Source organism: Microtus oregoni, unplaced genomic scaffold (assembly GCF_018167655.1).
Source record: "Microtus oregoni isolate MIOR12 unplaced genomic scaffold, Mior012 000010F_ref0000083, whole genome shotgun sequence".
Lineage (NCBI taxonomy): Eukaryota > Metazoa > Chordata > Mammalia > Rodentia > Cricetidae > Microtus > Microtus oregoni.
The window spans coordinates 5,674,902-5,735,849 of NW_024543069.1; the positions used below are offsets into that span (position 1 = coordinate 5,674,902).

The 60,948-nt window shown below is 43.3% G+C and overlaps 1 protein-coding gene and 1 non-coding gene across 3 annotated transcripts; one reads left to right on the forward strand and one right to left on the reverse strand.

Annotated features, from left to right (window-relative positions):
• Window positions 1–8,086: 8,086 nt before the first annotated feature.
• On the forward strand, window positions 8,087–38,260 carry Tmem144 (transmembrane protein 144). 2 transcript variants are annotated; one of them, XM_041659242.1, is made up of 12 exons: window positions 8,087–8,160; window positions 10,816–10,984; window positions 13,452–13,574; window positions 15,447–15,546; window positions 17,297–17,377; window positions 20,916–20,997; window positions 25,366–25,442; window positions 27,379–27,497; window positions 29,995–30,114; window positions 31,225–31,322; window positions 34,932–34,985; window positions 36,713–38,260. In XM_041659242.1, exons 2-12 carry the CDS (start codon window positions 10,876–10,878, stop codon window positions 36,794–36,796), a joined length of 1,047 nt encoding a protein of 348 aa, XP_041515176.1. In that variant the 5' UTR covers window positions 8,087–8,160; window positions 10,816–10,875; the 3' UTR covers window positions 36,797–38,260. The 2 variants fall into 2 exon arrangements, with proteins under 2 accessions (XP_041515176.1, XP_041515177.1); XM_041659243.1 differs by lacking the exon at window positions 8,087–8,160 and adding an exon at window positions 9,235–9,272.
• On the reverse strand, window positions 14,337–14,439 carry LOC121453081. Its single transcript, XR_005974956.1, has one exon. It is a non-coding gene; the product is annotated as a U6 spliceosomal RNA (small nuclear RNA).
• Window positions 38,261–60,948: the final 22,688 nt, after the last annotated feature.

Below are 60,948 nucleotides of genomic sequence, written 5' to 3' on the forward strand. Positions count from 1 at the left end.
TTAAAAAGAAAAGAAAAGAAAAAGAACCCCCCCCACACACTCCCACACTGCAAGAGGTCCTGATGGCGTACAAACCTTTGGAGATTCAACATGGAAAACTGAGCAGATAACACAAAGTTCCCGTTCAGCCCTCTCCTCTCCTCTTAGCTGCCTTAGCATTGCGCCTTCGTGGGTTAAATATGCTGAAGTTATGCAGCATTGATACATTATTCTGAAAAAAAATAAATAAAAGCATAAACCTTAGAGTTAATCTTCAGCATGTGTTGTTCAAGATGGCGTCTATTTAACTTGCTGGTCCAAGTTAGTTTGGGAAGAAAATAGATTCTCTGGTTCTTGAATGAAATATCACGTAACTATTCCAGTGGGTCCAGTGTAGCTATGTCCTTCCTGGATTGTTCCCTATATCTGCTGTTAAAGGAGAGCAGTGAAGACCTAGTTAATTTCCCTCGTTACAATTTACTTGTTGGCCCCCATGTACTTGGACACTACTCTAAGGCATACAGGCAGGCTCCTCGTGTTGTATTAGGAAAGTGACTTCTTCATCGTTGTCCAGTGCTCCTCTTTATCTCTGGCAATCTACTGGTCTGCTCTACTAGGAGGATAAAATCGGTACTCCAGCTTCCTCTGCATCGTTGTCCATCTTTCTAAATCTATATGCTTATTAATCACATTGAAGTGAGTTTCTCACCAAGAACATATGCTTAGGGCCTGAATTTTAGTCTTTGTTGCTCTTTCTCTCTTCATTGATCCCTCTTTCTTCTGTCTCCCTTAGTTTTAATTCCATATTTGTAAGATTCTATTTTCTGCCTTTTCTTCCTATATCAATATACATCTTTCAGAAAACTTCTTAGGGGTTACTCTAATTGTTTTTCTTTTTTCTTTTTTTTTTTTTTTGATCTCACAGTAGACATTTTCAACCAAGCCTAGTTTACTATCAAATAACACTGTGACTACATAATCTAGTAGAACCAGCAGGGTGTTTTCTGCTGTAGTGCAGTGCCCTAGGTGGTGACCCACACCCGCAATGACACACCAGCCTGAACTGTATGGGGGAGAATGTAAGGCTGGGATACAGCTCAGTGGTAGAGCATTTGCCTAATACACACTAAGGCCATGGGTTCAATCCAGAATTATAAAAAAAAAAAAATTAAAAAAAATTAAAAGTAACCTATTTTGCTTCCCAGGCAGGTCAGGTGCTGGCTTGTAGACAGCTTCCAATGCTTCCTCCTTAGACTCTGTCGTTCATAAAATCATTTTTGAAAGCAAAAGATTTGGTTTAACCTTTACACCCTTTCTGAAGTTTTCCCTTCATGTAAGTCCGAGTTTCTGATCTATGTTTCTTCTCTCTGATGAATTTTAATATTTCTTCCAATACTAATCTACTGAAAGTTTAAGGGCTTTGTTTGTCTTAGGAAAGTCTCCAATCTTCACCTTGAAAACCCAGAGGGGTTTATAAAAGGAAGACTCACTGACCTATGGGTACTGACTGGTACCCCTCCACTCCCCAGAGTCCACAGCTATAGCCGCTGCACCCTCTTCCAGACTTGACGATGCAGCTGCAGTGTCACTAGCTCTGGGGACTCTTGTTACTCTGGAGAGATGTGATTCTGGGTCCTCAACTGAGCTCCTCCGTTGTCAGGCAAGCAGTTCAGCTGTGACCTCAACTCTCTTCTCTAAAGACGAGTGTTGGTTTTCGGTTTGCTCCATAGTTTTCTTGTTGTAATCAAAGAGAAGACTTCCAGGCCCATTGAGTGGCACAGGAAACACAAAAACTGCAAGTCCCAGTGTTTTATACAGTCTGTAACTTGGACCACAGTAAACGATGAAGAAAAATGGAGGCTTCAAATTAAATGACTTTCCTAATTTTATTTGAAAGGAAATGGATGAACCAGAGGTCATAATGTAAAATGGTACAATCCAGACTCAGAGAGACAAATACTCTATTTTCTCAGATATGCAGAATCTAGATTCAAACATGAATGTCCCGTGGTAGGAGGGAGAGGATTAAGAGGATGGGAGAAGAGAGAATGAGAGAAGGTGATGAGGGAAAACAAAGACTGTATTGTGTCTTCTCTATATGCAGAGTCTACATTTACATGCGTGTACCTGTAAGAGGGAGGCAGACATAAAGGAGAAAGCAAGAGATGGGGTGAAAATAAGAGGAGAGAGAGAGAGAGAGAGAGAGAGAGAGAGAGAGAGAGGAAAAGGAGGGAGAGGAGGAGGGGGAGGAGGAGGACTATTTGAGGGAAGAAGACCAGTGAGGAGATTTGGAGCTGTGAATGGAAACCCTAAGGGGTCTCACCAGTGTGCCACACTTTAACAATGAGTTTGTGGGTCACCCTTTTGGGTTCTCTGGCTTATTAATAAAATAATTCACTAATTGCCTCAGAAGAACACTCTTGAAGAAAGGGTTAGAAAGAAAAAGCCTCGGACAAGCAAGCCGCAAAGTGGGCAGCTCCCCAGGGGAGGAAGATGGAGAAGAGGGAACCGAGCCGTGTGAAGACAGCCACATTGTGGATGATGGAGGGTGGCTTCTGAGAAACAGAGTGAAAAACTCGAAGTACCAGGGACAGCATATGTATTTCCTGTCCAAAACCTTAAAGAGAAAAGAATACAAAGGAAAAGTTATAGCTTTCTGAGATCAGATTCAAAAAACATAGTTGAGCCTCAGGGAGGCCCATGCTATAAAAACCACACCGGAGGTGAGAGAAAAACATTTTATCTCAATAAAGCAATGATTGCTCTTCCTATCTCTTTAATATCCCTCAAGGTAATTCAGCCTTTCTCAGGTGTTTTCTCTGAGCCTGGTGATTGACCAGCCCAACTAGATTAGCTCTCATGGTTTGGGCATCTTGGACTTCTCAGTCTCTACCCAAGCCATTGAAATCTGTTCCCCTTGAGACTCACCAGAGCACCTATCCACACTTCTCTTCTGCAGCCTCCCCTGTAGTCAGACTTTCCCTGGACTGCCAGCTCCCTAATAATGACATGGAGACTTCTTATTGAGTATGAAAGCTTGGCCTTGGCTAAGTTCTCAACTAGCTCTTAAAACTTAAATTAACTGGTTTGTGTTAATCTGCAGTCTGCCACATGACTGGTTACCTCTCCTCTTTATTGTACATCTGACTCTTCCAAATCTTGCTGTCGAATTCTCCCATGAAAGACTCTTCCCCCAAGTTCTTCTCACTCCTGACTATCCTCTCCTGTCTCACTATTGGCCGTAAAGCTCTTTATTAAACCACCCAGAAGGTGCCTTAGGTAGGCAAGGAAGGACAGAGACATATCTTCCCACAGTGTGATCAAATATCCCTGTGAGGAGATAATCATAAAATATTTAGGAGATGGGCTGGAGTTGAGAAATGAATATATAAACTATTTTTACCATTAAAATCGAGACATACAATTCTAAAGCTTCACCAGAAGGTGATCAATGCCTGGACTGGAGTTTCAGCCCAGCTCTCGGGTATAGCTTCCAGGCTGGGTGCTAGTTCACAAGAAAATAATTCTGTTTCAGAGGTTATCGACCTGTGGGTTGCAGTCCTTCTGTAGGTCAAATGACCCTTTCACAGGTCTGCCGAAGACCATCAGAAAACACAGATCTTTACATTGTGATTCATACCAGTAGCAACCTCACAGTTAAGAATAGCAACAAAAATAGTTTAGTGGGGGGGGGGGGGTCACCACAACATGAGGAACTGTATTAAAGGGTCACAGCCTTACAAAGGTTGCGAACCACTGGCTTAGACATTCCTAGACAGAAAATCAAAGACTTTCCTGAAACTACTCATAAACTGCCTAGCCAGTCCCTATCTCCTGCTCTCATCAGATGGACACTAAAGAGGAGCGGGAGGGTGAATATAACTAGGAAATAATGATATAAATGAATGAAAATGTCGTAACTAAAATCCATTATTTTGTATGCTAACTATAAAGTAAAAGGGAACTGGAGGTGACTGTCCTAGAGAAATACTGCTAATACACGAAGTTAAAGTCAGAACCCAGATCTTTTTAAACTCTTGCCTTTACAGACCTTTTTGTTTGGTCATTAGTGTGAAATGTATAATTTGTAAGAAAATTCATAGCGGAGTCCCGCAGGTTTGGGTTCTCCCTTGGGTGGGATGCACAAAGCACTGGCTGGTGACATCCATAGAAAGAACTCTCAGGTCCAAAACAGACCTGAGCACACTTTAGGGAATTATCAACAAGGGAGCCCCACATCCATATAAAAGTGAAGGACATGGCTGCAGAGTATCTTTGTCATAAAATCAAAAAGACAGATAGCTGAACCTCATGGAGGTCCACTCTAAAAAACAACCACACCAGAAGTATGAGAAAGGAATAATATTGCAATAAAGGGATGGTTATTCTTCCCATATCTTCAACATCCTAGATTCTGTCTATGCTTTGTATCTTTGGAAGAGAGTTTGGGTCTGTGTACTGTAGGCTTAATTTGGAAACACTGTCAGAATAACCACTGCAAAAAAAAAAAAAGGCAACGGTAATGGCCAAATGAATCATGGGAATGGCTTGCTTTCCCAGTGCACATAAAGTTCTTCCTATGGGGTAGTCTACTAAGTGTTCAATAGATTACATCTAAAAGTGTACATGCCCATCTTAAGGTGCTCAATTGTTTAATAAAAATGTGTGGATCAGTCAGGTATGGTGGTGCAATGGTGGTGCATGCCTTTAAATCCAGCACTCTGAGGCAGAAGCAGAAAGATCTCTGTGAGTTCCAGGCCAGCCTGGTCTACACAGAGGGTTCTAGGACAGCCAGTGTTACAGTGAAACCCCATTCTCAAACAAGTATGGATCATACTTAAGCTTTAAGGGAGTGGTGGTCTTGTGTGTGCTACTAACTCAGCAGGGTGGTGACTACACCAGCTGACTGTTCCTACGATAAAGATTTTTCTGTTTAACATGCAATGTTTGATAGCATGATGGCCACAGAAGAGCCTCGTTCAAAATTGGAATGAGTCCTCCCAAGACTACCACTACATACTACTGTGTCAACTATGGTTTTTGCTGTCATCTCAAGAATGTTACAGCATCTTCACCCAGTGCTGAATCCATCTCAAAACACCATTATCATCACAAGTAAATCTTTAACCATTCAAGTTTTGTCATGAGATCTATATAATATTCTGGTGGCATCTTCAGGCCGTATCTCTATTGTAATTCTCTTACCTCTTTGGTCCTATGTATTTCCCTCTTCCACTAAAGTCTCAAGACCATAACTGTTCTCCCTCAAAGGCTAGAATCAATTTCTTTCAAATTTCTTGTTGATATTTTGACATTTTCATACACATTGCAATTGGCCTTACTATCAACTGGACTGTTAAAGCCTTTCTAAATAGTTTTCAACTTACACTGCATAAGAAAAAATACACCTATGGCAACTATAGAACTGTGAGATCTTTTCCTTAAATAATGAGACCTGAAACTCAAATTATTCCTTGACCTGTGGGCTACAGTATGGATGTTGTGTTACAGGCATCTTGTTCATTTCCAAGAGAGTGAGTGCCTGGGGGGTTAAGTGTAAAGTTTTTTTCCCTATTACTACTAAGAGTTTAAAATATTTGGTAAATTACATGCAGGCCTGTATTTGCCATGCTCATTTCACTTTCTCCAGATCTGCACCCAGAAGAAGTGGGGTTGCTGGGTCCGATTCGGTTTATTACAGTTATTTCCTTGTTCCTTGGTGCTCATGATGTTTCCTGGGCACTTGAGCATGCTAGGAAAGTACTCAACCTATGAGTAAGGCCAGAGTCCTGTTTTTTTTTTGTTTTTGTTTTGGTTTTTTGCTGAACCCCCTTACTGTTGTATACAGAGAACTAGTTTCCATCCCCAACAGCTGAGAAGAGTTTCTTTTGCCACATCAACTTGCCAATAACTGTTTATAAGTCATATGTATATGTGCACACATAGATGATTGCTAGATAAAGAGATATGAAAACTAAAAACAGACCAAAGACCGAAATGTAAAACCCCATACTCCGAAATCACTAGAAAGACATTATGGGGACAGCATTTCCAAACACTGGCTGCAGGCAATGATTTTCTGAATAGAAACCCCCAAACTTGGGAAAGAATAGCAAGAACTGACAGATAAGATTTTATCAAATTGATAAATTCTGCACAGCAAAGAACAGCGGGGTGCAGACATCCTACAGAATGGGGCATGGCATTTACCAGCTTTTTATCTGAAAGCTCATATCCAGAATATATAAAGATGTCAAAGGACTGGAGACACAGCTCAGGAATAAGCAATTGCTTAGTGTGTATAAAGGTCCTGGATTCCATCTCTAACACTAAGAGGAGAAAGCTTTGTCTTCCTTGGTGCGAGGTCATGGTACCCAAAATCAATTTTGAAAGTGACATAAAAGATTGTTGGTCAACATTGCGGGTATGATAATTATAACGAAGACCACCGAACTAGTATGTGAGCTACTAGTTACCAAAATGTGACATACATATAGTGAGCATATACTCTTGGCAATCAATGACACCTATAGGCTTGCTCAATGTAAGGTTGCTTAAACCCCTTAATTTAATGTGAAAACTTAAAGAAATTAATTAATAGTAAAGTGCATAAAACAGAGCACAGATTTCTGCCTGAAGTGCTCATGCACATAAACAGGGAGTCATTTCTCACTTGCTAAATTAATCATTTCACTTAAGATGATGCTTAGCTTCTTTTATTCCTTAAGTGATGTCCTGCCTACCGGCGTGGTTATCTGTTAAATGCCGCATTGGAAACAAGGCTTCCTTTCCGGAAAACTTCTTTAATGTCTCAACATTTCTTCTCTTTCCTGTGAACCTCACATGACCAGTTAACAGATGATATCAGCTCAATGCTACTCTCAGAGGCCAGGCTTAAACTCAGACTAGGGCGGAACCTAGCACTTCCTCATCTTCAAGTTCAAGTCTGTGTCCTCTGCTTCCTCCTGGTCTGGAGGGACAGCATTGCAGTCTAAAAGCGCTCTCTCTCTCTCTCTCTCTCTCTCTCTCTCTCTCTCTCTCTCTCACACACACACACACACACACAAACACACACACACCTCAACTGCTAGAGAGGGTCCAATGCAAGCAAATTTACACTGCCCACTAGTGGCTGCTTTTTTCTCATACTTTCTTTTTTAAGATTTATTTATTTATTATGTATGCAACATTCTGCCTCAATGTATGCCCGCACACCAGAGGAGGGCACCATATCTCAGTACAGATGGTTGTGAGCCACCTTGTGGTCTCTGGGAATTGAAATCAGGACCGCTGGAAGAGCAGCCAGTGCTCCTAACCTCTGAGCCATCTCTCCAGCCCTTTCTCATGCTTTCTATGTGGTGTCAGGAACCAGCACTCTTAACTCTGGTGATTTCTATAGCTGATGTGGAAGAACCAGTATGGACCTAGAATTTGACTCACAGCCTGCTCTGGCACCCAAGTTTCCTGGAGGACATTTTCAAAGAAACCAACTCCTGGACCAAGCTCTATTTCCGCACTTAGCTCTACTTCCGCAGTGTGCCAGCGAGCCATGAAGATGACAATCATACAGGACACTTAGTACGAGAGAGAGAGAGAGAGAGAGAGAGAGAGAGAGAGAGAAGAGAAGAGAAGAGAAGAGGAGAGAGAGGAGAGGAGAGATGGGAGTGTGGGGGTAGGGTGGGGTAGATGCCTTTGTCCAGACCCAGGATCCAGCTAAGAGAGAGGTTGAATCAGGAGGATCCCAAGTTCAAAGCCCTCTTGGGCTATGGAGTTGAGTGTAAGCCAATCTAGGCAACCTCGCGAGAAGCAGTCTCAAACTTTAAAAAGGAAATATGAAGGAGGAGAGTATAAGTTAGTAGAGCGTTTGCCTAGCAAGGAAGAACAAATTGGGGTGACCTGCTCATTCTATAACAAAATGCCTCTGTTTCTGTCTTATGCACAAACAGCACAAATAAAGGCTACTCCCAGAGGAATCTTTTGTTTAAGGCCAAAGAACCTGTCTGGTTAACTTGCTGACTGACAGAGGGCCTGGCAACTCCTTAGTCACCTGACTGAGCTCCAGCCCTCCCCTGGGAGGGTGTGAGGAGCCTCTGCCTGGGAGGGGACTCTGATCCTCCCTCCCAGACACCGGCAGGAAGTCGGCACTCATCCTAGGACGAGCCTGGGCTCCGCAGCAGCGCAGTGAGTACCAGGTCACCCGGGTCTGAGGACTGCCCTGTAGCTCGCTATTTAGGAAAACTCTCTGAGCAAGTGCGTGCCAGCCCTGGTGACGTCAGTCCCGGACAGCCGAAACTGCCCTCAGATTGGAGGAAATGAAAGGAAACCAGAAATGAAATCTTTGAACTTGAGCAGGCAGTATTGATCTGAGCACGCCAGTTTATCTTAAAGGGAGCGGAAGGGCTGCTCACAACTTTAAATCAGTAAGAAAAACAGACGTACCAGTAATGAATGAAAGACTTAATGTGGCTTAATAAAATATCGGTGGTCACTTAACAAGTAAACCGTAAGATACTTGGACTTGAGACTTTTTTATCGAAGCGTAGTGAAAGCTTTTACCCCACCCCCACCTCCCCCCACCCCGGAGAAACGGGAAAACTACTGCCTGGTTGCCACCCTGCCTAAGGTAAACAGGTAAAGGCAGTTCACAGCCCCGTGTGATGTTGACAGTTCTATTGTCCAGCTAAACACTGGAACATTTTTAAATGAATGTGGGGGATCAAAGTCCTCCGGGAAAAGCCTGTGTAATTAATTGTCTCAAATCAAGAAAGTAAAGATAAGGACAGGGGGAGGGGGTACAGCTGAGCAGAGAGCTTGCCTAGCACGCAGCATCTTTAACTCAAGACATAAATAGTGACAACGAGTGGCATGCGCCTTTAATCCCAGCACTCGGGAGGCAGAGGCAGGTGGATCTCTGTGAGTTTGAGACCAGCCTCGTCTACAGAGCTTGTTCCAGGACAGGCTCCAAAGCCACAGAAAAACCCTGTCTAAAAAAAAAAAAAAAAAAAATAGTGACAATGAAGATCAGGGTCTCACTAGCGTCGTCCTGGAACTAGCTACGTAAACCAGGCCAGCTCTGATCCCAGAGATCGGCCTGCTTCTGCCTGCTGAGGGCTTTGCTCCTCATCTGAGCCGAAAAGGTTTTTAAAGGAGCGGTTTGAGATACGCTTATGCCAAAAGGGAATCGGGGATAAAGCTTGGTAAAGTACTGACGCTTCTCTTTCCCACAGAAACGAGGTGGATGGGATTGTCAGCGCACACAGAATGCTTTTTGAAATGAGCGGTAGCTGTGTGCGGTAACCGAACATCGTTTATATAAACTAATATCTGAAATTAATTCAGCAGTCAAATGGGGTCATGCGCTCTGATACGCGACCAATTATTCTTTCAGTCCAGGCTTGCTACCTGGGGCTACCCATCAACTCTCCTTAGCGGAGCTTCTTTCTGTAAAATAATCTGCCCTTGTAAGCCACTTCCCGGCATGAGCTTTCTCTGCACCTACAGGCAGTGTAGTCTTCATAGTGAAGAGCAGGGCGTCACTGTGCTGCTTTTTAAATAGGTCTCAGTGTCTTCTCGTCCCTAGCTGCATCTCAGTACAGAAAACATTTTTTTTTTGCCCAGCACATTTTTACGCGTATATTTCAAATAGGCATTTTCCCTGTTAAAGCTTATTGGGTATTGAAGTCGTTTCTGTTCTCTGTTAAATCTCCCATAACAATGTCAAGACATTTTATACTTTCTACAAGACTGTATAAAGAGCAGTGTATGAACTTGAATATTTTTTTCCTTAAAGTTGCAAAGGAGGGTGGCTTCACGCGTGCCTTCCTCAACATATACCCACGGGGTATCATCACTTTATTGAATTTGGAGAGGAAAAAAATACTTGTATTATACTGAACTACATTTCAGAGAGGTCAATATATAAAATATAAATCTGAGTAGCATGGTGCGCACAGCGGTGAAGGGCCTGGTGCGGTTTCTCAAGCAGGCTGTGCGTGTGCGCGTGCGCGCTATGCTAAGGGCTGAGCCCGGGGTCCAGTGTGTTAGCGCAAGCTCTATCCCTGACTGTACCTCAGACAAGACTCCTCCAGCTACGACCTTAGCACCCACTATAAGTATACTAACGAAAAGATCCTGAACCTGTACGGCCGTACACCCTGAACATCCGTACACTCCTCCTTCAGCTCATATCTGAAGCACAGCAAACTTATAAATGCTTATAAAGAGCGTGATTGTTCTGAAAGTCTTCTCAGGTGCTTTTGAGTTTGGTTGTCACAATGGCTAGTTAAAATAAGAGTCCGAGCCCACAAATTTGTTCATCACATCAGTCTGCTTTACAGGGAAATCATCTTTGTAATGTAGAGAAAACTGGATCCAGGTCTTTCTTGTAAAAAGTTAGGTTTTCAAACTCTGAAGGAAAATAACTTGGTTTATCTCAGCATACATTAGTGATAGAACATTATTGGTTGGACAAATGAAAAACATGAATTGCAAGCGTTGTGTATAAATGATAATTTTTTTAAAATTTATTTATTTATTATGTATACAATATTCTGTCTGTATGTCCGCAGGCCAGAAGAGGGCGCCACACCTCATTATAGATGGTTGTGAGCCACCAGGTGGTTGCCGGGAATTGAACTCAGGACCTTTGGAAGAGCGGCAGGCAATGCTCTTAACCACTGAGCCATCTCTCCAGCCCCTAGTGGATTTTTGCATAATGACCTGAATATCTGCAAAAAGGAGCCTTAGCCTGCTTCTGACCAATAGACTTCATGTCCTGATTACAGCTGCTCCACAGTCTCATAGCTTCTCACCTTCATTCTTCTTCTTTTGTTCCAGGAACTCTTGAAAAACACAGGCCGTGAGTGAGACAGTTCGCTGTCTGCCACCCCTACCAGCATGAGCGGCAACGGGACAGACTTTACGGCTGGCTACCTCTCCTCTGCTGTAGCAATTCTCTTGTATGGCTCCAACTTCGTACCACTTAAAAAATACAACACGGGTGATGGTAATTGTTTTTTCATCTCAGCTTGCTTTTATGGGTCTTGGCCACTTGTTTTGCTTTCGTTTTGCCTTTTAAAAATAACAGCTAAAATATTTAAGTTTTATTGATCATAGCATCTAGGAAATAGAACTCTGATAAGTCACCTCACAGGCCCCATTGTGGTACTCTGAGAGTGAGTCGGGACAGGGAGACCAGACTGTGCTTCACGAAGAAGCAGGGTGGGTACCTCTGGAATGGCTCCTTGGCCGCGTCTGCTGCGTTTATAAAAGGGGTAGGTGGCCGGGCGGTGGTGGCGCACGCCTTTAATCCCAGCACTCGGGGAGGCAGAGGCAGGCGGATCTCTGGGAGTTCGAGACCAGCCTGGTCTACAAGAGCTAGTTCCAGGACAGGCTCCAAAACCACAGAGAAACCCGGTCTCGAAAAACCAAAAAAAAAAGGGGGGGGGGGGGGTAAGTTATGGACGGTTTCACTCACGGCATTCATTCGAAAATCAACTTTCAACACAGCTGATGCGTGAGAGACCAGGCTGAACACAACACACACCTGTTCACTAGCGAGCAAGTCTCCTCTTGCATCCCACGTCCCATGTCTGATGTCAGACCCCCCCCCCCTTCAGTAGCCCTGCTGGGATCCAGGGGCTTCCTTCGTTCTTCACTCCCTCCCCAGAAACCTCCTATCGATTTCAGTTTAAAGAGCTGTGATCAGTGTACTGTTACCGTACTTAACCGTTTGATTTATTAAAACTGATAGCTGTGTTTATTAGTTACTGTTTTTTGAGGGTTTTGGTTTTTTGTTTGGTTTGGTTTTTTTGGTTTTTGAAGACTAGGTTTCACTGTAGCTGTGGAGCCTCTCCTGGAACTCGCTTTGTAAACCAGCCTCAAACTCACAGAGACCCGCCTGCCTCTGCCTCCTGAGCACTGGGATTAAAGGCATGTGCCACCACTACCCGGCTATTAGTTACTGGTTTTGTTGTTGTTGTTGTTTTAATACATTGCTGGTGCAGATTTTTGGTATCATTCCCCAAACAGGATTTGGTTCTGTTTTGAGATTTTTGATGCCTGGTTTTGCACAGAGCTGTAATTTTTAGAAATACCCGTGTATAGCAACACAGTACAAGCTGATGTTCAGTGAAGGAAACCAGGAGGTGCTTTTGCCTGCCTGACCTCCCTTTGGAAGCCAGGAGAAGGGGCTGGAGGTTCTCAGTGAACACCTGCTGGGAGGTAACTTTTCGGTTATTCTTATTTGTTGTTTGTTTGCTTATTTTGGGTTTTGGAGACGGGTTTCTTGGAACTCTCTTTGTAGACAAGGCTGTCCTTGAACTCAAAAATCTGCCTGCCTCTGCCTCCCAAGTGCTGGGAATAAAGGTGTGTACCACCACGCCCAGTACAGTTATTTTTAAATCTCCCTAATTCCTTAGTCTTCACACTACTTAGATAACAGGATTACAAATCTTTCCTTTTTGCCTGGAGTTTGATAGGCCTAGAAACTAGTAGAAAAATTACCAGAAGGGTCAACTGGGCTAGCTTTGGTGTTTGTGATCCTGGACAAGTGCCCCATGTATGTTTGTTTCTGAACACTAAACCGAAGGCCTAGAATGTTCTGGTCTAAGCCACCCCAATCTAGCTAGTCTAACCAGAGTTTGTTTCCAGTTTCTCACTTGTAACATAAAGTTCCTTTTCCTCTCCGTTACTGTTTTGTTGCCTTGGATGTTAGTAGACCTGTTTTTTCCTCTGCTCTGTTGTGAGAAGGCAGAAAGAGACAAAAATCTTCCAAGTTAGAACCGAAAGTGGCAGCGCAGGGTTGCAGCTTCCCATACCGCTTCATTCGGGGTAGGAAATCTATCTTTTCCATCCCCAAGCCTTGATGGTACAGGAGCCTTTAATGGTCACCATTGTGTTCATCTTCAGGTCAATGGCCAGAAGCACCTTATATCATCATAGGAAGCAGAGGAGCCCTGGCCCAGAAAGTTAAATCTCAGGCTTGTAAAAATCAGCCTCATCACGGGAGTTAAACTCCATCTGCGTGCACCACAAATGGTCACTTGCATCCCAAGGTTTAAGTTACTGCTGCACGGTTTGGAAGGTCTCAGTGCACGTTTTGCCAATGGTATTGAGACAGTTATCAGAGTGGAAATACAGCTTCCATCTTCTCCAAACTCTTTGGTAAAAATGTCTTGATCTGTCTACAGGTGAAAGAATAGGATGTTAAACAGGAGCCTTCTGTGGACTTTGGTGTCAAGCATCTAGGGTTTATGGTCCAGTCAGAAATGAACCTGCCAGCTTTTGGACCAAGTTATTGAAGTTCAATAAAGAAATTTGCTTTCTTGGTGTCTGAGATTGGGTCATTTATGACAATGAGTAGTTAGTTGTAAGAAGCAATGGGTCACATGCCCGTTGTGAGGACATGATTTGTGGCTGATGCATATCGTCAAATCTTCCTACCCAATAATGCCAGGTTGTCTTGTTCCCAGGGATGTTTCTTCAGTGGGTGCTCTGTGCTGCCATTTGGTTGGTCGCCTTGGTGGTCAACTTGATACTCCGCTGCCCCAAATTCTGGCCTCTTGCGATGCTCGGCGGCTGCATTTGGGCAACAGGTAAAGCATATATTCCCTAACCCAGTGGTCACACGGTCACATTCACAACAAGGAGAAAAAGCGTAGTGGTCTTCTAGTCCTTAGATGCAGATCGCGGATGGGCTGTGCATTGTCTTCCTTTCAGATACTCCTGGAAGTTTCCAGATTTTTTTCCCCTTTAAATATAGTAAGTTCCTGGTAGAAAACTCTCCTAGTAAAGATATTTGATCCTTTTAAAGTATAACTCGGATGCCATTTCACACATTTGACCTTTCTCCAACTTGTTTATCAGAACATGTGCTATTAAAGAGTAATCCTTTGTTAATCCATTTGCTTTGAGTAATCAATTTTCAGAGCTTAGCCTTAAAAGCTGTCAAATGGAGGCATGTAATCATTTTGAGTAACATTTAACAAAGAAAACAGACAATCAAAAATCTCCTTGTTGCTTTATCAATTCCTTCAAGTCTAGAGTGGAATTTATATTTCCAGTTAACCAATCAGAAACAGTGTATGATTCATATATGATTCTTCAATACATGAACTCACCCTGGAATGTTCACCAAGAAAATTACTAAAACTCTTGTTAGGAACAAATAGACTTTAAAATGTTAGGCAGAGTGACGCTATACAGCCCAGGCTGGCCTAGAACTCTGAGTCCTCCTTCCTCCGTTCCCGATGGAATCGCAGATGAGACACGTCTCTTTGACAGCCTTCAGGGTTTGTTGTTGTTATTGTTGTTTAGTTTTGTTTCATTTTGTTTTTGTTTTTGGTCAAGGCTGGTTGCAAAATATGGAACACTTTATGAATTTTTATGTCCTCCACATACAGGGTCCATGCTAATCTTATCTGTATCACTCCAATTTTAATATGTCCACTATCAATGTGAGCATTTTTCTTAACTTTTGAAATTCTATTTTAATTAAATAATTTTCTAAAAATGTATTTATGTATATTTTTGAGATGGGGTATCTATGTCACCTTGGCTGTCCTGGAGCTGTTTGTCTACATCGGGCTGGCCTCTAACTCACAGAGGTCCCGGGATTAAAGGCATGTGCCACCGCACCAGGCCCGTTGTGCAGATCGTTATAGACTCCAGAACATTTGTCTCTCAAGCAGGTTTCACTGTGCTCAAGGCAGAGAAGTAGGCAGCCAAACTTGAGAAACGTCACCATATTACAGGTTATACAGCCAGCCGGTCTGGGGCACAGAGGAAAGGGAAGGCGGAGGTATAAGGACTTTATTGTAAGTGAGTGGAAAGGAGACACCAACACCTTGAGGCCAGGAGAACTTCCCAGAAGGGAAATAAGGGGAGCAGGATACCATCTGCGTCTAAAACCTCTCGCATCCCCACAGTGGAGGACAGCTCCATGCGGAATTTCTTTAGCGGTTCATAGTATAACTCTGAAACTCAAGTTGCTCTAAACCGGAGCTGTGTTATACAGCACACGGGCCCCTGATCAACAGCTGAAATCAGGAGACAAAGTCGACTCACAAATCTAAAGAAGAAAGCTGCAGGAGGAACTGAGTGAGGTTGCAGAGAAGGCAGCCTGTTTCATAAAGAGCAGCAATGAGCTGGGTGTGGAGGAGCACCCACAGTCCCAGTCTGTGGACTTAGGAAGGGCAGCCTAAGAGGATCTCTAGAGCCAAGAGCAGCATGACAAGACCTTGTCTCGTTAACAACCATCCTAATGACAACTTTCAACACCATAACGGATTTGGCCCTGGGTGACCCTCAAGAGCAGAAAGCAGCGGCTGTGGGGCTCGGGAAAAATAGCGAGTGGGTGCAGAGCACACTCGGGCAGAAGTTAAAGTTAGAAAAAAACACTAATTTAACGTAGAAATGCATCTGTTGTGCTGGAAGTAAGCCATTTTTCCTGTGTTTTGTATCCACAGGGAACATTGCTGTCGTCCCAATTATCAAAACCATCGGTTTAGGTCTTGGGATCCTCATCTGGGGATCATTTAATACCTTAACTGGCTGGGCAAGTTCAAGGTAACCCAATTCAAATGATCTCAACTAAGATTCCTGCACCCTGCATTCAATGTAAACTGGTATTTCACCATACTAGGAGGAATAACATGGTTCCTAGTCTCTAATTATGGCTGGTACACACAAGCCATGTCTAACGATTATGTCTAAAGCTCTTTGTAAGTGACCTAGATATCCGATGAAGATCTAGCAAAGGAAATCAAAACAAAAAGTAAAGAGCTGTATCTGGGACACAAGCCGAGAGAGACAGTGAGCTGATGTCTCCCTTCCCATTGTCCTGCACGATGGTTTGATGGACATGTGAGCATGTATCGTTCTCACCTCATTTTCACAGTTCTGTGGGGTCAGCACTGTCAGAGAGCTGACACCCAAAGAGGCTGAAATGCTCAAGGTCAGGTTCTAGCCAGGTACCAGTTCTAAAGCGGATGTTCTTAGAATAGAGCAGCAATCCGTGGCTCCATCTCCCCAGCATTTTGTAAAGATTTGAGATGTAGCCATATCCAAACATTTAAGTATCATCATCTGTGACTGCTTTTACAGTGCAATGGTTGAGAGAAGAGAGAGACAGTCACACCTAAACCACTCTGGATCCATAAGGAGAAGTTTTTCGACCCTAGCTAGAAGGTTTTGCTCTCTAGAAGGCTAGTCACAAGCCTCAGGTGGCCTTGGTATGGAAACTTAAGCTAATTAAAATGACAGATTTGAACCTTCTGTGCCCAGTCCCTTTTCACACAGGGCATGAATGGGAACACAATACTATCATGGAGGTTCTATGACACTGTGTGCTACCTATGGTTAGCATCGCATGTGCTTCTCACATGCGGGGAAATGAGAACAAAGAACATTATTCTTGCCTCACTTTAAGGCTCTCCCTGTACTCAAAACCATTCTAACTGCCCCAAAACAACAAGGTAAATCAAGCTACTCACTTACAATATCTTCCTCCTTTCCCATCCTTTTGCTCCCACAACCCCAGAGTTGCATTTATTTTAATGCAATGCTTTTTCTGCTTGCCTCACTCTCTTACCCTTGGATGGCTATTCATGATGAATACTAATGATTGCAATAAAGTCAAGCCATGATGAAAAGAGAAGAACGTAAATTGATGCCAAAGAATAGGAATTTTTAAACCAAGAAGTCATTTTAAATACCTCAAATATTATAGAGGGGCTTGAGATGTAGCTTAGTGTGAGAGCATTGTCTGTCTAGCATGAGCAGGGACTTGGGTTTGACCCCGAGTGTTAAGATATGTGAGTGTACACATATACACATTCATTCGTGCACATATGCACACATGCAATCACATACACACATGCACACATGCAATCACATGCATTTTTCCATGGTAGTTTTTGGTTTGGTTTGATTTGATTTGGTTTGATCTTGTTTGGTTTGGTTTGGTTTGGTTTTTTGAATAGGGTCTCACTATGTAGCCCTGGCTGGTCTGGAAATCAATATATAGACCAGGCTGGCCTCAAATTCACAGAGATCCACCCCTGCTTCTGCCTCCTGAGTGCTGCAGTGCAAATTTACCTCTGGGGATTGCAGGAATGTACCAGCATGCCTCAACCACTACTTTTTCCGCTTTAATTGGAAATTGGAGGCACGGTGTAAAAAAGTAACTTACCCAAAGCTAACCAGTACATAACAGAGCCAAAACCTCAAGTCAAGAGTTCAGCCTCTCACCGATTCTTTTAAGGGTTACTCTAAACATTTTAGCAAAATCTAACTTGATATTCTTCTGGCTTTCCAGGTTCGGCTGGTTTGGGATGGATGTGGAAGAAGTGTCGAACCCCATGTTGAATTACTTTGGAGCTGGGCTGTCCATAGTAAGGTCTGCAGCCATTACTAGTCACTAGTTCCTTTGGGCATTCAGAGTACTTTCTAAAGACTTGTTTTGTAATTTTTTTATTTAGGTGTATGGATGTTCTATCTGCATGTATGTATATTGTATGTGTGTCTGGTGCCTAAAGACATCAGGAAAAAAAGTCAGAGCCCCTGAAACTACAGTCACAGATGGTTGTGAGCTGGTATGTGGATGTTGAGAGTAGAACCCACATCCTCTGGAAGAGCAGCCAGTGCTCTTAACTCCTTAGCCATCCATTTGAAGAGCCCTGCTGCCTAAAACTTTTGATGTCCTTGCATTTCGTAAACCTACATTTCATAAAAATTCATGTAGGTTTCCTGATTCTTAATTCTCAACAACAGGCCTTGTTTCCAGAACAAGGAATATCAAATGAGGGGGTTCAGAAACTCCAGTTTTAGATCTCAAAAGCTCCAAGAAGCTGGGAAATGTCAACTAACTGCCGTGAAGTTCAATTTCAATGTCTATGTTAGATGGAAAATCATAATGCCTTGTTCATGAGGGAGAACCAGGACGTAGGAAGTAATTTTGCTTACCAAAACATGCTATCCTAGTCAGTGCTCTACTGGTTCCCTCCATGCCCCTGGAGGTCACTGATGCTACTTAGCACAATACTCTTCATCCTAGGGGGGATGCTGGCCCTCAGAGGATGCCTGAAACACAGTGAGCACCAAACATTAAGACTTGATGCTTGTTCTGTTTTAACTAAGCACCGAGGCTACACTTTCATAGTTTCAGCATAGCAAGAAAGCTAGCAGAAATACCTTTTCCTTGCAACTTTGTGAGTCAGCTTTGTTATTATCAATCTTAGCACCTTGAGCGCAGTTATTTTTCTTTTCTTTTTCCTTTTAACACTGAAAGGCCACACCTGATGGATCCTCTTTGGAGTATGGAATCTGCTAGGTTGCTTCATCACTCTTATGACTCGTGTTCGGGTTAGCTGAATCCAGTGCTGCAATCACTAGTGGATCTGACCAAGTGCTGGGCAGTGCTTTGGGTGACTAACTCAGCAAAGGGATGCTAGTCATGACCCTGACCTCACACAAAGAGACAGCATCATGCTTCGCAGGGCAGTGCACACGTTAAAATGTAGGAATGTGTATACACTGAGTTTAACATGTCAGATCAGAGCTTGGCAGGGCACCAATTCCAGCTTCCGTTGCCCTCCTCGCCTGATCATTCTCTTTAACCCAGTTTCTATTCTCTCGCCTCTCACATCTCTTCTGAATTCTAGTTTTCCACGTCTGTCCCTCTCCTTGTATGTACTGTATCAATGGGGACGAAAATGACTTTGAGTCGCTACACGGTGGCCTGTCGCCAATAAAACTCAAGCGAGAATTAGGTCACCTTAAATTCTGTCACCTATTCTCTCTGGATTCCATTTATATCCACTGTCAGCACTGCACATAACAAATAGCATTGCCTACAAAGACTTTTACTACCTTCTTAGTCTTCAGGGAAAGAGGAGTATATTTCCCTTCCTCCAGTAATGGTGTTTTTCCCCAGCCACGTTCTGGAACAATCTCTTTGTCATTGAAATGTTGCCTAGAGAGTAGTCCCTAGGCAATTGGGGAGGAATAGCAAAGCTTATTCTAAAACTGTAAATTCTTGACACATTTCGTTAGAGGCAGTTTTATGTGCCTTACACAGGTCACTTGGAATTCTAACTTTCGGGAGTGTGCTAAGACGATTTCTTCACATTGTAAAATTCTAATTTAGTGTGTCTGGTTTTAACCTAATGGTAGTAATTTAAAGTTGGTCTATCCAGTTCATTAGGTACTCTCCATTTTTTTCTTTAGAAAAATAAAATTTTCTCTAAAATCACAAATCAGTTAGTTATTCATATTCTGCCATTTCTGCCCATATGACCTTGGACAGATCTTTTCTCCAAGTCCTTGGCTTCTTCATCTGGAAAGAGGGGATAACACTAGTAGCAATCTTGCAAGACAAATTGGAAAATAAATGCTTTAAAAGCTTTGTGCATCTTGACACGTGGATTAGGCTCCATGTGTAAGGCCATTGTCAATCACTGTTCTGTAGTAAACACTCGAGATCATCAGCTTAAGTGAAAAGTCTATGCAGTGCCGAGTCTTGGGTCAATGAAATCTAGGGTCACTGAGAAGCAGTCTGAGAGTTGTTTGCCTTCAGCTCTTCTCTCATCTGACCAGGAAGAGGAGAACATGCGTTCTGTGTGCAGCTAGAAGCAGTTTAAAAGGAAGAGCCAGGATGTGAAGTATGAGAAAGGAAGACAACAGCTTCCATCAGAGAGTTTCCAGGGAACACACCAATTGGTTATCCAGTCCCAAATGATCACCCCTGTAAACGTACATACAAGGAACAGTATACATACACACACACACACACACACACACACACACCCATTTTGATGCCTAAATCAGCATACATTGCTCACTGTTCTGAACCTGGATACCCTGTGCAGGCCTAAAATACACTCTGAGAACTTCCTATTTTAATTTTTGTACAGGAAAAATGCCTTAAAAAGTATTTTTTAAATGAACATCAAAAGTATTTTAAAGTTGTCCATTTTCTTACTATCTTTTTTTAAAGGTTTATTTATTATGTATAGTGTTCTGCCTGCACATATCCCTGCAGGCCAGAAGAGGGCACCACATTCCATTACAGATGGTTGTGAGCACCACGTGGGTGCTAGGAATTGAACTCGGGACCTCTAGAAGAACAGCCAGTGCTTTTACTCCCTGAGCCCTCTCTCCAGCCCCATTTTCTTAATATGTTAATGTATTGGCATAGTTCAATGTAAGTGAGTGAGGTATTTGTAGAGGTACACAGTGCCTTCGGAGTGAGAAGATATCACCAGACTTAGGTGTATGTGTTTCTGTTTCCTGACATTACACCTAGAGTTCTTTTCATGTTAGAACTTTGACACCGTCCTGACTATGTAGTATTCCATCATTTTGGTGAGGGGGAAAGAAGATACATATGGTTTAGATGACATCACCCTTCCAATTTCTCCTCCAGAAAGAGCTCATTTCACCACCTATGTCATTGTTGCGTAGAAGTGGCCGTCCCTTACAGCAGTCCAACTAAGGACCTTGTTCACCTTTTTGAAGTTTATCATTCTAATAGATGATGAATACACCAGGGTTGTGTTCATTTTTATTTCCAGGTAGTGTGATATCAAAGTTAAGCCAGCATCATAAAAAAGATGAGACCATTGGCTAAAGCAGAAATCAGGACAAAGATCCAAATTAGGAGACGTGTCATGTGTTTGCTCTTTACCCTGCCAAATAGAAGACATCAAAGAAAATGGGGCTCCAAAGAGACAGTGAGACCTTCAACAGGGTGTATGTGGAAGTAACTCTGTTATCAGGACTCAATTTAAGTTTTGTTTTCTTTTAAAAGTAAGGCAGCTTGATGAAAGTGTGTGTGTGTGTGTGTGTGTATGCATGTGTGTGTTTGTGTGTCTGTCTGTGTGTTTGTGTGTGTGTGTGTGTCCTCGCAAATCTCACTGGAATATATTCTCCTTCAGTGCCCTCACGTTTTTGTTCATCAGAAGTGAAGTTGAGACTAGTCCAAGCAGTGTGGACAACACACCACTGATAACAGAACCTGTGAGTATTGTGTGGGATAATTGGATTTGAAACATAAGATGGGGATATACCTTGGATAGGGTTGCTATGACGTCACGGTGTGGCCATGGCAACTCTCATCAGGGAAAACATTTATGGCTTTCAGTTCAGAGGCTTAGTCTGTTATCATCATGGTGAGAAGCATGACAGCACACGGGCAGTCATGGTGCTAGAGAGATAGCCAGAAGTTCTACATTGAGATCAGCATACAGAAGAGAGAGAGAGAGAGAGAGAGAGAGAGAGAGGAGAGAGAGACCAAGCCTGCACAAGCTTTATATCTACATTTATAGTACAAGAAACTATGCCTTAGGTGGGCTGGTATCTTAAAGGCTACTAGCTGAAGGTGTTCCCACAGCACCTCCCCCTTTTGTCTAAGAGAGTTCTAAGCCTAACACAAAACTATATACAATAAGAACAAATATCAAGTATAAAAATTGGAATTACAACTAGCATAAACAATATCAAGCAAGAAACATATACTAAATGGTTTGATAATTATCCTATCCTAAGAAGTCTAAGTCTTGGATTAGAAATGGCTTGGCTAGGTCATGGGAGGGAAGTAACTATGACTATCTAGTCTTCAACCCCATCGACGACCTGAGAAGGGAAATAATATTACTTGAGTAAACAGGAAGTGCAATTAAGCAATTTTCAAAATATGCAATAAATGACAGAGATAATTGGCTACCTGGGCAATCACTCAAAGTCTAGAATAATTGAACAGACCATTTTCAGAGGCAGAAAAAATTTCAAAACCGTCTTACCCTGTCTTGGCAAAATTTGACAGCCTTTTTTCTTGTATCCTGCTTGTCCTGTCCAGACACCATGCATTTTTGCCAGTGGTCAAGGCATGGGCAGTTCTTTGCCCAAAGGCCAGTTTTGCCAAGAAGAAAACAAGCTCCAAGTCTTTGTTGCCCAACATTCTCTCGGGAATAGATTGGTGCTGCCAAGAATAATCATGTCTCAGATCAACAGAACCCTAAATTATTTAAATGTCATATTCTATAGTTCTTTGAAGTGGTTGAAGATTACCTATCTATGTGGAATACAATCTCTAAGTATCTAAAGAACCTGATTAGTCTAACTATCTGACAAACATAGATGACTATTGACCTATAATTTTTAATACCTATATAGCTTAAAGAATAAGACATCATATTAGAATATTAAACAATTTTTAAACAACTGTGCAGCAAATGACAATGACCTGAAAATGTAAACAATGTCTAAGTATCTTGATCAGAGGTAGAAATGTATAGTGCAATATGACAAATATATCCCAAAATTGTATAAATATACAAAAGGTCATAAGCAGACGTAGAAGCATACATGCATGCAATATGACAAAATAACTTTGCATAGGTGTACACATATTGTAAACAGAACTAGGAGCATATTCAAAATAACAAATATAATTTGAATTTGAATCAATATACAAGAATCTATACCAATGTAAATTGTCTATAAATAATAGCTCACAATTATTCACTCTATTTCTCACTATTATATTAGTGTAAGCTCACACTAATCTACCTATTATCCCATCTAATTTCCCCTTTTTCTCCAAAAAGATCCCTGAGCCTACATAATTTCCACCCCAACCCCCAGCCCTGCATCAGTTATAATCAACCCCTAATTGATATCCCTAACCATGAGGACAAACTTTGTTGGGAGAGGGGACATTGTCTTGTTGAGTTACTTCCAGCTGTCATGGGGGCAGGGGTAATGTTCTTTCTATGAAATCCTGTAAAACTAAAACGATGGTTAAATTTGAAGATTGCTGTCTGGTATAATTGTAAATAGTCTCTGAGTAGCCAATAGAGATTTTTGAAGTTTTTATTTGAGGTTCTGGCCAGAACGTTGTAAGAAGGTACACCATTTTAGCCAAATGAGTTGGAATCATTTTGAGCAGCTGGTACCCAAAACCAATCTTAAGGTAGTACTCTCAGCATCATGACATCATATCTACCAGGTGGAATCATTGTTGGACCCAGTGACACACTTCCCACAACAAGGTCACACATCCCACACATAGTGACACTTCCCATGAGTCTGTGGGGGCCATTTTTATTCAAACTACCGTGGGATGTAAGGACAAAACTCTGACATTCATGAGAGTAGGTGGAATTTTCCATCCCTCATGGCTATGAAAATAGTTCAGCATATTTATCAGAAGTGGGTCAGGTTTCCATGGTGACACTTCTTCCTAAGCATAAGGCTGACTTTTTTTTAATTTATTTATTTATTAAGGATTTCTGCCTCCTCCCCGCAACCGCTTCCCATTTCCCTCCCCCTCCCCCGATCAAGTCCCCCTCCCTCATCTGCTTGAAGAGCAATCAGGGTTCCCTGACCTGTGGGAAGCCCAAGGACCGCCCACCTCTATCCAGGTCTCATAAGGTGAGCATCCAAACTGCCTAGGCTCAAGGCTGACTTTTTTGACTATAGATCCCTACAAGTTGTATGGATGCAGCTTTTCACTGATGTTACATCCGGGGTTTGTATGGCCCTGTGGAGAGATGAGAGTAACCCAGCCAAAGGAGGCAGGAGGCTGAGGAGTTGACAGGAGGAAGGAATGAACAGAGACCTAATGGTGGTCAATGAGATCACTTGCCAGTAGGAAATGAACTTGATTTTCCTTTCACTTCTGGTTTTATCTTTGTCATGTTTTGCTTAATGGCAATGACAGAAAATACACAAGGAGGCATGGTTTTGTCCATAAAGAATATAAGTTGGTCTGGAACAGCCAATCAGTGTTAAACAGGGTCAACCTTAAAGAGACATGACATGGCTCAGATGTTCAGGGCCCCATTGTAAAGTTTGTGTGAGGAGTAATCCGTGTTGCCAGGAACCCAGTGCCAGTCCTTCAGTTTCAATCATCCTTACCATCTGCTAGGGGCCCTGGCTGCTTGCCACCCTCTGAGTCCGCACCCACAGCCTTTCCTCCCTGGCTGTTTCACCTCTGTATCATTATACTCTCCCATTCCCCTTGCCTACTTCCCCTACCCAAACCTCTATCAACCAAGATGGTTGATACCGTCTTTAAATTGACCTAAAAAGAAAAAGAGACAAGTGATGTTAATTCCTGGGCATCTTTAAGCACTGTCTGGTTCAAGAAAAGATGAGTTGGTCTAGAGGGTGCTCTTGTGTTCCTCCCCTGATTTAGGGATCTAGATCTCTCCCAGAGAACCACCCTTTGAACAAAGAAAGAGAGTGGGGGAGGGAGGAAGGAAGGAAGGAAGGAAGGAAGGAAGGAAGGAAGATGAAACAAGCACAGCAGCTTGGGAAGCATCATATGGTGGGCCTGCTGGATCTACACAAGGTCAAGGGGTACAAATAGTCAAGGTTAAAGACAAGCCAGCATCAGGATGGACGAGGATGTGGACACAAGGCTGAGCTCCACAGAACCAACTGAGGAAAACCTGACTCATCAGGGACAGTGAATCCAAATCTTGCTCCTATCTACACACGGACACGTCAGCTGGATGGGCAGAGAGGATGACAGTCGGTGATAGAAACAATAAATTTCCTTCAGATTTGCTCACAGATTTTCCTCAACTTAAGTATCAGCATATGTTGAAGGAGAGAGGAAAGGACTTGCTTTTGTACCGGCCTCCCGGCTAGCTTACACCTGAAATAATCACACAGAAACTATTAATTAAAACACTGCCTGGCTCATTATCTCTAGCCTCTTATTGGCTAACTCTCACATCCTGATTTAATTCATTTCTAACAATCTGTATGTCAGCATGAGGTCGTAGCTTACTGGGAAAGATTCACTGTGTCTGATCTGGCAGCTCCATGGTGGCTCTCTCTCTCTCTGACTCTCTTTCTTCCTCCCAGAATTCAGTTCTGTCTTCTCCACCTATCTAAGTTCTGCCCTATCGGGCCAAGCAGTTTCTTTATTAATTAACCAATAAAAGCAACACACAAACAGAAGGACCTCCTACACCAAGCATAAACTTGAAACATGCCTACAATTGTTTTAATTCAGTAAAACAAAAAATATTAAAATAGTGTTATTGACTGAAAAGGGATATAAAAATTATTATTGATCTTATTCATTCTACTGTAGAAAGTCTGAGTTCTTCTTGGTTCCAATTTCTTTACAGTCGATAAAAATACACTGGTGAACCATGAGAGCTAAGTTTATCAAAGAGCTACACTATCTGTGAAAAATTTAGGTGAAAAACTGGAGGGGCGGAGTCTTAAGAGCAGCTCTGAACTCCCAGGGATCATAGGTTACTTGCGCACATGTTAAGATGTGTTTGAGAGGAGAGACAAGCCCTTGTGTGGCCCTGAAGTTGTCTGCTGATGATCCTTGTATTCAGGTCTTTCTTGTGACTTCCACAGGTGATCAACACAGCCGAAGACACCTGCGCCGATTCCTCCTGGGTGGATAGACTTTCTGCCAAGTACCACCGCATTGTGTAAGGCAAGACAGCTTCTCTTTCTATTATTGTGTTTCATGTTTGGCTAAAGCAGAGGGTCCAGAGAGAGATGACAAAACTCATCTGATCCCAGGAAGAAAATGATGATTAAAAACACCTTTCCACCTCCTGAGAGGCAGGGGTTGCTCTACACTCCACCAAGTTTTAAGCATTGAGCTCAGATGCCTCGAGGAATACCAGACCACTGGAGTGCATCTGACCTGTTAGCTGGTGGCAAAAACAACCTCATTTTGTAGGACTTGGGCATAATAACCGCGTTGTATTACAAGCTAATCAAGCAGTGCACTCCAACTCCTCTGATCAGCCCAGGGCTGTTACCGTCCTTCCATGTGTGAGTTTTATGATCCCAGATGTTCAGTACCAAATCTAAGAGAATATTCTGTGCCTCTGTAAGATGTCTCCATCAGAAGCACTTAACGGCAACCTGTCTCACCTTAGGGGATGGGGTTTTCGTTTGATTTTTGCTGGGAGGGCCGAATTATCTAAACTGCTTTACATCCTGCAGTTGTCCTTTTACAGATCAGGGCTGTTTGGACTTTGTGGGCCCAGGACCGTGCCTTGGTTACTGGCTTTGTTTTGTGCAGGCCAGGCAAACACTCTATCACTAAGTTCTACCATCCCAACCTAAAGTCAGCGGATGTATCATCTTCACAGTGGGAAAGGCCAAATTAAAAGAATGAAAGAATGAAAAGAAATTAATCTAGCTATGAAAGAAAAACATACCGCTACTTTTGCATTCAGAATGAAATTGTTTCCTACAAATATTTTTATAGATTTTCCTCCCAAAGGGTATCCTCTATTAGGGGAGTGTTTGTGAAGGGAAAGATTCTTAGGGCAGACAATGTAGCTCAAAGGATGCAGCATAAAGCACACCTGCCTAGTACGTAAGAGACCGAGGGACCCATCCCAAGCGCCACCTAGAAAGAAATTCTAATTATCTTTTACCTAGTTAAGTGTCTGGGTCACTCTGGAACCATGGGGTCTCATCCTCATTCAAGTCAGGGATCTTAGGGTACATGGAATGGATTGCCAACGTGTACAGAGAGATCTGGACCCTCGTGTCCTTTAATGAAATTATTAAAATTGGCAAGGAATTTGTGCTTAGGCTAGGGGAGTATTTATTTATTTACTTATTTTATTTTTGAAACATTTTGTTACATAATCCATACTTGCTCCAAACTTGCGATCTCTCTCTCTCTCTCTCTCTCTCTCTCTCTCTCTCTCTCTCAACCAAGGAGGGTGTCTTGCCTGAACCTGCTTCCCTCTTTTAAGCCATTATTTGTATGAAGATAGAGGGACAGTCCTAAAATACCTCTCCTCTCCCTTACTTCCAAATCCCTGGAAATACCCGTGCCCATTCCACGTGTGCAGCACTCAAGGCCAAAGAGTTAGACTTGTTTGAAATGAAACAGGTTTTCTTCCCATAGCAGATTTTTTTTTACCTAAAATGCTCAGATTCTTAGGCTCAGTTAGCACTCTTGACGAAACCATCATCAAGTCTTTCTCTGTGATCAGTCTAAACAAAAATGCGTCTGTCCTTGGTCTGTGTGTCACGGTTTCTCGCTGTAACCTGGCGCATGTTTCTGAGGGGACCTTGAGAAGCATCATGTCCATCCACAGATATTTCATGCATTCATTTATTTGAATGACATATGCCCCGCTGGAAGCAATACTCTCAGCTCGGGTGGAACGACCATTTGTAGTGATGATTTCTTACTCCCATGACATGGTAGACAGCTGAGGCCACACTTGGTCTCATGAGTCTGCCAGTCACAGGACTCAGGGTAGAGAGCCAGGGCCTACTAAACCGCTTAACATCTGCATATCGTTGAAAACCTGACTTTGGGGTTCCATTCGTGTGTTGAACACACTGCCTCTGGCCAAGATTCACGGTGGTTTCTTTTTGCGTCTTCAGGGGCTGCAGCCTTGCAGTGATATCCGGGATACTCTACGGATCGACGTTTGTGCCGATCATTTACATCAAGGACCACAGCAAAAGAAATGAGAGTGTGTATGCGGGCGCTAGCCAGTTTGGTGAGTGGAGAGAGAGGTCCTGTCTCAGAAGCACATTCTCTGGTATTCCGTCAATAACAGAAAAAGAGCTATGATCGGTAGTGGCTTTTCAGTTTTTATCTTAATAAGCAAAGCTTGCCTGAAGATCAGAGAGTAAAGCAATCCCACTGGTCAGCCTTGCAGACCAGGCAGTGGTAACACACACTAGTTTGCCACAGAAACCATGCATTCCTTTAACCTCAGTGGGGTATGCCTTTAATCCCAGAACTAGAGAGCATTATAAAATGGGAGGAGACAGCTCTCAGTCTGGGTCTCATGCTGAAATTCCTGGGGGCAAGATGGCCATTTTCCAACTGAGGTCGAGGTAAGAGCCATTGACACCCTGCTTTGCTTTTCAGATCTTTAGATTGAACCCCAAGTTCTCTTTCTGAGTTTTTATTAATCATTCATCAATGATCACATCAGTACAGCTGTGTGCCCTTGTCTTTTCTTTGGGAAGTGGAGAATTAGGCACCAGGAATAAAGGCGGCAATGGACGTTGGAGTGTTCTCGTGGGATCTGTAATGTACAGAGGAAATGTATACAGTCAGGGTTCATCTCCACTGCTGGGATCTCAGCATGGGATTCCCAGCTTCCCACTAAGATTCCGAGATTACGAAGAGTCATTTACGTCCAACATCCTGACCTCTGGGAAGACATGTTACTCTCTGCTCTTTCTAAGCTGAAGTGTAGTACACAATATTCTTAACCAAGTAAATGTCAAAGGATAAGCCTATTTCGTCTAAGGGTATTAGTTTTCAAGCACCAAGTGGTCCACTGGAAGGGTCGACATAATGCCTCCAGTTCTAAAAATATCTCAGGAACCGCGATCTCTGAAAAGACCCTGGGAACACGGGAAGGGAAGTAAACGAGGATCTACTGTAGGGGTCCCGTAACGCCATGGATGCACAGCGGACATAAGGAAGCTAGGTGAATAAAATAGAGTCCAGCATCATGTGATGTGGACACTCCTTGTGATTTGTAACCAGAACGGGAGAAATTTGAAACGCCAAACTTCTAAGGAAGCAGACAGGCAGGAAAATCGTAAGCTCAAGGCCAGTGCAGTCCCCACAGGGAGAGCTGGAGTTGTTGCTGAGGGTTGAACTTGACCGGTAATCCTGAGCTTGTCACAGCCCACTTCCCTCTTTCTGTACTTAGCTCCGTCTGCGGTTCCCTCTACTGACCTTCCTTATTTCAGAGTTTTACATAAATTCTTTTTTTAGATTCCTGGGTTGTTTTTTTTTTTTTAAGTAAAACTTAATCACAGAAAGGTGAAAAAAAAAAAAAACAAGAAAGACAAAATAGACAGAGCCAAAATGAGTTTGACATCCTTGTCGGACACTTGTATGCTTGCTTGTAATGGGCATAGGTTTGGCTCCCAGAATTCTCTTAGCCACAGGGGAAATCAGCTCCGCCCTAGAAGTCAGTGAACACAAAAACAACTTACTGTTGAGGAATAAAGGCCCTCCTGGTCCTGGGACATAATGAACAATGAATGTCCCCAACTGTCTCTTTATAGAAATAGACAATGACTATTTAGGTATTCTTACAACTCTGGCTGTACAGACGCAATCTCACAGAAGCATACTTTATCGCAGCTTGTTAAAAAATCATCCTCAGTGGACGTTACTGTACTGTGTTTCACAACATAGATGTATCGTGTGCTCTGATGCAAGGACTTTTGCAGATGCTAACCGGCTAGCCCTCACCTCTTGTTGTGCATAGATGGGTGGATCTCACTGCTATGATCTCCAGTATGATTTCGGGTTTAGAGGAGAGGGACTTGTAGTTCAGGTTTTCATCCAAAAACACAGCACTCATCCTTGTCCAAACTCTGAGTGATAGAAGCATCGACCACAGTGGAGACTTCCTAGCCAAGCTCGCGCCGAGCACCCATCTGCTCAGGCTGTCAGTGATATCAGGGTTTCCCAAGATGCGCCACCATCGTGTGTCATTACCCATGGCCACCTTGGAGCTAGTTTGTTGCAAACAGTTAGACAAAGCTGCCTTTGGAATGACTTCTGAAGTCTTATGACCTCCCGTACAGTTGCCATCTGCAGTAGACCATGCAGTTTGGCCACACGCGAGGGCCCGTCTTTATTCACATCCTCCCTCCAGCCTGCAGCAAGATTTGCTGCAATCGCTACAGCCCATAGCAGAGCTAGGGCTGACTGCCTATTCCTTCTTAAAAGGCAACTTCTCCCTACAGTCAGACAATATTCACCATTTCATACTGAGATTTCCAGGGCCACTAAGAAAACGAGCCTGGCAGATTTCACTGTAGTAACTTACTTAATATGTCTAGATTTGAATTCTGCTTATTCAAATTCTATACAGACAACACACGGGGAATGATTAAATGTAATTAATGGTCCTGTACGCTTAAGGTGAGCTTCTGTGAGGATGTTTTATGTTAAAGAAATTAAGGTCTCTTGAGGTGGCCGGAATGACGTTTGGATTTCATCATCTGTGTTTTCAGACTTGGACTACGTTTTTGCACACTCCAGTGGCATCTTTCTTACGAGTACCGTCTACTTTGTGGCCTATTGTGTAGTCATGAGAAATAGGCCAAATCTGTATCCGGAGGCCATCTTACCAGGTAAGGAAGGATGCTAGCTACACAAAGCCTTACTTCTCTGTGAAAGAGCCAGCCTCCACTGATGAACTTGAATAATCATTAGAGGGGAAGGGGAAGAGATAACGAGAAAGAGAGAGAGAGAGAGAGAGAGAGAGAGAAAGGGAGAGGGAGAAGAGAGAGAGGGTATTCTCTTAACGACTTTGATTCACTCCACCCTAAAATATGAAGTATTGAAAACACCAAGAAACTGTTCAGAAAATGTCAATCGCCAACACAGAGTCGGAAACTGTCAAGCAATGAGTTTTGATGTTTTCTGTGTTAAAACCTCTTCTATTTGGGTCATCCATCTCTACGATTTTTCTCTACCATTTCAAGATTTACATAACAACTCAGAGCCCCCTGCCTCTATTTTCAAGAATAAAAGAAGCATCAACAGATAACAGTTCACAGTCACTTAGAAAAAGTAGTTGATCCAAAAAGTTAAAGTAGGGGGCAGGGGGTATACTTTGTATTAGCCTGGAGGACTCTGGGAAGATGCCTGGAGAGCTCACAGAATGGGTCTGGGATCACCATCCTTGAGTCACTGACTGGTAAAATAATAGTAACTTCTCACTGAAGAGTTCAACATAATTCACCTTGGGTCATACATCCACAAGTAAATGTTTTTACATAAAATAAAGCGTAAGTGACTTGATTAGTTTGAACATCCGATTGATAGGCAACAGTATAGAGTATTGATTAGACGTCTGGTTAAGCATTGAGAACTACAGAGCTGGGGTTTTCACTTAGAGGCCCGGATTATGTCTTCCCCCAGTTCTAGCATCATTCTCAACGTCGCTTGGCAGATGTGGTCAGACCGAGTACTTGCTAGGCCCCTCGCCCATGCCCTGTCCCTACTCCGTTCCTCCGTTCAATAAAGAGAATTGAGTGGTGGTCATCCTCATAGCAGCACGCGCAGAGGAATCGCTGGGTTTCCAAGGCGACCACAAAGCATAGCTCAAATCCCATAGGGGCCGACATCCCTTTGGAAGGAACCCTTTTATCTGTGTGCGCTTTCGCATTCCACGGTGTGGGAGGCATGTTGCTCGTCAGAGGACCTCACCCTCCCACGGACGCTCCCTTGTGTTCCAGGCTTCCTGTCGGGGGTGCTGTGGGCCATCGCCACCTGCTGCTGGTTCATAGCCAACCACTCGCTGAGCGCCGTGATCAGCTTCCCGATCATCACTGCTGTAAGTGGCCAATCCCCTGGATTGTTCTAAGAGTCAGCAGACACGCTGCCGTTCTCCGCGCTCTGCTTCTTGATTGCTATGGCGTGGTGAATGTTCTTAGCTTCTTTTTTTTTTTTAGCAGGTTTGCAAATGCCTTATCTTTGTATGTCACTGTAGTTTGTCCTTTGGTCATCTTACCTAATGTCATCTGGGATGCGTTATGATTTTCTGTTCGTGATTCTTTCCATCTCACTTGTATAACAGCATACAAATACAGTGTGAAATCAAAAGTACTTCAGACTCCTTGACACGGCGTGTCCCTGGGTTAAGGAAGCTTCCAGAAATAACGCTGCACCAAATCCTGGGGACTGCTGTCCGCTCCAGGGGTTTTTTAGGGCTTAATTATCTGAAACCTAGGTAACAGCAAAAACCAAAATGCTTATTTTGACATAGTATAAGTAATGCTACAGCCACCTCCAATTTGAAGATGGGGAAACAGAAGCGCTAGTAACAATTCTGGCTGAATCACAGACTGATGGAAACCAGAAACTTCAGAGAACGGTCCCCCACTCCTGCGGGTTGCCAGCTCACCATCATCTTGAGCAGTCTCCTCTCCGTTGGGGCAGATAAACACAGGTGTTTTCCTTAAAGATTTTTATCACTGTTATTTTTAGTCATGGGTATTTGTGTGTGCTGTGTGTGGACGTGTGTCCCTGAGTGCAGAGCCCTTGGAGCTAGAGTCACAGACAGCTGGAGAGCCACATGACGTGGGTGCTGGGAGCAGAACTGGGTCCTCAGCAAGAGCAACGGGGCTCGTAGTGGTGGAGCTGCCCTCCTTCTATGCTCTCCTGACCAGAGTCAGTTGTTCATAATCAGGATCAGTTGTTCTCCTGGTTCCTAAATAATCATCCCGAACGTTTCTTATAAATCATCTTAGTAGCGTGTATGTGCAAAGTTAAAAACCTTAAAAGTTGGATAGTCTAAAACAGATCTCATAAAGGCTTGATTTGAGCTGTGGATTTGTATTTTGGTGTTTGTTTGGAAGACAGTGTCTTTGTGGCCCAGGCTGGCCTCAAGTGTGAAATCCTCCTGCATCAGCCTCCAAGTGTTAGTGATCACAACGGTGTGGCACAAAGCCTGGCTCACACAGTGCGCTTTGGATGGGTCTGTGCCCATCAGACAGCCTTCAAACACAACTCAATTCAAGTAATCTGAGTAATTTTTCTCATTTAGAGCAAAGCAAAATGAAGTACCTAACTGTGCAGGGCTCAATAATTTTTTTTTTTTCGAGACAGGGTTTCTCTGTGGTTTTGGAACCTGTTCTGGAACTAGCTCTTGTAGACCAAGCTGGTCTCGAACTCACGGAGATCCGCCTGCCTCTGCCTCCCAAGTGCTGGGATTAAAGGAGTGCGCCACCACCGCCTGGCAATAAATTTTTTTTATTAGATCCAAAGTCCTTGTAAAAGGAAAATGGAAAGGGAACAGGAAGACCCCATTTCCCTGCTTAGGACCCCTCACTCTCTGGTCTCTTCCTCCCCTTGCAAACCAAGCCAATTCATTCAGAAGGCTTGGTCTCTTTGCCATTACTATTGTTGTCTGTATTTTATTGGGTGCCTATTTTACTGGGTGCCCATGTGCCAAGCATCATGCTCATCACTTTAGGTTTGTCTTCTCAACACAGGCGCAAACCCATCTTCTCCTTCATAGGCTGACTTAGATGCCGCATGATTTATTTCACAAAAGGAAAACCCACAGTTCAAATGTGCTAAGTGGTGGCACCTGCCACAGAATACTCTTTTTCCTTTGGCCCAACTTTGCCTGGGGTGTACATTACGTTAGCACAGCATCACCCCTAAAACCATGTACATCCTCACAGAAAGGCTCAGAACATGGCTACAGGAATCATTAGAAAAATCATCAGGTGGGAAGCTAGAGAGGCCAGTGGCACCCAGTGGTCCTGTCTTCTCCCCACTAGTGCAATGTTGGTGGTGGTATGCCATCCCCTCTTCTGTCTCCTCCCGCCTCTTCAAGGTGCGTGTCCTCATTTGATTTGGATTCTGAGGATCAGCACTTTACATCACTGGCCTACTTCTCTGACCCCTTTGATGCTGACTTCGCAGAGGCCCACGAATGCAGAGTAAAGCGTTTTTATTGCTTCCCGCACACGCTAGAGGCGCTGGAAGCAAACTTGTTTGGGTCAGCCCTGTAGACAGTGGGTTTGGTCCTGGGAGAGAGAACACTGTGGAATTGTTTCCTGAAGCTCTTCCAGAGTCCCTGCAGGGCTCGGAAAGGAGTCATTAAAATTCTGGTCTCGTGTGTCTTCTTCCCCGAGATCACAGCTAAGCCAACGCCGCGGTTGTCCTTGCTGGTGAAAAGCATTCACACCAGATCTCCATAGCTTCCCATTTTCACATTTAGATCAGTGCCCTTTCTCTTGTTTCTTCTCCTTTCCTGTTTTATTTTTTTTTCATTCTTGTCCTTGCCTCCAGTAACTCCCATTGCTTGCTGACGTGGTTTTATTTTTCTATATAGCTACCTTTAGCGTTCGTGTGTGCTTAGTGTTAGACAAAGTCGGTTGGTCTGCATGGGGACCTAGTGCTGCCATCTTTACACTGTCTATCGGGCAAAGATGCTCTTGCTTCAGTTGGGAGAGCAGATCATGCATTTAATGCTGAGAGAGTTGAAGGTGTATTCATATGCTTTATCTTAGCAGTCCCTTTATATGTGGCTTATAAAGAAGCCAGGAGAAAAACAAGCTGTTAGCTTATTTCTAAAGGAGGAAGGTTATTTGTTTCTTTTCTGTGTTTTTTGTTTGTTGGTTGGTTGCTTTTTGGTCTTAGGTTTAAACCCAGAATTTCCCACAGTGAGGGAAGTGCCGCGCACCGCACCCCGGTGTTTGCGCTCTGTGCACTGGCACCCAGTTCGCGAGCTTCGGGCAAGGGGGCTGGAGGTTAAAATACACAGGCACACACAGACAGAGAGACAGCGACACGGGTCGTCCTTGAATTCCCCAAGAATGCCCCTTTATTGTGTTCAGGGGCAAATTATATAGAGATAGCCACGCCCCAGCCCAACCGACCAGAAACGACTCTCCTGCCTTCAGGAACTCCTGAAGGTCTCGTGCTCAGAGCAGCTGTAGGCACTCAGATCAGGGATTATACAGTGAGGTGCAGCCCCTTTCCGGTTTCAAATTTTACACTATTTCTTAAGACAGTTTTGCTAAGTTAGCCAGGCTGGCTTTGAACTCAGTCTTTAGCCCTAGCAAGCCTTCAATTTTCAATCCTCCTGCCGCAGTTTCCCGAGTATCTGGGTCTACAGACTCACACCACTAGGCCTGGCTGAAATAGTTTATCCATAAATATATCACACAAAATAAAAGTATCTTGTGCCATAAAATATTATAGTATCATCAAAACAATAGCAGTCATGACCATGAAGAGAAAAACAACAACAAAATGAATCTGTCTTGTTTAGTGATGTTACCTTGATTTTTGGATCAGTGAGGAGCTAAGGTTTAGGATATAGTTCTTTTCCCCTGAACATATTTTACATTGCCTGTAGCTCACTGCATTTTTCCAGGGTATAGTTATATCAAAATATCTAATAAAATTAAAGTTCTTTTATTTTAAGGGTCCTGGACTTATCGCTGCGCTATGGGGTATCTTCATTTTCAAGGAAATACAGGTAAGGATAAGGAAATGATCTCTGTCCCCAGATGTCGGTCTCCTCTAGGAAACTGAGAACTTTGGGAGACTCTTAAATTCAAAGGGAAAATGGACCCCCTGAGAACATCGTTCTTCTGCTGAGAGATAGCATGGGCTTTAGCAAAGTGCAGAGATAGTTGGGCGTGCAGCAAAATAAAACAAAATTAGAGAGAAGAAAGGGAAAAGAAAAATCTCATTGTGAGAGCTGCAGTGTGTCACAGTGAGTCCCGCAGCAAACCCTTTGGTCCGTGTATCTCTACTTGCAAGTGTTCATTGCAAAGGTTCATTGGTCTGGTTTCAAGGCTTCTGGTTTCTATGACACTGTCCATACTCGTCCAAAATCTTCCTTACTTCTAAGGCCCACTGTAGCATCCTATGATTTCCCTACTAGATGATCTAAAACTTGGGAAGGGTTCTGTGAGTTCTGTGAGTCACGTGCTTAACTTGAAGCATGAAGACCCGAGTTCGATCCCAGAATCTAGACAGAATAAACATCCTGGTGTGGTGTACACTTCTCATCCCAGCACTGGAGAGACAACGGGAGGAGCTCCTGGGACTCTGGCTACCCAGCCCAGTCTAGGACACCAGGACCACTAAGGTGTCCTGTGCATCTAAAGTTCATGAGGCTTTGTTCTTGTTTTTCTTTAGAGTGTTCAGATCTTGCCTTACAGTGCACTAAGTCTATCTGTACAGAGAGATGGCCATCATTCAGAAGGAGGAGCCAAGACAAAGAGGGCACTGGGAACCATTCTATGTGAAAAATGGATGAAGGGGGCTAAGATATTGACCAGGAAAAGATGCTGGCGGATAAAAGATGGTTGTTTCTCGGTGTTTGATCTCAGGAGCAATTTATTGAAATCGATCTCTGTGCACCCCTAAAGACAGATCTTATGGAAATGAAATATTTCTGCCTACCACAGGGAGATATTTCTTCGTGGCTCAACAGATGACTGAGCTGCACTGGGATGAGCCTGTCGTCCGTGCCTCCCATCTTGAACACTAGTGCCCCATCCACAGGAGGACAAGTCCATCTTCTTCATCCTCACACCTCTCTTCCTGTGTCTTTGGATTCATCCCTCCCCATCCCGTCTGTGTTCATCCTCTTTCTCCTTGGTCTGCTTACATTCATCTTGGCCCCTCTGATCTGTTTCCCGTCCTCCAAACGACTGTAGGCTTTCCAGCATGCAAATCTAATATGTTCAGTACCTATAGCTTCCTGTTCCCTTAATACCTTCTCGTTACTAGGGAAAAGTAGGGCCCCAAAGCATAGTCAGGCCCATAGGCTCCCGAACTCTCCGCAGGCCAATTACCCCCATCCTCGCCTTCATGCCCCTGCCTTGCTGCATGCGCCCTGAAAGGGCCCTGGAAAGGGGCTGCAGCTGCACTTCCTAATAACGCCAAACCAGCTCGACACAGACTCCAGGAACACACGCACAGACCACATGGTGGTTGCTTGTTAAAAGCCCTCATCTGTGATGCTCCTTGCCTTTCTCTCAGGGCAGGCACTGTGGGTGAATCAGTAGCGGAGGAGGGGGAGGGAGGTAAAGAGAGAGGGGTAGGAGGGGAGGAGAGCGTGTGTCAGGACGGCATACCGGTAACCAGAGCAAACGATTCGGTAAAAGTCTATGACAGTCTCTTTAAAATATACACGTTGTAAATATAAACCTGATTTACGTTTCATTCAATGCATCCATTCTTATTCCTCAGGGTCTCCGAAACTACTTACTATTGTTGCTGGCCTTCTGCATCATCTTGTCTGGGGCCCTGTGCACGGCTTTTTCCAAAATCTAACCTATTCACAACAGGACCAGCAGGTGGCAGAAGTGGCTAGAAGAGCCCCAGTCCCGAACAAGGGAATACCAGGGACTGCTAAACCGGCTGAATAGCAATGAATCTGCCACTCTGGGAATAAATGGATACATGACTGTTTATTCCACAAACATGAGAATGAAGAGAGACCGTGAAAAGTCCTCCCGATGAGCTGTTAACGAAGGCAGGACTTCTCTCTGGGGAGCTCAAAGACAAGCTGCTTTCTTGGATCGCCCTATCTGAGGGTGCTGATTCCATCAGTGTCCACTTCGCTTTATAATCCAGAAAACAGGACGGATTTTGTACAAAGGAAATTGCCACCCACATTTATAACATTAACGAAGAGGAGCAGAAACAAATACTTCGTCGGCTGAGGGAAGAAACAGACTCACCTTATGGAATTCAGGTTCAAAGATACCAGGGCCCTTTGCTAGAGAAAGTAAATGTCACAGTTGCTAACTGAATGTTTAAAAGGCCAGCTCATTATTTTTAGCCAAAAATTGCTTTGACTTTAACATTGTTCAGCTCTTAACATTGCCTGCCCCTCTTAGCTCAAAACATTTTGATAGTTACTCCAGATTAAAAAAAAAAACATCCCCAGAGAGCAAGACTCCAGCCCTCACAATGTGTTTGTGTGGTGTAATTCACGAGCACACATATGGTGCACAGGGTTGCAAATTTGGAGAACATTCTAGAGTTGGAAGAAATAAAGGTTTTACTTCATCAGGTTCAATTTAAAGGGAACATGCTCGTTGGACTCCTATATTTTTGTTTCTAAAATGCCATTACTTAAAATCAATTTCATCAGAAGTGTTTTGTTTTGATCCTCTTAGATGATTTTAAGGAGACAAAGGGGCACAGCAAATGTATTGATTTGATTCTTTAAGAAAACAACCAGCCCTGCAAGCACACTGCTCATCACCGTGGCGTCTGCACCCTAAACATAGCGACCGTGTTGGCTGTGCCTCTTACACATTCCCTCCTGATACTGCATGCAGTTCTTGGCTGTGCTAGAGAAACAGAGTAATAGCATCCTTCACCTGACGATGCTCCCTCTGAGTTATGTGGCTCTGGACCTTAGCATGTCATGCCTCCTCTGATGGGCCATTAATGATACCATGTGTCTTAAATTCTCTTGTCCGGGATAGTTCAATCCGTAAGTATGTCCACCAATGTCTTGTTGTCTGACAAACATTCTAAACGTGTTTGCTATTGTTATTACATATTAATCAAGGGGAATCAAAGCTTATAGATAGGGAAAAAATCTTGGAACTTATCAAAACTATTGATCTTATTACTCTGATCCCTATTTGCCTCTCCAAATCAGAAATGCCACTGAATCGCTAACCCAGACAATATTTGATAATAATGTCTTTTACCCATTTTAGTTTTTACTTAAAATGTCATTAAATTATGCTGATATGACTTCTGAATAAATGTCTATGACAGAAAAGCTATTTTTCTTCTTTAGATATATTTTTGGAATTGTATCATGGACAGCTTTTAATTATTCTTTGTGAGATTGCCAATGCATATGCAGGCTTTTAAACAGGAATTAAGGAAATTGCAAATAAAAAAAACTAGTAAAAGACAAAAGGAGGGCGGGCCCTATCCCCTCACCAAGCAACGCCTGCAGTGTTAATAAAAGTATTGTGAGGGAAAGAAGCTTTTCAGAAACGGTTACCAAACAATTTACTGTTCGTGGTTGTGTTATGGGGCAGATCTGAGTCCTAGGGCATTCGCTGGTGTTTGCCAAGTTCTGTGTCTTTCTGAACAGGAACATGTGGTTACTAGGAAGGGAAGCACTCCCTTAGGAGTGGGCTGGTGAGCAGAGGAGAAAGCTCAAAGGCGCTGGCCAGAGCCACAGGACCCTTTCTAATTGTGAACATAGCTCTGGTTTCTTGCAGGGTTCACTAAGTGTCCGCAGCCTAGTGGAGAAGGGCTTCCAATCCTCCCAGCCAGGCTTCTCTATGTTCATCCTGGTGTAGGTTTGGTGGTGTTGATTGGTTGTTTTTGTCTCCACTCCCTGCCAGTTCCCCTGCAGGAGCAAACATGTCATCTCTGCTTTGTTCGCTCACCCCAGAGGCAAGGTTTTAATTTCCCTGTCGTGTGCAGCAGGATTCTGCAGCTTGGAGCTTTCCTAGTTTTGCTTTCTGTTGCACCTTAACAAAAATGACAATGTACCAAGAGCTCCTGCCATCTTGTGTCCAGAGAGGGAACTACACAAAGTAAAAGCCACTCAAAAAGACTGATCTCCAGTGGGAGATGGGACCTGCAGAACAGAGAAAAGGAATCCTGGCGTAGCAATGCAGCATTTCCTTTGAGGCTCTGATATTTATACCTCTTTAACGTCACTTAGTATGAATTTATGATCTTGTCACATCGCTTAGTGTGAAGTCATTGAACTGAAGAAAGGAAGTTGTACAACTGTGTTTAGCATAACACCCTCAAAGAACAATTGCTGCTGATCAAAGTGACGCATGTGTATATTTATATAAAACATTAAAAACTAACATGCCAGTCTCAAAGAGGTTGTTTAGGGCAGAGGAGGAAATCACATGTTGTACTGGGGAATGAAAAGCTGTTTGAATTACACAATCATGTGAACATACTTAGTGTTTGGTGACATTTATGACCCTTTTTATTTTAGGACACATTTTGTATGATTTTGTCTCTTATAAATTTTACCTTGATATGTAAATGATTGAAAGGAACTGCAGCTGGGGACACAGGCTTCTCTTGGGTATAGACAGTAGAGTTGAGTCTTTGGGTTGGAAATAAGCAAATGTGGACAAAGGAACAAAAGCAGTCCTGAGTGTCTGGATGGCATGTGTGCACTACTTTGTACACTCACTGACACCTAAGATGACGGAAGACAAGTGTGAGCAGTCACCCGTTCACACTCTCACTGCATGCTCCAGACACCTAAGATGATGGAAGACAAGTGTGAGCAGTCACCCGTTCACATTCTCAATGCATGTTCCAGACACCTAAGATGACGGAAGGCAAGTGTGAGCAGTCAGCCTGTTTACACTCTCCGTGCTCCAGACACCTAAGATGACGGAAGACAAGTGTGAGCAGTCACCCATTCACACTCTCCGTGCTCCAGACACCTGAGATGACGGAAGGCAAGTGTGAGCAGTCACCCGTTCACACTCTCCGTGCTCCAGACACCTGAGATGACAGAAGACAAGTGTGAGCAGTCAGTCCGTTCACACTCTCCGTGCTCCAGACACCTAAGATGACGGAAGACAATTGTGAGCAGTCACCCGTTTACACTCTCACTGCGTGCTCCAGACACCTAAGATGATGGAAGACAAGTGTGAGCGGACACCCATTCACACTCTCCGTGCTCCAGACACCTGAGATGACGGAAGGCAAGTGTAAGCAGTCAGCCCGTTCACACCCTCACTGTGTGCTCCAGCACATCTCTTTGTAAGCTAACGCATGGGCACATCTCTGTCAAAGCACTAGAAATATCTCCTTTTTAACAACGGGGCACACTCAGAATGCACATTTCCCCCGTGTCTGTGTCTGTGTTCCTGCCAGCCTTCCTACTCCACTGGAGCTCACACTCCACCCAGACCCCACCTACCTTGCTTTCGAGTATCACAAATTTCTGAATGCACTTGGGATCCACTGTTGCGTAACCAGCACTGTGTTGCTGATGAGAGAACAGCCCCATCTCTAGCATCACTGGCTTAGTGAAGGGTCTCCAGACCCATTCCAGCCTTCCTGAAGGACATGAGCATCCTGGTTTCCCTAGACATTCCTTGTCATTTCCCCTCACTGATGTAAATAGTTGGTAAGTCATTGAGAGATCAAGAGGGTTTACAATCTCATGGTGAAATAGTCCGTTCACAATAGCTCACACCCGATTAATACAGCGTCTGAGATCTATGAGCAAGGCAAACTTTTAATCTCCTGTAGTCATCACAGAGCAAAAGTGGGCCAGCAAGATGACTGAAGAGGGCAAAGAAAGGGGCTTGCTGCTAAGCCTGGCAGCCCGCCTAGCCCGCCAAGCCTGAGTGCAATGCTTCAGACTCACGTGACAGAAGGAGAGAACAAGCTCCCACGAGAGACCGCATAGAACCATAAGAAATGTGCAGCTGAGAACTGGACATAAATAAAATTCATGTCCACAAATAAAAGATAGCAAGCAGGTTCTGATATGCTAATGAGCCGTGATGGGAAACTTACTAACAACAAGGAATAAGGCACCGACACATGCAATGAAGTATTTGATCTTAAAAACCATTAGGCAGAGAGGGGGGGGGAAAGCCCCAGTTCTTTCCAGGCTGAACATCCAGAGGGGAAAAAAGGCCCCAATGCTTATCAGGCTGAGCGGTGTTACCTTGTGTGCACTACAAGGGTTACCAGCGAGCACTAGGGAGCTGCAGGGCTACACACTGGCTGCTCTCCCAGAGGTCCTGAGTTCAATTCCCAGCACCCGCATGGCAGCTGCTCACAACTGCCCACAACTGCAGTCTCGTGCAATTCGGTGCTCTCTTCTGGTGTGCAGACATACAAGCAGACAAAGCACCCCTATTCTTAAAATATAGAAATAAATCGAACTCTAAAAAAATAAGAATTGCAGGGTCTTGATGAAGTTCAAAGTGAAGGCAGGCAAGGCCAAGATTTTCTTCTCGGCTCTTGTTGGCTACTCACTCAATGCTGTGCGTGTCACTCTCTTGCGGATAAAATGGGCATCTGCTGAAAAGATGTCCTAACCGTCCAAAGGACAGCGTGACTCTCAGCCTGATGTAGCCTGATGGCTTGCCGCTTGCAGTCACTGCCAACGATGGAGCGACTTATGAAACTCGACTATCTAATATGAGTCATTCAACTTTCATGACTGTGGAAAAATCAATCAAACGGTTAAAGTGAGTTATTCTCCCCATATGAGGTACCTTTAATTTTTAATGGCTATTAATCACGTAGTCAGCCAGACAATGCAGTTTCACGTTTGACCACCAGAGGACGGTGTAGGCCTGGTAATTTGGGACCGTCTCACAAACTGAGCATCCTCGGCCGGCCGCCTGGCTCCTGCACCTCCCCTCCTTCACATACCTCCCCTCTAAAGAACTGCGCCCGTGCCAAGAGCACGCGGATATTTAAGTCGCGATTGCATCATTTATATCCTCGCGGTGTCTCGAGCTCTCCATGTGCCTTCTGTCCCTCCGTGACTGATTTCATAATCCTCTTGTTGGGATTTGGACTTCATCGTTTAGGGTCCCAAAAGTTGAAGGCATCACCAATTTGTTTGAGAAGTATTTAAGGGCAGAGTGTGCTCTTGTCTTAGAGAATCCAGGACGCGAGAATCTCCGCAACGGAGGCCACCAGCACCAGGGACACAGCTAAGCCACACTGTTGGCTGACCTCGTGACACAGCATCCTTACTGACTCATTGCACTGCATGGCCTCAGTTTTCTCAAAGATGCGCGAGTAATTCTTTAGCTTAATTGGACGCCTCAGGTCACGGAGACCTGGAACGATTTGCCCTGTTATTTTTGAAGGCCTTTTTCCAATAAGAGGCTGAAATGTTTTCCCAGTGGGCTCATTAAGTCAAGCACTTGCTGTAACTACATGTCCAGCGAACGTGGAATCTTACAGACAACTCTTCCCTGGCAGGCTGGGTTGAGAAGGTATGCTGGCCCTCCCTTGGCCCTCCCTTTCTCCTGGGCATGGAATTATACTGGGCAAAGGTGATGTTCGGTCATGAGACTGTGTTTATTTCAGCTCTGAAACACCTAGTGGAAAATCACAACACGAAGTCTACTGGAGACAGGAAGCTGGACATGTCTGACATCTCGGATCAAAAGTCAAGATGCTTTGCAGATTTGCCTCATTCACAGGCTTAGAACCCTGCTCCACATTTAGGTGTTTCCGAAACTTACAGTAATATTCTGTATATACCATCCTGGCAATAAATCTGTTCACCTCAACATAAGAAGGGAACGTATTTCCTAACTATGAGGTGAGGGAACATAAAATCGGTCTCACACTATTCTGACAGGTCTATGTGGATCTTGGGGGGAGGTGGAAAACACAGCCAAGTATCATATTGGACACTTGCATACCAGAAGGACTTTCCGCAGGCGGCAGACGACACATGCCATGCTAGTAGTTCTAAATACATCTCTTTTCAATGGCTGTGGCAAAAATTGTAGATGTCCAATCACCTAGGAAGAACTTTCATACAGAATGAGATGAATGTTTCTCCCTGAAAAAAATGTTTCAAGACTTCAAAGCCAAGGACGAAAATGTAATTTTCTCAGGTTGTGTGCAGTCTTCCCTGACTATTGGTTAGCTCCCTAACTCTGATCCTTCAAGCAAACTTTCTTTTTTTTTTTAATTTAAATAACATTTTTTTCATTTATTTTACATACCAGTTTTCTCTCCCTCTTTTCCTCCAGTCTCCTCCCCTTTCCAATCTACCCCCCACCCACCACCACCCATTCCTCTTCCATCTCCATTCAGAAAGAGACAGGCTTCCCATGGGCTTGCACATCAAGTTGGGGGGCATGGAAGGCAGGTAATCCAGCTTGCAGAACAAGCCACCAAAAGCCAGCCAAGCACCAGGGAGAGGTCCTGCTACACAACTGTTACACACGAGCGGAGGGCATAGGTCAGTCCCACTCCACCTCCCTGACTGTTTGCCCAGGGTCCATGCGCTCCTGTGAGCTCAGGTCAGCTGTCTCTGTGGTTTTCCTGCCCCTTCCCATTCCCCCACCCCTCCCCACTCTCCACCCACCCCCACCCCGGATGTATAACTTTCCTCAAGACTGTCGGAGCTCAGTGCAGTGTCAAACAAACTTTCTAGAAATGTCTTTGAGAAGAGCATCAGAAACTAAGTGCCCCAATCCCTTGTCTACAAGAGCGTGGCAACAAAACCTTCTCTGCCTATGAATTAGGGTTCAAAACGACCACAAAGAAAACCCTTCCGAGGACGAGAGTCTGACCCTTTCTGAATGATTCGCTTGCTGTCCATCAGTTCCATGTGGAATGGACATCAATTTTATTAAATTAGGTTTGCTTTGTAAAACAAATTTGTCTTCAGAACAATGGCAAAGACACCAACCGAAAATTAAGCGCCACTTCTCATTCTCTCCCCGTCTCCCAGTTTCTATTTTCTCATGCAGTGTTGGAGATTATTTCCAGTATTTCACCAATAGAATTCAAGGGCATCAATCTGTGTGCTTATCTTACATACTTGCTGTGAGGGTCTACTGTACGTCTCTAGACATCATGAAATGGGCACACATTCAATGTTTTGAGGGACGCCATCAAAACTCCCTACAGAAGGGTGTAAAGAAATTTCAACCCCACTAGCATTGCCTCACACTCTTGCCAGGGTGATTTTTAAGCAATTTCCCAGTATGGCGAGCATCATTGGCGCACGTGTGATGTGTGCATTTTGCGTCTGTGAGCATACGTCAATCATGCCTTCCTTGGGTTCAGCCCCTCTGCTTCCTTTTCTGGAACTTTCTTCCTAGTTATATCTCTCAATAATTGATTCTAGGGAGCTTTGGAATTTAGACCTACAATCTGTAAAACCAATCCCTTAGTCTACAGTGTCATCTGTGTTCATTGGTAGATGCTTAGTCTTCATTTGTTTGATTATCATGTATCACACACCATAGAATCCTAGTTTGTGTCATTGTGGGCAGTGCTGACTTTGATGATTTGGATTAAGGCTTCTTTCCATCAGACATACAGTTGTTTTTACTGTTGTTTTGGTTTGGTTTGGGGGGTTTTGTTTTATTTTGTTTGTTTGCTTTTTTCGAGATAGGGTTTCTCTGTAGCTCTGGAGCCTGTCCTGCAACTCACACTGTAGACCAGGCTGGCATCAAACTCACAGAGATCCACCTGCCTCTGCCTCCAGAGTGATGGAATTAAAGGCGTGTGCCACCACTCCCTGGCTGTTTTTATTGTTTTAACTATGATACAGTTTTCCGACAACTTTTATCTGGTGACTTTAGCACTCAGGTGGGGGGAGGGCGGTCTTTGCTTAAATTAATGATTACATTAGCGGTTGCAAAGGAGAGCTTATATGACTGTGCCATTAACTATATATCATTACCCCTTATTCTTCTACAAACTAACTTCTCCCTATGCCCCTCATTTTCTATGGGCTTAGGAGTAAATTTCTTCAGCGTGGCCCCAGGAGCTTCTCAGGTCTTCCATCAGTCTTTACGAATGCCTTGCTTTGCGGGACAACACACCTTGCTCTTTCTCTCACCCAAACTTGTAATCAGTTCCTATTTTCCAAAGACTAGCTCCTTTCATGGACAAGTGATTCCTAAGAGTAAGAATTGTCTAGTTTTCTTGCTTTCTGGAAACATCATCTCACTTGTCTACCTTTATCTGCCATTATTTGTTGTTTTGGTTGTTATTGACACCTTCTGATATCTAAATAAATATCACATGGTGGACACTGAGTTCCACGTTCTTAGTCAGGATCTTTTTCTGAGGTCTGAATTTTCTCAAATATTGTTAAGGGGGAGTCTGAAGATGGTAATTCAGTTTTGGTTCTGGTAGCCTCTTCCAAAATCGTTTACAAGTGTGTCTACGTGTTCCAGGCCCAGCGACTTGTCTCTTTTCATCTTGTGTTGTTTCTTCAGAGAGAACAGACCTCCTCCGTCCTCTGCTGCCCAGGAAAGACAAGGCTCAAGGAGAAAGCAAGTGGCTCCTCACTCCTCATCGGGTTGTTACCTGTGCTGCCCGGCTCACGTGCCTACACTACTCTGCTCCGCTACAGCAAACAGCCAGGTGTTCCCCCTGCTACCTCACGTGATTCTCATTCTTGCCCCTAAAACTGTCCCTTTACGCTGCACAGTAAACAACAAGAGACCTTTACTGAGGAACAAAAACTGTGAAGTCAGAAAAGTGAGTTTCCTGTTGAAAGAGGAATTTGCCTCAACTTTAAACATTTCGTTTTTGTTTTTCTTAAAATGAGTAGCTTTGGGATTGATGATAAATTACTATGTGGCGCTTTCCCTAGGGTCCTCCTCTGACCCAATTCCTTCTTCTTACCTTGAACTTAAACACATACATGTGCACACACACAGAGGGAGAAAGAGACAGAGAGGGGGAGTGGGGAGAGAGAGAGAGAGAGAGAGAGAGAGAGAGAGAGAGAGAAAACCAAAAATTAAGTCTTTAGAGTTCAGTGCTTTATGGGAACTTGAATTATTATGCAAAATTGAGAGACACAGTATTACTCCACCTTTCCAAAGAGGTAGGTGCAGGCTCTTGGGTGTATTTCGGGAATCTTCCTAGAATAAACACTCAACGAGAAAGGAAGAGAGATGTCATGGGTGGACCGAAGCCAGGACAGTTCCTGAAAGGTTTCCATGCTGGGTCCAGGTTTTCATTCTCATTTTATACTCTAAAACCACAAGGTAGGGTACACAAACAAGAGTTTACAGAAGTGTAAGTGGCAGTCGGCTGGTTGTTAAGGGCAACAACCCACTGTTTCAGCTCTTCCTCCAGGTTATTCTGTGCCAGGTAGCAAGTGAAGTCATGCTTGGCAGCTAGGCAGCGTTTTAAGGAAATCACCAAATAAGTCACTGTCTAACCAATGAACTCTTCTACTTTATTCTGCTTCGGCAGAATTGTAGAGGCAAGAGCATTGGCAATAAGGGCCAACTGGTAACTTCTTGGCTTCTCTTTTGGCACAGCTCACCTGCTTAGTGAGGTCTCTTTGATTTCAAGAGATATAAACAACTTGAAGTGGACAGATATTTCATAGTTCATGTATTTGTTGTCTCGTGGTTATAAGAAAATTTGGAAACAGCAACCTCGGGAAAGTTTTCCCTTTGGCTCATAGTTCCAGGGTACGGTCATCCCATCACGGCCAGGAAGTTTTGGCAGCAGGAGCTCTGGGGAGCTGATTACACAACCAGAAACATTTGTTGTGGTTGAAGCACAATTTGGGGTATACTTGCTTCGGTGCCCAAATCTGCCAGGATGTGTTTTTATCTGAAGGAAAGACCAATCAGATGATTTGATAATGTTTATTTTTTAGCTATAGAATCTTGCACAGGTCATTACACATCTTTTATATTCACTAAGGAGCTATTAAATGGTTCATTTTGGTTTCTTATATTGATATTATAATCCAGGTGCAGTGAAAACACTGAACTGGACCATTCTGAGAGTAGTAAAAAAATTCATTGGGTATCAAACTGCCAAGGCTCTCTCTGGGGCAAGAGAGGGTGCAGAGAGAAGATCAAAATGGTGGAAAAGGAAGTATATTTTATGCAACTGTCAACAGGGCTGTTTGGATTGACTGGGCACCATGCCCTGGCCCAAAATGGCTCATCTTTCGGGCAGTTTTAAAAAGGTTCCTGGTGATTCAAGGGAGGTTCCTAGTAAACAGAAACCCACTTTGAGACTTCTGTTTACCCAATAACAACCCTTTTTATCCAGCCACAGTCCAACTGTTGAGGACATTGTCATCAGTACTGCCCTTCTGGTGACCACTCTAGGCCTAGCATCCCTGTCTTTTGATGATAATAAGGCATCAATGCTATTTCCTGTTGGTTGGGGGCTTTACAAGAAGGAAGTCTCGAATGCAGGTCCAGAGCAGAGGCTCAAGTTAGCAGATGAAGGTAAGGAGACCTAGGAAATTCTGTCAGAAGCATCTAGTTTATGCGACCATAGTTGGGTTATTTCACTAATTCTCTCCTGGAGGAAGCTTCTGGGCTGTCAGCAAGTTGAGGGCTGGCCAGTTTTGCAGGACCAGCTAAAGCTAGGGAGATGAGTAATTGCAGGGCTGATGTTGTTTCCTGCGTGGTGACTGTCAGCTGAGTGGAGTCTACTGGGACAGATATAGACTATGATCAGAAAGTACTGCTAAGGACTTGGGAAGATCTTTATCTCAGGCATATGTCTGAAATCTCCAGGCCTTTCTCGGACAAGAGATCTGGAGCCCATTTGAGCTGTGACAGATGGATCCAAGTCACATCTCCCTAAACCTTACATGAATTTATTTTTAAGTTAACGAAAAGAGACAGGAGTTTTAGATATGTCAGCAGGACCACAGTCTGTAATCTGCACTAACATCATCAGTGTAGAGAAAGCAGTTAACATGTCTCCAGACAGCTCGAGGGGACTCATGCCTTGGACCATAGCAAAAATAAGGCCGGATCAGTATCGGTGTGATAGAAGCTTGAACGTCCATCTGCAGTGAGAGAAATGTCCTGACAGGAAGGAGAACAAAGAGAAGAAGAGTTGCAGCATAGAAAGGATGGTTCTGGGGAAGAAGCACAAACACTCGTTCTTCTTGGACAGAGGCCTGCACAGATGTAAATTGGACCCAGAAGTTTTCAGCTCAGTGGAAGACATTTTTTTTAAATTATTTATTTATTTATTTATTTATTTATTTATTTATTATGTATACACTATTCTGTCTGTTTGTATGCCTGCAAGCAGCCAGAAGAGGGCACCAGACCCCATTAGAGATGGTTGTGAGCCACCATGTGGTTGCTGGGAATTGAACTCAGGACCTTTGGAAGAGCAGACAATGCTCTTAACCTCTGAGCCATCTCTCCAGCCCCAGTGGGGGACATTTTTAAGTCTATATTTAGAGAAGAAATCAGCCAAAGGAAACTTAAAGTTTTTTTGAGCCTGTGAGTATGATAATTTTATTTTCCAAAAAGCATTAGAAGTCGGTGCTTCTAATTGTTGTATCGCAGGGGCCCTTGTTCCGTCCTGCCTGGCTCGCAGCCACCTGGCTAGCTTATTCCCCAAAATAACCACATGGAAATTGTATTAATTAAATCGCTGCCTGGCCCATTAGTTCTAGCCTCTTATTGGCTAACTCTCACATCTTGATTAACCCATTTCTATTAATCTGAGTATCACCACGTGACTGTGGCTTACCGGGAGAGATTCAGCATGTCTGACCTGGTGGCTGGCTCCATGGTGGCCCTCTCTGACTCTGCTTTCTTCCTCCCAGAATTCTGTTCTGTCTTCCCCACCTACCTGAGTTCGTCCTATCAACTAGGCCAAGGCAGTCTCTTTATTTAACCAATGAAAGTAACACATAGACAGAAGACCCTCCTACACCATCTGTCACCAAGACCAGAGTAATCACTTATCAGAACTCTGTTATCATTAAACTTTGAACTTGAGAGTTTTGCAATAACACGTATCATTTTAAGTCTCATTTTCCACATGCATCAGTTTCTCAAATCATCACAACTTCCACAAACCTTCTATTTTTCTTTCCCTCCTGAAAACATCTAATCTCTTTCATCTTTATTATAATTTGCATGTTGAGAGTAGTCATTGAGTTTAATAAAGGAAGAGTAAAAAGCAATATATAAGAAGTCAGTAACAACAGCATGGTAGTTTTGTGCCTTTTTTTTTTTTTGTGGAGGCCCAAAAATGTGAGCCTGTTTTCACCTTGACCAAAGGTCAGAGAGTTGGAACTTACTTCTATCCTTCAAAGTTATTGTCTGTTTCTACCTCAAGCAAAGGTCCCACTTAGATTTAGATCAAAGAGTTCTGTTCTCACAAGGTTATTGTCAACAGGTGTGGCTAATATCCAGACCTTGTCTTTCAGGAATAGAGAAGTAGATCTGTTTATGTCCAAACAAAAGTCTAAGGATCCTACTAAAGTCCTACACCCTCAAAGAGACAACAATGGATTCAACCTAGGGAGTAGTTTGCCTACAAAATGTTTTGGTCTAGTGTGTGAGATGACTTGTCCTAGCAACAGAATGTTTAACTAAGAATGTAGCCTGCCTAGCAACTGAATGTTTAACTAAAAATGTAGCCTGCAACCTTTGACTGGTATGTTCATTTCCTTGCTATCATATTAATGCAGTTTTTTTCTTTTTTTTCTTTTCTTTTTTTTTTTGTTTTTTGTTTTTTGTTTTTCAAGACAGGGTTTCTCTGTAGCTTTGGAGCCTGTCCTGGAACTATCTCTTGTAGACCAGGCTGGTCTCGAACTCCCAGAGATCCGCCTGCCTCTGCCTCCCGAGTGCTAGGATTAAAGGCATGCGCCACCACCACCCGGCCCAGTTTTTTTTTCTTAAAAAAAAAAAAAACTTATTCCTACCCTTTGGGGTTGAGGTATTTTAAGCAATTGGAAATTAAACAGGAGTGATTTCAGGGTTCACTGGAACTCCCTCCCGGTTCTACCCCGTGTTTTCTGTTATTTTCACTCGCTTCTTTGTACTCTTTTCTAACTTTTCTAATCCCCGTGCCCATACCCTGCTAAGTGGTATCTTTGTCAAAGCTGGTCTCAGACACTTTTTTATTTAAAACTGTCCTTCTAGCTCAACAGTTCTCAACCTGTGGATTGTGACCCCACTGGCAAACCTCTAACCCCCAAAATATTTATATTACAATTCATAACAGTAACAAAATTACAGTATGAAATAGCAATGAAAATAATTTTATGGTTGGGAGGTGCCTAGTTTTACTGCAACTTGGTATGTCATGTTTGGATGATATATATACATAGGAGGCTTTCCCTTTTCTGAAGAGAAAGAGAAGAGTAGTGGATTGGGGGTCAGAGAGGAAGTGAGGGGGAACTGGGAGGAGAGGAGGGAGGAGAAACTACTGTAAGGATGTAAAAAAATAAAAAATTAAAAGTTGGTAACAATAACCCATCAAAATAAACCATGTTGCTGAAAGGAATATATTCAATAGTTTTAAGAGACAGTTTAGTATCTAGAGGAAAAGCTGAATTTAAATGAGTTTAATTATTTTCAATTATTAAATATCAGCAATTGAAGGCAAGACTTTTCTTATTGTCCTGTTGACAAAACTTTTAGACCTCTGCTTTAATATCAATTTTGAATTCTTCTTAAAAAGACCGGCTCAATGGAGATCATGCTTGAGTCATGCTACACAATGTAACCACAGAACACAAAATACAGTTCTTTCCACTACCAGGTTATTTGGGCAGCACATCTGTTACGTTGATTTTACGAGGGGAATAAGAATTCTGTTTTCCTCCAGTGTTTATATGTGCTATGCCAGACACTTAAGAGACCCAGTTTTCCCTTCTTCCTAAACATTCTGTTTGGAAGTCAGTTCTCCTGGAAACAAAGCTATTCATATAAATTTCTGAAGTATCACTCCCTACTCAAGTCTCAGACCATCTGAAAATCTGACTGTTAATTCATCCCCAGCGCTTTCTTCTGTGGATGGAAAATATGATGAGATAGTCAGGCTGTGGTTCCAGGAACTGGGGTGGAGGCAGCCAGCGTCTTGTGCACTGACTATACAGGGGAGAACAAAGAAACATCTAGATAGCAGCCCCAGGTATGCAGGTTTCTGTGGTACCTGCTCCCCTTTCCTTCCCTAAGCTCACTTTAATTACCCACCGTACTCTGAGCGCTAGCAGGAGACCAGGAGAATGAGCCAGACTGCAGACAGCATTGTTCTCCAAAATTATTGCTGTAGTCTTGACATCAGCCCAGTCAGAATGAAGGAAAGAATGCATTACATCGTGTGAGAAGAGGGGAGAGTTTCCTTTTTTTCTTTCTACAGAGCATAAGCGATGGAGAAACTGAAGTAGCTTATCTATTTGAAAGTCATGATTCACGGCCCCTTTCCAACCCTGGGCCGATGTTCATTTTCAGAGCTCACTAGCTAACATACATTAACATTGTTCAGAGTAGATTCTGAGCTAACATTAGGGTCACTATACAGAATTTTGAGACCCTATTGCATGCCACTTATGTGAAATAAAGCCATAAGGTGGCCAAGGACCTTGCACCAAAATCTATGGAGCTTATAATCATAAACAATCATAAACGATGAATACAGTGGTGTTATGTGAGTGCGTGCATGCACAAACACACACATGCATATTCACAGAGAGACAGAGACAGAGAGAGAGAGAGAGAGAGAGAGAGAGAGGGGAAATGGGGTACATATGAGTTTGTGTCTCCTAGAGCGGAAAATGTAGACAATGAATTACCTATTTTAAATATAAAATAATGTTTCTTGACATTTTTAAATTATCACACCTCTAAAGATCATTTTTAGACATTTTTCCCTAATTGTCTCCTCTCCAGTGAAATAATCAGTAATAAAATTCTGCTGCATAGGTTCAGATCGTAGAGAGCCACCAACCATGGCAACATCTAAGAGTTTTCACCTTCCATCACCCAAGAGCCCACCCCTCAAGGCACACTTGGAGGGACAGACCCACAGGAACGTGGGGGGGGGGGGTCTCCCTGCACAGTGCAGAAGAAAACTTTTACTAGATGGATTGGGAAAGCCTGTCAGGAAGCAAAACAGACTGGCTTTGAAATAAGGCTACAGTTTGTTGATGAAGGGAAAGGAGCAGCCAGGTGGGATGGACTGCGGCTGCAATCCCAGCACCCTGCAGGGGGAGGCAGGAGGCTCACAAGTGTGAGTTCAAGGCTAGCCTTTGCCATATAGTGAGAAACTGGGGAGGGAGAAATGAGGGAGAGAGAAATGGAGGGAGGACAGGAGGGAGGGAAGAAACACGGAGTCAACGGAGCTTCCCAGTATTTCAGAGTTGAGAGAGAGAAACCCTGCCAAAGTTTCTAAATGGCCCTCCCAGCTCATATTCTTTAGGGCTATAAGATTAATTTCTATTTATTCTATACAACACATAGTTTTGATTACTATTAGAAGCTTACTGGAGCGCTTCCAACTGTTTGGGTTCTCATCAGTGATGAAATCAAAGACAGTTGGTGTGGTGATTTGAATATGAGCTTGTAGGGGCTAATTACATTCAAAATAATCTTATAGCCCTAATATCTTGTACCTACATTTTAAGACCCTGACATCCAGGCACACCTGCACCGCTTTTCAATCCTGTCATCTTTGCACAGGTAACTGCATGTCTTCGTTAGCACAGTCCCCGGGGCTTAGCCCTCCTGGCTTCTCTGGGGACCATGCTCTTTTTCAGGCCAGACATCATGGTGAACGGCCTCCGTTGCCCCCATCATTCGCTTCCCGGTTCTTTTTCACCCACCTAACATGTTTCACTTGCAGGGTTAGCTACTTTAAAAAAAAAAAAATAACTGCTTGTCTTTTATTTCTGAAGTTGATGATTTATATCAAATAGACCTTTATTCCAAAATTAGAAGAATCGCCTCGGTCTTACACATTTAAAGGAATGCTTAAGTGTTTGAAATAATCTTAATTACTTTTTTACTTAAATTAAAATTTCTTTTCATTTTATGTACCAGCCCCAGCTTCCTCTCCTACCTTCTCCTGTCCCCCCTTTCCCCCATTCTACTCCCCATCCACTCCTCTGAAGGAATAAAGCCTCTCTTGGGGAGTCAACAAAGTCTTGTATACCAAACTGAGATAGAACCAAGCCCCTCCCCTGTATCTAGGCTGAGCAAGGTATCGCACCATAGGAAATGGGCTACAAAAAGCCAGTTCATGCTCCCAGGATAAGTCCTGATCTCTCTGCCAGGGCCCTCCCAACAGACCAGGCCACACAACTGTCACTCACATTCAGAGGGCTTAGCTCTGTCAGTCCAGAGTCCCGGAGCTCCCACTAGCTTGGGTCAGCTCTCTCCATGGTTTTCCCTGTCATGGTCTTGCCCTTGCTCATGTGATCCCTCATCCCTCTCTTCAACTAAGCTCCAGGAGCTCAGCCCAGTGCTTGGCTGTGAATCTCTGCATCTGTTTCCATCAGTTACTGGATGTAGGTTCTATGATGATGATTAGGGTAGTCACCAATCTGATTATAGCGGAAGGCCAACTCAAGCACCCTCTCCATTATTGCTAGGAGTCTTAGCCGGAGTAGTAGCACGCCATGCCCGTCTGCGCTCTACAGTTTGTGAACCAGGCAAGGGGATGGAGATTGAGACACACAGAGACACAGGTCATCCTTGAAACAGGAATGCCCCAAGAATGCCCCCTTTATTGTGTCCAGGGGCAGCTTATATAGGGATCCTTAACTGATAGCCACACCCCCACCAAACACACCAGAAACCACTCCCCTGCCATCAGGAACTCTTGAGGGTCCCGTGCTTAGAGCAGCTGCAAATATTACAAGTTGTTTACCAGAAATTCAGGATCTGGGGGGTTCACAGCTCCCAACGGGTCATCCTTGTAGATTTCTGGGAATTTCCCTAGTATCTAGTTTCTTCCTAACCCCATAATGGCTCACTCTATCAAGATATATTTTTCATTGCAACCTCTCTCGGTTCCTCCCCCAACTCAGTCATCTCAAGTCCTCATGTTCCTATCCCCCATTCCCTCCCTTCTACTCCTCTTCCCAGTTTACCCAGGAGATCTCTCCTAAACACCTTCACAGGGAGATCCATGTGTGTCCTCTTAACAGTCCTCCTTTTTACCTGGCCTCTCTGGGGTTGTGGATTGTAGCCTGGTTATCCTTTCCTATACATTTAATAGCCCCTTATGAGTGAGTACATACCATGTTTGTCTTTCTGGGTCTAGGTGACCTCACTCAGGATGGTTTATTCTAGTTCCATCCATTTGCCTTCAGATTTCAAGATGTCATTGTGTTTTTACCACTGAGTAATACTCCAATGTGTAAATGTATCACATTTTCTTTATCCATTCTTTTGTTGAGGGGCATCTAGGTTGTTTATAAGTTCTGGCTATTACAAATAATGCTGCTATGAACATAGATGCTCAAATATCTTTGTAGTATGAGTGTGCATCCTTTGGGTATATGCCCAGGAGTGGTATTGCTGGGTCTTGAGGTAAGTTGATTCCCAGTTTTCTTAGAAACTGCCATATTGAATTCCAAAGTGGCTGTACAAGGTTGCATTCTCATCAGCAGAAGAGGAATGTCCCCCTTGCTCCACATCCTCTCCACCATGAGCCATCATTAGTATTTTTATCTTAGCCATGCAGACAGGTGTAAGATGGTATCTCAGAGTCCTTTTGATTTGCATTTCCCTGATGACTAAGGATGTTGAACAAAAAAACCCAGGATAGCCAAAAAAAACAATCCTGTACAATAAAGGAACTTCTGGGGTCATCAACATCCCTGACTTCAAGCTCTAATACAGAGCTATAGTAATAAAAAACCAGCATTGTACTTGCATAAAAACAGACATGTGGATCAATGGAATCAAACTGAAGATCCTGATATTAATCCACACACCTATGAATACCTGACTTTTTACAAAGAAACCAAAATTGTACAAAGAAAAAAAAGAAAGCATCTTCAACAAATGGTGTTGGCATAACTAGATGTCAACATGTAGAAGAATGAAAATGGATTCATATCCATCCCCAGGCATAAAACTCAAGCTCAAGTGGATCAAAGACTTCAACATAAATCCAGTTACACTGAACCTAATAAAAGAAAAAGTGGAAAGAGCCTTGACCACATGGGCACAGAAGACAGTCTCCTAAGTATAACATCAATGAGAGCAACAATTAATAAATGGGGCCTCCTGAAACTGGAAAGCTTCTGTAGTCAAAGGACACGGTTAATCAGACAGAATGGTAGCCTACAGAATGGGAAAAGATGTACAATAACCCCACATCTGACAGGATTTCTCTGCAGTTTTAGAGCCTGTCCTGGAATTCGCTCTGTAGACCAGACTGGCTTTGAACTCTCAGAGATCTGCCTGCCTCTTCCTCCAGAGTACTGGGATTAAAGATTAAAGGTGTGTCCCACCACTACCTGGCCCACTGTTCAATTTCCATGAGTTTTTAGGCTTTCTGCAATTCGTGTTGTTGTTGAATTCTAACTTTAAGCCATTCCTTTTTTTTTTTTTTTTTTTTTTTTGTAACTGTTGAGGTTTACTTTGTCACCGAGTGGTGTGGTCGATTTTAGAGAAGGCTCCATGAGGTGCTGAGAAGAAGGTACATTCTTTTGTGTTTCTGTGGAGTGTTGTAGATATCTTTTAAGTCCATTTGAGCCATAACATCTGTTAGCTCCCTTATTTCTCTGTTAAGTTTCTGCCTGGCTGACCTGTCCATTTGTAATGCAATGCCTGCTGTAAGTGTCATGTGATACAGGATGATCATGAGTCGGGCCATGGCCTGGACATTGAAATCACACAGACAGGGTAATGCCAAGAATGCTTTTTTTTATTGTGTTCCAGGGCAGCTTATATAGGGCCTCCTTGACTAAAGGCCACACCCTAACTCTCAGCTGCAAGCCCACCAGAAACCACTCTGCTGCCATCAGGAACTCCTGAGGGTCTCGTGCTCAGAGCAGCTGCAAAACAAGTTGTTTGCTGAGAGCAACTGCAGGTATAGGAAAACAAGATGTTTACTCCAGCAGGCAGGGGGTCACAGGAAATTCAGAGTCTGGGGGTCCACAGTCCCCAGCATCCATTGGTGAGAGTTAAGTATTTAAGTCTCCCACTATTAGTGTGTGGTGTTTGATGTGTGATTAAAACTTAAGTAATGTTTCTTTTCAAATGTGGGGCAGGCTTTCAGGCAAGCTGGGCAAGGGCCGGGAGGTTTAAACACACAAAGCTTGAGACACAGGTAAAAAAGAATGCCCCTTTTATTGTGTACCAGAGCCGCTTAAATATCGATCCTTGATCAATAGCCACACCCCAGCCAAACCCACTAGAAACTACTCCCCTGCCATCAGGAACTCCTGAGGGTCTCGTGCTCAAAGTAACTACAAACAGAGGAAAACAAGTTGTTTAGCTCAGAGCAGCTGTAAGCATAACAAGTTGCTTACAGGGAATTCAGGGTCCCCAACAATCCCAACTACTAACTGAGGGGTTGAGACTGGAAGAGTGTAAATTCAAGGCAAGCCTGGATCCGCAGTTAAATCTGTCACAAATTTGTAAATATTTGGAAACCGTTTGTGAAGAGATGGGCTATATAGCCCAGTGGCAGAGCCCTTACCTAGCACGTGTGAAGCCCCGAGTTTAATCGGAGTACCACAGAACACAAAAATCTCAAGGCCGAGTGTGAACTGTGTAGCCACTGGGTGCAGCGGCCCAACCAAGTCACCAAAGACCCACGCGGCTTACTCTTCGACGCCGTCTATTTCATTCAGTCTCGGGCCCAGCCCATGTGCCCCAAGACAACAGTAATGGATCCAGGAAGCAGATCTAGATACGGCAACAGCCAAAGAAGGGCACGAGCCATCAGTACTATGGCTCTTTTTTAAATTACGAAAAGTGTCTCCCTTTGAAAACCATGCCTCGCCTTGAGTCACATGACCTGCACTGAGCGGACCTCTAACAGAGCGTTCCTGCCGCAGATTTATTGGAGGACAACAATTTACAATAGACAGTTTACACTGGTGATTCTTTACTTGATAGGCCACAGCACAAAGACCAGAAAAATAATAATATTCAACTCAATAGATGCTCTTGACATGAACAAGGTGAAAAGTTTGGCACTAAAACAATAAATAAACATTAAACCTGAACATAGTCCTTTCCTCAGAACTCCTCGTTGTTAGTGACGAGCCAGAAGATGCCACAGGCTACCACGAAAGTGACTTAGCTGTCACGCTGGGGACAGACAGACACTGAGAGCTCACTTCAGCGGAAGCCTTTCTTAGGCTGGACATGTTGTGACCCTCCTCCACCCGGCCGCCCTCCATTCGCACCCACCATGTGGCTCAGACACCATCTCCAGCCCCAGCTGTTTTACTGGGGCAACCTGCACTTTTAGAATGTTCCCGACGGTTTCTGGAACCTCTCTACTATTTCTGGAAAATGACAAATGACCAGACTTGTTTTTTTTATAAAAAGTGACTCTTCTCTGGAAATAGAAGCTGTGGGTTTTGCTGCCAACAGCCAGATAGATAATTTACAAGCTTGCGTTCTAAGAGAATCAGAGGGCAGTAAAAGGGGATGGAAGTCTTTGCTGGCTCAGCACGTAGGACCCGTGTACACAGGGCAGGCAGTTCTGGCTGCCTCCGTTCGGAGTCTGGGCCACAAGCTACATACTTTAGGATATTTAAAATGTTCTGTTTCTAAATCCACAATTGGATGAAAGGGTAGCTCTTGTGAATGCTTTAATGTCATAATTCTTTCCCAACACTCTTAGGAAGATCAAACATGGATGGAAAACTTCATTGAAAATCACCTTATTTCCATCTCTGCTAAATCAAAGCAGCTTCACCAAGCAGGCGGTGTCTGGCCCTGTCGACTTCCCTGCAGACACTAACCAGGAGGAGATAAATGGCACCTGGGAACGGAGAGCCGAAGATGAAAGGGTCACCGTGCGCTCCTCTGACAGCCGTTCTGTGCGGCTCCTCTGGGTGCCTGACTCCACTCAGGCGGACAGCAGGAGATGCCTGTTGCCATGTTTGTATTCCTCTACCTCTGCAAACACCCAGGACAACTAAATCTTAAGCTATTCAATATTTCTTTTAGCTTAAGTCATTGGTTTTTATTGTGATATAGAAATGTAATGAATAGCAAAAATAATACAAATAGAAAAGACAGAAGCACCTTGATATTCATAGTTCCGACAACTCAGAGACAAGAGTTAACTCGTCGATGTATACATTTCCAGAACTTTCTGTGCATCAAAATGGATCTACACATACACATAATTTTTTTATCAAAAGACGGTAATACATTTTAATTTACTAAATATATTTTAGTAAGCACCATTATCCATTCTTATATAATAGTACATTACATAGTTATATATTAATTTAACAAATTGTCATTATCTTCTTAGCTATAAATATATTATGTCCATTGTTCTAATTAAAGCCACATTTTAAAAAATGTCTGTCTATTTCTATTTGTTAATCTTTTAACTTTTAAAGAAAATATATTTTAAAATATTATATTTTCCTATACTTCTTTTCTGTTTAAAATGAAGAAGATAAAACAATCAGAGAATTTGATGTTACTTGACATATTAAAAATGATACGTGTCACCTGGCATCATTGGAATGTATCTATATTTAGTGATTGTCTAGTTTTTATTTGGTTTTTGTTTGGTTGGTTGGTTTGGTTTGGATTTTTTGAGACAGAGCTTCTCTGTGTAGCCTTGGCTCTCCTGGATCTTGTTCTGTAGACTGGGCTGGCCTCAAACTCAGAAACCAGCCTGCCTCTGCCTTGCGAGTGCTGACCTAAAGGCATGCAGTTCTTTAGACAGGTTCTCTCTACGTGGCTCTGGCTGCCCAGAAACTTCCTGTGTAGACCAAGTTAGGGTTAGGGGTTAGAGGTTAGGGTTAGGGTTGGAGTTAGAGGGTTAGGGGTTAGTGGTTAGGATTAGGGTTAGGGTTAGAGGTTAGGGTTAGGGTTGGAGTTAGAGGGTTAGGGGTTAGTGGTTAGGATTAGGGTTAGGGGTTAGAGGTTAGGGTTAGGGTTGGAGTTAGAGGGTTAGGGGTTAGTGGTTAGGATTAGGGTTAGGGTTAGAGGTTAGGGTTTCGTGGTTAGGGTTAGATTGCTAGAGTTAGAGTTAGGGTTGAAATTTTAAAAGAGATTTGGATTTTCAAAGAGATGGTATTTTGAAGAGTTTGAACTTTTGATGTGTTTGAATATGTAAGAGGCTTTTAAAGTTATTTATGTACTGTGGTATCACTATTAACGTTCCATCTTGGGGATGAATGAGAAAGAGAAGGTTCTAATTGAAAACCGATGTTCCTGTGTGTCAGGTTGACAAGGGTCAGCTGTACTGGCTAGTTTATGTCAGCTTGACACAAGCCAGCATCATCTGAGATGGGAGAGCCTCACCGAGAAAATGCCTTCGTCAGATCATGCTGTAGGCAAGTTTGTAGGGCATTTTCTCAATTAGTGGTTGATGTGGGAAGGGTGGTCCAGGGTGCAAAAAGAAAGCAAGTCATGAAGAACAAGTCCATAAGCAGCACCCTCCACAGCCTCAGCAACAGCTCCTTCCTCCAGGTTCCTGCCCTTCTTGGGTTCCTGTCCTGACTTCGGTTGATGATGAACTGTGATGTGAAAGCATAAACCAAATAATTTCTTTCCTCCCCAAATTGTGTTGGTCGTGATGTTTCTTTGCAGCAATAGTAACCCTAAGACAGTGGTCAAGGTAAGATATGAAAACAGAATTCAATAAAGTCACATAAAGAAAATCACAGCCCAATCTCCCTGATGAACATAGATGTAAATTCTCAGGAAAATGGTTGCAAACCGGATCCAAGATCACCTACAAAAGAGCGTCCCTCTACTGAGAACTCAAGAACAATGGCAATGGGTTTATGATCCTACTGCACATAGTCTAGGCAGTTTGAATGCTCACCTTACTAGACCTGGATGGAGGTGGGTGGTCCTTGGACGTCCCACAGGGCAGGGAACCCTGATTGCTCTTTGGGCTGACGAGGGAGGGAGACTTGATGGGGGAGAGGGAGGGAAATGGGAGGCGGTGGCGGGGAGGAGGCAGAAATCTTTAATAAATAAATTTTAAAAAGTTAAATAAATAAATAAAAAGAGCGTCCCTCAGGACCAAGTTGGCTTCATTCTGGCAATGCAAAGATGGTTCAGCATATGTAAATTAATAGATATAATTCATCCCTAAATGGACTCAAAGACAGAAGCCACATGATCATCTTAAAAGCACCAAAAAAAAAGCTTTTGCGAAATTCTAACATCTTTTCATGAAAAGAAAATGATAGTTTAGTCATGGGAGGAGCATGACTTGACACAATAAAGACTAGATGCAGCAAACTAACCTCTAACCATGATGCATAAGGAAAATCTCAAAGCATTTCCACTGAGATAAGGAACAAGACAAGGCTGTCCACTCTGTCTGCTTCTATTCAATATAGTACTTGAAGTGTTAGCTACAACAAGACAAGGAAAGAAAATAAATACAAATATGAAAAGATGAAGAAAAAGTATTTTTTATAGATAATATGATTCCATACATAAGGGACCCCAAAGACTCCATCAAAATTTCTTAAATGACACAAAATTAACACACTAAAATCAATAGTCCTCCTATATGCTAATGACAAGCATATTTAAAAAGAAATCAAAAGAAAAATATTCTATTCACAGCAACTATAAAAACAGATTAAAATGCCAGGGAATAAACCTAACCAAAGAAATGAAAGACCTAGACAATTAAAATGTCAAGGCATTTAAGACAGATATTGAAGAAGATGCTGGATGCTGGACCGCCCACATGACCTGAAGTTCCTACTACTTTCTAACAGTCCTGTGGGTTAGGGATCAAGGTGTTACTAATAACACATGAGTAGTGGAATGATATCCCACATCTATAATACAGCAATA

Coding starts and splice junctions, on each gene's coding strand:
- Tmem144 (XM_041659242.1), top strand. CDS start 10,876: ATGAGCGGCAACGGGACAGACTTTACGGCTGGCTACCTCTCCTCTGCT. Junction 20,998..25,365: donor CACCACTGATAACAGAACCT/GTGAGTATTGTG, acceptor TGACTTCCACAG/GTGATCAACACAGCCGAAGA. Junction 25,443..27,378: donor GCCAAGTACCACCGCATTGT/GTAAGGCAAGAC, acceptor TTGCGTCTTCAG/GGGCTGCAGCCTTGCAGTGA.